We start from the raw sequence: 60,948 nt of genomic DNA, 5'->3' as shown, positions 1-60,948 counted from the left end.
TTCATTAAACAAAATAGGGAATTGCATCTGATGGCGGTGGAATGAAATTAAAAAATTAAAAATACCTGTATTTACAGCAGCATTGATCCTTTATAAATAAAGAATATGAAAATGCAATTATCTTTAAGGATAATAAAAAATTGAGGTGATGTTACTCAACCACAGTGCTTGGAGTTGGAATAAAAATCTATTGGTGCTTGTTAATGTGCCAGTAGTGAAACCACTTTCTGTTGGAGAAAATCCAACTGCAAATATGTGCATAAAAACACATATATCACAGGGCAAAACTGCTCACAACAATTCAAGTCAGCTTGTCTGTATTGGATATTCTAGTCATGGAATACATTACAAAGACATCCCTTGCAAAGAAAAAAACAAGTTATAGATTTTCTGGTTCATTTTTATAGAACATTTCCTTCCTCGAAAGTGGCATCTTAAAAATCCCAAACTCATTCTTCCCTTGGTTTATAATGAAAAGATGTAGACAGCTGAATTTTTCAATGTGATTACCATATCGAAAAGTAAAAACAAAACAAAAAACAAACCCAAAACAGCAATATTTCTTCAAGTTTAAAAAAACATACTGGGTGAGCAATGCAGTAAAAGTATCCACATAAAAACAAAATGGTCAGTAACCTTTTAAGCCAACATGACATTTCACGGTCAACAATGTGAAAAATTGACATTTTCTCAAACAGGCATAAGATGAAGAAGTGCTATTTTAAAATTGTAAAATAACTTCTATAAAGAAGGATCTTATGTTGTAATTTCTCATTCCAAATTGATAAATGATTTCAAAATCAAGGATCAAGGTTTGATTGCAATAATCAACATAATTTCCAAAAATCTTCAATTTCTAAAAAGGAATCACACTCCAATTTTCCCTCCCCAAAAAAGGTTTCACAATTACGAAGTAGAAAAATGGCCAGTCACAAATGCTAAAACCATTATAATTTAAATATATGAAATAATTTCTAGATTATCAATTCAATGTATTTCATAAGACAACTGCTGAAGTTAAAAATACTTTCTTTCAACGATTGCTTTTCATGCTCAAACTAGAGTGTGGTAATGACATCGATGAGACGGACATCCATGTAATGCTGCATGACAAAGTGAAGTCGAGCCCTGACACAAATACCCTTGTTGAAATCATTTACTTCATCTAACAGTGCCTGTTTGAAACCTATGATTACAAACGAAAACAAAACTCTTCCTAGAGGCTGAATTCCCTAGAATGCAATTTCAGTGTTTGTCCATAACACGGGGTTAGGTTTTTTCTTTTCAGAGTTTTTGTTTTTTGCTCTGTTTTGAAACCCCTGAGACACCATCTGCTTCCAAAGCTTTCTCTTTTGAGTTAATTTCACTAAATCCATTTGCTGTCCCATTTTGTTCTTCAGTGATTTCTTCATTTGCAGGGGGAGCAGATTCTCCTTTTTCTAATTTTTGCTGCATTTCACGGAGCTTGGTAACAGCTTTATCTATTGACATTATGCTAATAAGATTAAAGTCATGCATGCTGACTAGATGAAGCATGAAGTTTCGACATAAATTCTTCTTAATTATTTTCTGTCCATAGTTTTCTACAAACAGCATACAGGCATGATTCATTTGATTGTCAGCAATAAACCTATTCGATAAAAATAACACAAACATCAACAGTGATATAAAGCATTTTGGCCAAATGCAACATGGTAACTGATAGACCAGTAAGTGATGACTTAACAATTAGTAAAACTACAGTGAATCTGAGACTCAATGACCTGAATGGACTTACCATTTTAAAAAATTTAAAGAGATTTAATTTAACCAGAAATTCAAAAGATGTCATTTCTGTTTGTCCTAATGAAACAGCATACAACAGTATTAAAAGTACAGAGCATTTTTCTCTTGCCACCACTTTCCTTAACTCTCTACATACACACTAACTATCCCCTTTAGTTTCTCTCTTGACCTTGACATACTTTCCTATTTCAGAAGCAGTGTTTCTCTACATTTTTCACTTCATGGAAAACCTTTAAAGAAACGAAGATGCCACATTTTTAACAACATGGATGGACTGTGAAAGCATTACGCTAAGCCAGACAGAAGGACAAACACTGTATGATCTCACTTATATGTGGAATCTAAAAAAAACAGAGGTGCCTGGACGGTTCGGTTGGTAGAGTGTGCAACTCTTGATCTCTGGGTCATGAGTTTGAGCCCCATGATGGGTATAGAGATTACTAAAAAAAACTAATTAAATCTGAAAACAGTAACAAAACTCATAGAAAAAGAGATCAAACTTGTGGGTAGCAGAGGCAGAAAGTGGGAGGAGGAGAGATTAAGGGAGGTGTTCAAATACTAAAAGGCTCACGTACTAGGCATATAATGTACAACATGATGACAACACTGTTGTATAATACACAGGAAAGTTGTTAAAAGAGTAAATACTAAGAATTCTCAACAAAAGGAGAAAATGATTTTTTCCTTCTTTTTTTCTTTTTATTGTATCTATATAAGAGGGATGTTAGCTCAATCTATTGTAATCACTTCACAATAAATATAAAACCATCACACAGTATGTCTTAAACTTACAGTGACGTATGCCAATTATTTTTCAATAAAACGAGAAAAATAGCCACATTAAAAAAAAATTGAAGATGTCACAATGAATGTGGTTAACAGTGTGGCTGTGTTGATAGAAAGCAAGGAAGGGGCACCCACAATGAATAAAATTTGAAAAAAATCAAATCAAACCAAATAGGAGAAAGGCTGCTCAGTTATCCACTGAAACTCAGTGTCTAACAAAGTCTGTAAGGCCTGCCTGCAGATATTTTAAAATCCAAAGTTTACCAAACAGGTAAAAATACCCAGTTATACTAGCCACTTTACAATGCTAGTATAGCATGAACCCCAACAGTTGTTATGCTACCAGAGTTAGATCAAGAAATGAAAATGGAACCCAATAAAGTAATAGTAGGACTAAAATTCCATCTTGAAACTGACCTATCAGGACAAAAGAAAAAAACAGACTTAACCTAAGTTTCAAAATGCAGAAATTACTCATGACTGAGTTTTAATAACTACACCAGGGACCAGACAAACATTTTCTCTAAAAGGCTAGATAAGTAAACATTTTAGGTTTTGCAAGCTATATGCAATCTGTTGTCTCCCTCTTTTTTTTCTCCAACCCACTAAAGATACGAAGACTATTCTTAGCTTAAGGCAGTGTACAAAAAAAGGCTAGGGCCCATGCACCCCAGACATCTGGGCTGGAATTTATGCACCAGTTCCTCTTTACTCCTTAAGAGTAAAGAAACAGAAGTGCCCCTTACCATTTACTTCATTATAAATAAAAACATTTTGGCTGTTCATGCTATAGAAGAAAACCTTAAATGAGGATCTAATAATAATAATGAAGGTACAGAAGAAACATAAATGTACTGAAAGGCAAATATTTCACACACTGGGAAGGAGGCAAATCTGCAGGAAAAATAACACTTTGGAAGATACTTTTAGCCACAATGGCAAAAGAAATAAGTACTGTTCTACCCTGACCTCTATGCAATGGTAGTAAGAAATCAGAAAAGCTATTTATATTTTATTCTCCAGAACTAAGCAATTTTAAAAAACTGTACTAATAGTGTGATAACCAATCTTCAGCATTTCCAGGTATGTACCAAGGGACCTAATATTTTTTTTAATCCTTGGCAATAAAATAAATGAAAATTGGGTCATTAAAAAAAAGGGACATGTTAAAAATGAGAACTGCCATTAGAGCTAACACCTTTCTTAAAAATAAAACCATTTTTCTTTCTGCAGTTATAATACTTTGAATTAGGATAAGATTTCGGGCACACTGTATCTACGCTAATGGAATTTCCTTCCTATTTTTTTGTGTGAGGAGAGGGGAAACGGAGACTCTTACGCAGGCTTCACACTGAGGGCAAAGTCCAATACAGGACTGACTGCCTGACCTTGAGATGATGACCTTAGCAGAAATCAAGAGGTGGATGCATAACCAACTGAGCCACCCCAGCGCCAAGCCAGTGGAATTTTAAATAAGTCTCAAACATAGATTTACAGAATGGAAGCAGCAAGAGGAACATAAAGGAAACGGAATATTTAAATTTAGAAATACCCTACCCATGTTTCATGACATGGAGATTCCACAGTTTCATCACTTCTTTCTCTCCTTCATTAACATCAGAAAATTCCTCAATTTGCTAAAAAAAAGAAAAGAAAAAAAGAAAAAGAAGGAAAAAATACCTATTAAATACAGAAAAAACAAAATTGGTATTTCTAAAAAAAATTATGAGACTATCAAAAACAATTTTTGTAACTAATATCATCTTATATATACAGCAAAGTGGCAACATTTGTTAAATAAAACTTTTATTCAAGTAGTAATTTTAAAAGGGAAACCCTAAGTTATAAATAAGTTACCTACTTCAAAAAAACCAAAACACGATACAAAATCACAAGAAAAGCTGTATGTCCTTCAGTTGCTAACTCTTCAAATGACACAATTACAAAAATTGTGGATTCCTAAATTCCTTCATTTAGAAAGGAGTCCTTCACACTAAGTTAAGAGTTTAATTCATATTAAACAACTAATAGTTTTTAAACATGAATTACTTATAAGATTCTAAAATCATGGTCAGTGGTGATAATAGTAATACTCACTGTAATGGTTTTTTCTCTTAGCCATTCAGGATCTTTTTCATCTTCACTATCTACTTCCATTTCTTGTGGACGGAGAGGTAAACAAGTATCACTATGGAAATAGAGACGATTGTGTCCACTACTATACGTTCGCTGCTGTTCCACTTCTCCGTCTTCAGATTCAAGAAATTCAGACATGCTTGCTTTTGTTCGTTTTGGTCTGATGAAAAGAAATGTTGATGTAACACTAAGTGACAGGGATAGGATTCTATTTCACACCTCTCAAATAGAGTACATTCCTCTGGTACAGGTTCCTTCCTAGGCATGCACACAGTAACTTCCACTGGGAGAATTCTTTAATCCCTCTAAGCACTGTAGCAGGAGTGACATTGACATTTAAGACACAGGAAAAAGTTCTAAGGAGGAAGTGAGAAAATCGCTACAGGGGCTAGAGAGAGTTATAAAACAGTATGCCACCCCAGACACTTAGCCAGTAATCTGAAATAATGGTTCCCACCCTAAACAGCAGCCCTGTCTGGCTCTCCTTTGTCTCCATCACCAGCAGAAGTCAGAGAGTAAGTTTTGTTGTACGACGTTTTTACCTACCTACACACAAGAATATGTGTGATAGGTGTTCTCTTTACTGGTCCATTGCGACTAAAAGCAAATCCAGGTTGGCGATGAATATCCTGAGGATTTCCGGCATAGGAGCCATCATAACACTCGTTGATAGAAACATCTATCCTAGCACCTTTCGGATGATACTGTAACACGAATGCCAAGATGCTGAGAATAAGGAAATATTAATTATCCCTACCCTAAGTATCTATCACTCTCATTTCGTTAATTAAAAAGTACCTGTAGCTCTTAATGTTTTGAAAACTAAAATGAGCCACACATGAGAATGGTGAAAGGGAAGTCAGAAGACCTGGAGCCAAGAAGATTTGTGTTAAAATCCTGTTTGTGACAATTACTGGCTTGGTAACTTTGTACAAATTATTTCTTGTTTGAGTAAGAATAAAGAAATCACCACTTAATTCAAAGAGCCAATGTGAGGATTATATAAGTCAATATAGGAGCACTATGCAAATATATGAAGCTGATCACTGTAATTCATGCATAGAGCAATCTACCAAATGCAAAGATTTGGCATTTTGTGTAGAAGCACAATTTACTATTTTTATTTTTAAAAGGTTTTATTTGAGAGAGACTTGAGAGAAAGAATGTGGGGGGAGGGGGGCCTGAGGGAGAAGCAGGAAGCCTGACATGGCTTGATCCCAGGGAGAACCCTGGGATCACAACCTAAGCCAAAGGCAGATGCTTAACCACCTGAGCCACCCCAAGAAGTGCAGTCTTTGAAAGTCAGATGGTCTTATATATTACTGGTGAAAAGAACAAAAAAAGTTACTTACAACATAATTGAAGATAAATCTGCTGTGGCAGAGTTTCAGATGCTTGAGTAAACTATAAAGTTTGCGGCAGTTCAGAGTACACCACGGGCAATGTAGATCATCTCTTGCTTCTGTTTGTTGTCTTGTATTGTTGTTATAAAGGAACTTTAAATAACAAAAAACAAAAAAACAAATCTCCAACTTAAACATCTCAAGATATTGTTTCAACATCACCTTTAGAAATAGTTAAAACAATTTAAAAAGAAAACCAAATTAGAGACATGCTTTTAAATATGCCAAAAGGTTTCAGATATAACATGCAAAACAAAGGCATCTCATGATTACTTAAAAAAGGGACAGCTATGTTTACCTGATAAAATATTCTTAATTTTTGTCGGTTTTCACTTGAAGTATCTTTTTCTTTTCTTGTTTGTAGGTCTGTATTCAATGATTCTTTAACAGCTGAAAATATACACTTTCATATTTAATGCAAATACATGCTATAAAAAGTGAAATGATGTATCTTGTAAAACTATAAACATTAAAGTTTTCACAGAATTCTACCTATGGTACTTAACACTATTTTAAAAAAATTTTTTTTTTTTTTTTTTAAGATTTATCTGAGAGAGAGAGACAGTGCACACGCACACACAAGCAGGAGGGGCAGAGGGAGAGGGAGAAAGAATCTGAAGCAGACTCCACGGTGAGTGTGGAGCCCTATGTGGGGCTTGATCTCGCAACCCTGAGATCATGACTGGAGCCAAAACCAAGAGTCGGACACTTAACCAACTGAGCCACCCAGGTGCCCCACTTAACCAGTTTTTGTTCTCATCCTTAAGTTATTGGCAGGAGCCACTTTTTCCCTTAGAACTCCATCTCTCTCTCTTAGAAGCACCACCCCCCACCGGCCTCTTAAAATAAAAACCAAAAAACAAAAAACAGAACAAAACCAAAAAACCCTCTTATATTCTAAACCGTTATGAAAATAACTCCAGGGGCGCCTGGGTGGCTCTGTGAGTTAAGCCTCTGCCTTCGGCTCAGGTCACGATCTCAATCAAGGTCCTGGGATTGAGTCCCGCATCGGGCTCTCTGCTCGGCAGGGAGCCTGCTTCCTCCTCTCTCTCCGCCTGCCTCTCTGCCTACTTGTGATCTCTCTCTGTCAAATAAATTAATAAAATCTTAAAAAAAATAAAAAAGAAAGAAACTCCAAATAATTATATGTAGTCACTATAGTTTAAGCACTCTGAGGTCAGAGGTGGTTTTGATTGGTCTTTGTATTCTCAGTGCACAACAGTGAGCAGATATCCACTTAGTGTTGGTTTAACAAAAACTAAATTAAAAATGATTGTATTAGTATCACCCCAAATCCAAAAGATAACGGCCATTAATAATTTTGGTATATTTCTTTACAGACTTAAAAATAAAATGTTTTTATATTCTCTGACACAACTAACCATTTCATATGTACAATTCTGTATAAAACTTTTTCTCAGTTTCTTTGAAACACTTACTTATTAAGACTGGCCACAGAATATTTTAAGACATGCCCAGAGCACAATGTACTTGAGAAATCTTTGCCCTGACACAGGCCATTTCTTATATCCCTTTTACTCTCCCGGTAACGGACACACAATGAGTGGACATGAGTGGTCAATGTCAAAGACAGCTGTCTTAAGCCTTCTGTCTTCTTTAAACAGAGTTAAATAAAAACATGTAGATGCTCTTAATTGAGGGCAGTGTTCCTATCAGGCAGATACAAAATGACAAAACACTACAATGCACCTGAACCTTAACTCAGCAGAGTTAACTCCATTTCTAAGTGTTTTTCCTCTAAAAATTTCCTACAAAATATAACCTGGTAAAATTCAAGTTATGATGATCGTCTTCCAGCCCTAAAACTGTAAAAACATTCTGAAATACTGATTCAGTTCTACAACATATACAAATCTTCACATGATTTATAAAAAGCATTCAGTTACAAAACCGTTTATATAGCTGCAGTTCCAAAATCTAAAAAGGTATGAAAACCAACTGTTTTTCTCATGAGCTTGAGAGAAATTTATTTGGTGGAAAAACTTGTCCTAAATTGACATGAAGCTATCTAAAGATGGTGTTATATAACATATGGTGCATATATATACATACACACAGACACACACGTATATATATATATATATATATGTTATATATACACTATATATTTCATCATGCTTTTAAAGTTTTTTTAAAAAAATTCCCAGACACACCTGTCATAAAACATAAAGAACTGCTGATATTTCCCAAAGAATAATTATTAGAGCAAACGGCAAACAAATTAACCTGAACCCAAGTCCTAACTCTGCAAAACATTATTATTATTTTATTTATTTCTTTTGGTAACCTCTACACCCAATGTGAGGCTCAAACTCAAAATCCCGAGATCGAGAGTTTTGCATATTCTTCCAACTGAGCCAGCCAGGTGCCCCTGCAAAGCACTACTCTGACAGCAGTGTTTTCTTACCTATAGTCTGAGTAGGTTTAACTGAACCAGGCTTGTTTTCTTGATGAAGACTCTCTGAATTCCTAGTGGCAAGAGGCTTGGCGATAGGAGCTGTAGATTTGTCATTGGTTTCTCCCGTCCAACGAAGAGTGAACTGCAACGTAGGTCCCTGAGAAAATGTTTCAAATGGAGGCAGCCTCTAAAAAAGAAAACATAGGAAAAGAGTGAAGGTTCCACATAATGAATTTAAAGAAATCATAGGAATAAAAAACCCTCCTGGTATCTATTACGATAAATTAACATGGATCTGAAAACCTAAAATGCCTACAGAGATGGCCAGGCAGAAAGAGCACACAGATGGCACAGGACAGACTGAAGTACCTGAGAGCTCAGGCTGCCCAAAGAGGCAGCCACTTAACAGCAATGGATGAATTGCTGCCACGTGCACACCGAACCCGAGGACAGCCAGATTTTCAAATTTGTTCAAAAGAAGTCAGAAATCCAAGACCTCATGGGAAATCTTCCTATTCTTACATGTTGGTAATCAATGAAAAATGGTTTTAAAAACAAAACTGTTGGTAAGCAAAGCCTGCCAGTGTGCAACCTGTCAGATGACCAACTACTTTCTTTTTGTAAACTGAACACTTACAGCAATTAGAAATTGTCCCTGACTTCTTTGGCTTCAATGCCAGCTGCCCTGGTTTCTCCTTTTGGGTTCTGGGACTCTGAACTCTTTTGGCTTTCCTCCTCAACCTCTAATCACTTATAAGATGACTCTTCTGGTCTCCTTAATTCCTAGCTAACATTTAGCCATCTACCCTAACCTCTCACCTATCCTTAAAGATACACTTATTAAACTGATGATCACAAATTGATTCTCCGTTCTTTATACTTGAGCTCCAAAACTGTGTATCTCAACTGCCTCCTGGACATTGCCACTTGGATGACATCAATGTCACCCTGAACTGAACTAAAAATATGTTTAGACATGAATCTATTTTCTTTCCGTCCCAGGTATAATTAGTTTTGTTCCTAGCATTATCATTCTACTAGTGACCCTAACCTAAAAACTTAAGAATTACATTTGACTCCTATTTTTCTTTTGTTTCTCTTATGTAATCATCAAGAATAGATCCTTACTACCTTATTACTACAGTATCTTAGCTGCTCTCCTCCTTCTAATTTTTACTTCTCAATTTATATACAGAAGACCAAATAATCTTCTGGAAGACTGCTTTCATGATATTCCACAGAAAGCTGTTTACTGGGGCCCCTGGGTGGCTCAATCAGTTAAGCGTCCGCCTTCAGCTCAGGTCATGATCCCAGGGTCCTGGAATAAAGCCCTGCATCTGGCTCCCCACTCAGCAGGGAGTCTCCTCCCTTTGCCCCTCCCCTCTGCTCATGCTCTCTCTCAAATAAACAAATAAAATCTTAAAAAAAAAAAAAAAAAAAGAAAGAAAGAAAGAAAGAAACCTGTTTATTTTACTGCCATACAAGCCTAAACTCCTAAATCTTTATTACAAATAATCATCTTAAAACTGTAATTCTGGACAGCAATGAAATAAAAGTGTGCTTCTATAAACCAGTTTTGAAAAAGTAAGTCTCTCCATATCTAGGTATTTATCTCATAAAAATACTTGCAATGCATAAAGATACATGTACTAGTATATTCACATTTGTGAAAAGGTAAAAAAAAAAGTTAATAAAATTGAATTATCCATTAAAATTGCATTGGTTTAGTAAATTATGAAATATTTATTTAAAAGAATACTACAAAGGTTTTAAAAAGAACCGAATCTAGATGCTTTGACTTTAAAGGGATGCCCATATCATAGTGCTTCAATTTCTTGGGAAAACCCAACAACTCCTGTATTTTCTTGTGAATAAAAACTTAAACTTTAAATAAGAAATTTAAAACATAATGAACACCTGCATGAAATTCAAACACCACAGATAAGCATAAGAAATAATTTAAAATTTCATCACCTAGAAGTAACCATTAATTTTAGAAAAAATAGGAATATATATACAATATTCAGTAAAAACTAAATACCATGGAAATCTTGTCAAAGACAATCTTTTTATATTTAAGGTATTTCCAATTTCTCACTACTTTAATATTTTTTACAAGATCTGTTACATCTTTTCAGTTAACCAGTTCCTAACCTTGTGACAAAAATTGAGAAACTGGGCTTAATTGCTAATACCTATGAATACAATTAAAATGTCATCCACGTTGCCAGTCTGCCCCCCAGTAAGGCTGTCCCCAGTTATTCTCACATTGAAGCATTAGGTGTCCTCACATCTCCAACTAGAAACTGTCAATCTTTTTGTCAAACTAGTAAAGTAGTATCTCTGATTTTTACATGTCTTTGAATACTAGTAAGGTTGAGTATCTTTTTAAAAGCTTGCTAGCTAGTCATCTATACTTGTCACCTTAAGAACTGCATGATTGTCTATAACCATTTTTCTAATTAGATTGCCTATTTTTCTTATTGATTTATAAAATTACAGATTTATAATAGCTTTTTGTATGTTACTTCTTCCTTGGCCTATCATTTGTTTTTAACTTTTGATTTTTATAGTGGAGAAATGATTCACTTTCATTATTTTATGCTAACTTTCACAACATACTTGTAAGAGCTTTCTTCATATTAAATTATATTAATATTCACCTACATTTTTTCAAGTTGTAGAATACTAATTTTTACATTTATGAGTCTTCTGCAGTTTATGATGTCTAAGTTTATTTACAGATGGCTGTAATTGTGACAGTTCTGTCACAATGAATGGGGTCTCCTACACAGATCTAATACCAATTTTATCAGAGACTAAAGTCCAAAAGCACATGAAACTATTTTAAAACAATGTTTCAGGGGCGCCTGGGTGGCTCAGTGGGTTAAAGCCTCTGCCTTCGGCTCAGGTCATGATCTCAGGGTCCTGGGATCGAGCCCGACATTGAGCTCTCTGCTCAGCAGGGAAGCCTGCTTCCTCCTCTCTCTGCCTGCCTCTCTGCCTACTTGTGATCTCTCTCTCTCTGTCAAATAAATAAATAAAATCTTTAAAAACAAAAACAAAAACAAAAAAAAAACACAATGTTTCAGTGATCCAACTCATCTATGTTTACTGTACCATACAATTTAAAGGTTTGTGGTTTTTTTGTTTTTTTTTTGGTTTTTTTTGTTTTGTTTTTACCTTAATAGTATGTTCTATTATCTGGTAAGTAAATGTTTTTAGGAAACTTCCACAATATTCCTTTGAAACTAATTTTAAGGCTAAAAAAATCCTGGGATTTTGCTTGTGATAGTACACTGACCTAATATATCTGGAAATAAATGACGTCATTATTCTGCTGCGTCTGCCTACCCAAGAAATATATTTATTCTTTCAAGTCTCAGAAAAGTTACTTTAAATTTGATTCATCTCGGTTCTGCAGATTTCTTGACAAATGTATTATTGGTCATCGTTATGTTGCCTGCTGTTACTATAAGCAGGATTTACAACAATTTGTGGTGGTGGTGGTGGTGGTGGTTGTTTTTAAGTTAGCTAACACATAGTGTAGTACTGGTTTCGGGTACAATAGTAGTTAACATTTATTGAGCACTTATTTTATGCCAGGCATGGTGCTAAGCATAGTTATTTCATTTAATCCATCAATTCTATGCCTCGTTTTCTAGATGAGAAAACTGAGACATAAAAGCTTAAATAACCTGCCAGAATACCACACAGCCCGGGAGTGAAGATCTGAACCTGGCAGTCTGGCTCCAAGGTCAGCGCCTTCCATTGAATACTCTGACTAGGTAATCTTTATTTGTATCTTTCAAAGTATAAAATCAAAGGACTCTTTACTTCCAACATGAATTTGCATCTGGGAAAGAAAACATCAATCAAAAATGGGAGTTCATGACTATAACGTGCTCCGCCTTCTAAGCAGTCCATACCTTCCCATCAAGAATAGTCTCCCATGTTGCTCTTTTCTTGCTTATTGGACATTCTTCCATTTCCTGCATGGCTACTTCATATTCCCCATCTAAAAGCTGTAAGCGCCTGTTAGACAAACACATACACTTTAAAGTAACCTGTGTATTATTGTAAGTACACAAATTCTACATATTTAGATTTACACTAAAAAGCATTTATTAAATTTATAAACTAGCTTACACACCCAACAAAACTTTGAAATATACCTACTCTCCATTCCTGACAAAAGCAATTTTAATGATTTGCACTAGTAATTATTACTACTAGAGAATTACTTCATTACTGTAGCTACTCAGACATAACTTATTATGTACTAATATATAATAATATGCCTAAATTCTCAAAACTTGGTAAATTTTAAACATTAAGTATAAAGCACGAGTGTAGGCTTTATACTTTAATGAAATGGGATAACAACAGTGTTATAATACTTGCCTTAGGTAACCACTAAGAATTATGCCTCTGTCATTTCTGACTATTGAAAAAATTTGAACTAGAATTCTTGACTTTCATTCACGACCAATAAACTTGATGATTATGACTCTGGTAACTCTAAGATCCTGGGGGCACCTGGCACATATAGGTGCTCAATAAACATTTCATGGATGAATAAATGAAAGAAATACCAGTTGAATCAAAGAATTATGCCCATACTCACAGTACAGTTTTAATGTATGTGTACATATATGTGTGTTTATATACAGTTTGCATTACGTTTTTTCATACCTTTTAACACTGGTAACACTACCAACCTAAACATCATTCTTCAACCATGCTCAATAATTAATTGTACGTCACAAGAATCTGGCTTCTCCTCATCAGTCTTGGAGTAGTTCTGTTAGGTGGTAACAACTAACATTTATTGAGTGCTTACTATGTGCCAGGCATTATTTGAAAGACTTCGCATGTTTCATTTAATCTTCCCACTCTATGAAGTAGATTATTCCACTTTTCAGAAGAAGAAACTGAGGCAGAGAGATTAAGTAGCTCGCCTTAAGATGATGAAGTAGCCAGAGCTAGCAACTGAATCTGGGTAGTCTAAGTCTGACCTTAATACCAAATGATTTTGAGGCTTAAGAATTTTTGTCTTTACACTATGAGCCTTGAGTTATTCTACTTCAACAGTATAGCAGTAAAGCTATTCAACTTAACATTTTAAAAAGCTATTCTTATGTACTTCTATAGGTAATAATACACTCATGTATCTCTCAACTGAAACGAAGCTTCCCTCATGCGTTGACACGGCTGCATGATACTGTTTTGCAGTTGTGCATTTGATAGCTACAATCCAGTTTGCTCTCCTACCTGTAGTGCATGAGGAGGCCCTTTTTTCCCCACAGCCTCACCAACAGTGCTTTATCAGTTTTTTGATCTCTGCCAAACTGGTAAGTGAAAAAATGACATCTCAGTGTACTTTTACATTCAGATGTCTTATCTTTTAAATGTTTAAGAACCACATATATTTTCCTTTTTTGTAAACATTTTAATTTTATCTCTTAATCATTCTTCTACTAGGCTGTGGTATTTTTCTTAATGAGTATGATCTTATTATATTAAAGAAATGAGACATCAATCTATAGTAGGAGCTGAAATTAATTCTCCCTTGTCATTTTATTTTTGACTTAGCTTTTGTTTTCAGAGTAAGTTTTTAATTTTGCTCTGTGTTTCATACTTTTTCTATATGGCTTTTGAATTGTAGTCATTGTTTAAGGAGACTTTAACTTCTCTGAGACTATAAAAAGAACTGTTTACACATCTAACTCCTGAGATCTTGGGTTGTAAATACTTTTCCTCCATTAAAAGGAATCAAGACTAGGAGTGTCTGACTGGCTCAGTCAGAAGAACATGCAACTCTTTATCCTGGGGTTTTGAGTTCAAGCCCCATGCTGGGTGTAGAGATTACTTAATGTTATTGGGCCCCCACCACTTAAAAAAAGGGGGGAATAGGAGGTTGGGGGGCCCTTCTGGCTTAAGCATCTGATTCCTCGTTTCAGCTCAGGTCATGAGATCAAGCCCAACCCCATGTCTGGCTCTGCACTGAGCAGAGCCTACTTGACACCCCCGCCTCGTTCCCACTCATGCATGCTTGCTCTCTCTCAAATAAATAGAATCTTTAAAAAAAAAAAAAAAAAAAAAAAAAAGGAATCAAGACTCTGAAGAAATGGCCAATTCCAGAGCAGAAGTAGAAGAAGGAAAATGTAAGCCTGGGGTATCTTACTATTCAGAAAATAAGGAAAAACAAACAATAAATAAAAGTTAAGTAAAAAAGCCAAATAGGACCCTATTTAGAGGGGCTCCTCCAGAGTAAGTCTGGGACAACTTGAGCATTAAAATGAGTAACAACATGAGTAGATTAAAGCAGAATGAATAAAAATGGCATCTGTTATTTGATTAAGAAGAAATACCGATTAAAATACCGATTAAAAAATGAGTTGAGGAATGTTCTATTTTATAGAAAAAATGCCTGTAAACATGGAAGAAATGATGGAATGTTTAACATTTTGGCAACTGCCATAGGAAAATTTTTTCAAACAAGAATCATTGATGGATGCTACACTATTGCGTGGAAGGTTGTTGGGGAGAAAATGCACATTTACCCAGTTGAAAGTGAGATTACCAGAGATGACGTATTAATTAATTTAAAGGGAAAAGATATCATTACAATGGTGAAATACTGTGAACACCACCTTAACCAAGTGATCAAACCTAATTTTACCTGCATCTGTGATGTACACAGAGAATACATCACAATTCAGTGTATCCTTCCCAAAATGTTTAACCTGAATCTAATCATAAACTGATAGACATTTTGGAAAACTAAAGGTCTGTATTAAAAAGTTTCACAAATAATAACGAAAAGAGAAAGACAGACTCATAAATACAGAAAATAAACTAGCAACTGCCAGAGGGGAGGAGTGTGGGGGATAAGCAAAATAGGTGAAGGGGATTAAGGAAGTGAAAATTTCCAGTTATAAAATAAGTAGGTCACAGAGATGAGAACTACGACATACGGAACACAATGAATAATACTGTAATAACTTTCTATGGTGACTACACTTGTGGTCAGCATGGCAAAATGTATGGATTGTTGAAAACACTATGTTGTACACCTGAAAGGACAATCATGTGTCAACTATACTTCAATGTAAAAAAAGGGCAATATACGAATTATAATTAACAACAATGAAAAGTGTCACAAAAGGCAAAAAGAAAAGAGAAAAAACAAAGGGTTGGAGAACTATCCCAAACAGAAGAAGAATGAATAGATATGGCAACTTCCCACAGATTGCAACCCTTGGGGTAGGGGTGGGACAGCTACAAGAAGCATTATTATGGTCAACTGGGGATAGTATTTGTTGTATTATGTTAAAGTTACTGAGTATCACAGGTGTATTGTGGTTATGAAGGACTGTCCTTGTTTTTAGGAGATACATACACTGAAATGTTTAGGAGTGAGGAATGAAGTAGTGTCAACTTTCAAATGGTTAAGCACAAGAATAAAATACACACTCACAAATAAAGCAAATGTGATAAAATGTTAAAGAGTGACTGATGAATTCTAGGTGAGGGTATGTGGGTATTAATGATTTTTCTATATTGTTCGACTTTTTTATGGTTTAGAAATTTTCAAAATAATTGGGGGAAAATTCTCCCATGGTTTCTACTTGGTACCTTTACTCATTAAATAGAAAGCAGTATTTCATATGTACAAGGAATAGCTTAATACACGTGTAAGGCAGAAATAATTTTTAAAAAGGACACAACACCCATCCCAATGCTGCCTAAAACAGAACACTGACCAACACCAATGAAGCGCAGTGTCACGTCCTAGTTGCTTCTCCCATAGACATAACAATTTCCTAAAACATGTTTCTATTATTTCCCATGTAAATCTCTAACCTACAAATTTCTGACTTTAAAAAGACACAATCTTGGTTTAATATAAAGTGATATATTTGAATAGTAATATTAAGTGATTTATTCTAAGACAATACAGTAATACAGTAGCCAACATTTATGGCATTATTCCTAGCCATCTTTGCTTTCCTATTAAAAGCCTTGTAACTTTCTTTACTTGGTGGCTAACAGGCGACACTCAGTACTTTTTAAAGAGTAGGAGGAATGTACTAATTGCTTTACTTGCCACTTTCCCCTATGCCTAACAGTGAACTGTGTTAATTACCAGCAAGCAGCTGGAAACAAGAACTCATAGCACATTACAGGTTCCATTCTCTGATGCTGTCAAAAAGAATGCTGCCTTTGCCTCCTAAATATTTTTTTACTAGCACTGAGATGCTTCACTCTCCAGTGGAAAAAAAACTGGAGATGATGACAAATTCAGGTATTCTTTGCTACCCTGTGCCAAATGCACAGAGCCATACGATGATGACACACAGATTTCTTCCTTAATTTTATAAGTAAATACATAACCTCAAGATTTACACAGGGCCCACTTCATTCAGGTCTCTTTCAAATATTACCTTCTCCTAGACCTACCTTTCTCTATAAAACAACCATTTATTCTTTTTCTTCACAGCACGCACCAATAGTGAGTTGGTATAATTTTTGGGTGGTGGTGTGTTTCTTCCACTAGAAGGTAAGCCCCATGAAGGCAGGGATTTTGATGCCTTTTCACTGCCTAAAACAGTGTCTGACAAAGAGCAGACACTCAGAAGTGACATGTCTAATAATCTTAACTGAGCCATTCAAATAGCAACTCATCCATGTTTACTGCTTCCTATGTGACAAAGAGAAAAATTCAGTATTTACAAACTTGTTTTATCATTTTTAAGTATGAAGAGAAACAGGCACCTAGGTGGCTCAGTCGTTAAGCGTCTGCCTTTGGCACAGGTCATGATCCCAGGGTCCTGGGATTGAACCCCGTGTCAGGCTCCCTGCTCAGTGGGAAGCCTGCTTCTCCCTCTCCCACTTCCCCTGCTTGTGTTCCCTCTCCTGCTGTGTCTCTCTTTGTCAAATAAAAAAATAAAATCTTAAAAAAAAGGAATAAAGAGAAACAAAGGCAAAGAAAACAACACCACTATATTATCCTTCAGAATAAAAACATTTCTAGAACATTATGGGAGCCTCAGGTGTCCATCAACATTACCTGTTTTTATCAAATACTGTCATTTGTGCAACAAATGTCTTTTCCCCATCTTCACGATTTCGTTTTCTTCTAGCTGGAAGTTCTTCATTGACATCTGAATTTCACAAACATTTCTTATGAGTCAAATATTCAAACACAAAGGTTTTTTTTATGATATGTCCCTAATCCTAAATTAGGTACAAATTACAATTAATGTGTGATATAATGTTAAGACTTACACTTTTCAATTTTATGTTTTACCTTATGTGTATGTCCTTACTAGGCAAGGAGAAAAAATCCTCACTTATGGTTACTTTTCAAATTCAAAGGCTACTTCAAGACTCAAAGATTATTTCCCCAAAGGTGCCTCTCACTGAATTTCACATATACCTCTATTATCCCACTCATGATTTTGCTACAATTATTTATATCTATCTCTGCAAGCTAGGTCAGCTTTTGAGAGCTTCTGGAGGACAGGACTGAATATTTTAATGATCTTTGTATTCCGGGCACTTATGTGCTGGTTGAATGATTACCTCAAAAGTAGATTCAGCTGGGAAGACAGAGGGATATATGTGATAAGCAAATACAATAAAATCTTAATTACAGAATATAAGTGTAGGTAAACAAATATTTACTATATAAAACTCTTTAGACAGTTATATACATATGAAATTTTTCACAATAAAATGTCATGTGTGGGGGGTAGGAATGAATTCATTGTTTTGTTTGCTGAGGGACTAATGGGAAATACCAGTCTTCTCCATCCAGTGTTCACTATATATTTTTTTACTACATGAAATATGTTTCATCATGTAAAAATGAGAACTTTACAGATTAAATACCTAGTACAGCACAACAGCCAACCACTTAAAAATCCAGGGTAATCTACCGTAAAATTAATTATCTCATCAGACTGTAAAATATCTGCAAATAAAGGTCATTTCACGCTTTTAGAATGCATGCAATTTACTTCTAGTTCTGCACCATTTTCTTCCTTGGGAAAGCAAAGTTTAAGATAAAACTATTAAAATAAAAATTACCAATATTTTCATTGGTTTCTCCATTAATCATTCCATTAAACTCTCTTCTTCCCGGACGAGTCACTCTAAATAGCAATGAGTAAGACTTCACCATATGGCTGTTACTAGGTTCAAATTCATTACTGGAAACTGCAAGGGACGGGAAATTTCCAGGTTTTGTTTGATTGAGATCAGGATTCAAAGGCACCTGCTTTTTACCTGTAGGAACTTGCCTTATTGGACAACTTACATCCTGCAAAGGCAAAGATTATGAAATTATACTTATTTATGCATACGCAATTATTACAAGAATTAAAATAAAAATTATAATCACAGATATAGGAAACATCATTACCAAATGGCATGCTAAAATTCTAATCATACTTCTGAAAATTGTGATGAAGGAAAAAGAAAATTTGGAACAGCTATATCCCAAATATTAACAACTGAGGATTTCTCCAATAAAATGAAAATAATGATACAGTATATAAAATATTTAGCTGATGGTGATCTGAAATAGTTTCAAATTAGACATATGAAATTCAAAAAATGCTTAAAATGTTAAGCTCATATAAATTAATAATCTTTTCCCTTAAATTTTCTATTTTAACAAAATAATTGATAGGACCATTAGAAATGAAAAAAGAATTATAAAAACACCACTGTCAATGTTACAAAGTATTAAATCCATGTATTTAAATGTTGCTTAATAGGAGCAATATTGTTCATCTTATGAATAATATTCTGTAGAAATTATATAACTGGAGTTATGCTTAAATAGCTGAAAAATTGGAAGATATGAAAGACCTTTATAACAAGATAGTAGCTTCTTTTTGAAAACCAAATACATTCTTATTCTAACAAAAAATTCTACTCTACAAGAGTATAAAATGAGAAATATTTAAGTTTCCCCCACCTCCTCCAGGTCCTATACTCCAGAGATGACTAATATTAGCAGTTGGTTGTGTATATCCTTCTAAGCAAATGTTTACATCTATTATTTTTTGAAACACAAAAAGGACACTACAATTGTATTCACATTTTTTTGCCTGCATCTTCAAGAATGTTCACATCACTATTTATCATGCATATGGGGATTGCATGGGAGGGAGAATGGTATTCCTTAACTTTGAAGTTTTGAATATATACTTAAACTGTTGTCTCCTAATCACCTTAGTCCACTCCGTATGAGTGCTTTAGTAGTGCTCAAGTCCTGTGTCACCTTATTATGATTTTGGAAGAATGTCAAAACAGGAATCTCTATACAGGTCATTCCTAATCCTAAAATACGCAAGATCTTGAGGCTACTAAAAGTACTGGTTGCTGAGAAAATTTAACCATCCTAACGTGTTTCTGTGGTGAATGATTTCACCTTATAAATAGAAATTTGAGGCAATGTATTAATAGATCAATGGCCAATAACACTGGCAACAGAATTTCTTTGCTCGAGAGTAGTGTTACAAGAGGTAATCCTTTTGGGAAAAACTCTCACAGCTCTTATTTAAATTTCAATTCGTACAAACTGCTAAAAAGCTAAGAGATCAAAGTGATAGGGAAGCATCTGATTTTATGTCCTAAGATGCTAAAATACAGCTTCCTCCCTTCACTGTCAAACTCCTATAGCAGAAAGTTTAATGCAGATACCTCAGCTGCCCAGAAAAAAACATTAAGATCTAGGAGGTTGGCAAAAAAGGTTATCATTTTTCTAATTCAGCCATCAACATCTTTAAAAGCTTTCAAGGTATGGGGTACCTCAGTGGCACAGTCGGTTGGGCATCCGACTCTTGGTTTCAATTCAGGTTGTGATCTCGGGGATGTGGGATTGAGCCCCACCTTGGGCTCTGCCCTCCGTGCTTGTATCACAGAGTCGGCTTGGGACTCTCCTCCCACCCCCACCCCGACATGCTCGCTCTTAAAAAAAAAAAAGGAAAAGCTTTCAAAGTTTAAAAGCACAATATATATGCATGAACATACTCAAAAAATTATTCCACATAATCTACCAATATTGTGTCATATGTTACCTTTCTTTTTTTGTGGCAAACTTTCACAAGCAGGACTTCCAAGGTAACAGAATTTTGTTCATTTTCTGAGTTTTGTGATGGCTTATCTAAATAGAAAATCAATACTTTAAAATGTTTTTGTTTAAAAACATAAATACCATACTCATTTTCCTAAGAAGTCTGGGAATTTCAGACAAAAAGACTTCCTATAATAAAGATTTCCCAGAAGTTTACTCATTTTTTGCCCCAAAATCAGTTCGAATTTGTAGCAAACTCTTTAAAACCCTTTATATATAAAGTCATTTAAACAAACTTTTCACAATACAACTATAATTACCTTCATATAATACTGTGATTTTCTTTTGATTCAAATAAGATGTTCAATTATTTTAATTAATGCTAAAACATTTACTGATTATATGGATATAAAGATTTAACATTTATGATAAAAAGAGAATATAATAAACTGCTAGTCAAAAGTATTTTTGACAAATACAGTTAAAGCTTCTTGGCAGAAAACACAAATGAAATATTCAAGAGACAACCACACACAAACATTTAAAATTTTTTTCCTTCTCCCATAATCTATTAATAGAAAAATTACTTAAAGATATACTTAAATTGAACTAGTTAGTACTACATATGTTTTATTTTGAATGCACAGCAATAGCAAACCAAAAAGTTCTTGGATTTGACTAGGACTTGTGATCAAAGGATTAAAATAATGGATTTCATATGTAAAAGTTATATAAACAATTATATTATCATTTCATAAGAAAGATAGCTAGTTTTTTACTTTTTCCCTAGAACTTCTCTAAAGCCTGAGCAGGATAGCTAAATTTAGGATATTATTTACTACATAGGGGAATCTCTCTCGGTTTACAAAGTTCAGGGATTTTAATTTTAAATAATCGTTTATATTCTCTGTATCAATTAACTGACAAAGGCTTTTGCAAATTAAGGTTCTCGAATACTTCTCTATAACTTACTTGTCTTTAATCCCAGAGGCATTAATAGTTTAAACTATTTAATCAATCATTACTAGGTTTCAATAATATATAGAACTACGACAACAGATGAATCTACAAACATAAAAATAATTTTCCTTCTGAGATTTTGCACAATGCTTTTTTCTACTTAAAAACATTCTTATGTAGGGTGTGTACATAAGATACATTTCAATCAGTCTCTTTGAAAGTTGTAAACTTTCAAAGTAAAAAAACTTTAATACGGAAAAAAAAAAATTCAGTGTTTAAAATGCAGTAACAAAAATGCTCTCCAAACCATAATCACCATGAAAATAGTACCCTAATATCTTTGTGTATTCATTCTAAGCAGTTTCAAGTAGTAATAGCTAAACAAAAGTCTTCATTTAAAAACAAAAGGAAAAAATAATCAGATTTTAGGGATCTTGATGTTGGTTTTCTATCTTGATTTCTTAAAAATATTATTTAAAAAAAAACTACAAATATACCTTGATTAGACAAGAGAGGCAATATAGCTGCTTCTTCCCAACTTCCACTAATTTTCAAAGTTATAATGGGAAATTATTTTCTGGAAACAGAAGTATCAACAGAGTTTACTTTCTCATTTACCTCAGTAACATCAAGAAAAAAAAACTTCAAGTGATTCTGAGCAATTCTGAACTCTATGTATTTTGTCATGTAGACAGGAAAAAAGTTTAATCCAATGAATTTAAGCTAATTCAAGTAAAATTAATTAAACTTAAATATTAATCAAGTAACAGTATTAATTAGTAAATATTCATTAATATCCACCATCTATTTCAGTTATGGATAACTTATATATATTTTATGTATGTCCCTGGGAACAAAGGGCTAACAAACCTATAAAATTCAAACTATAAGCTTTAAAGTATTAGAGTCCATGTACTTTAAAAGTACAACAGAAAACCAAGTATAAAGAATGATTAGAAATAAGGACTCTATAAGACGGTTATAAGTAATTAAGGAAAAAACATAAAAATGCTACGCAGTTTACTTCTATATAAAAATGGATCAGATCTAAGGCAAAGCCAGAAGTAAAGTTACAGTAGTTAATAGAGCTATGACCAGATTTCAAACTACTTACATAAAAAACCTGACTCAGTTATCAAACTATTCTAATATAACCATATTATTATTTAACTTTGTTTCTTACTAAACAATACCAAAGATGATCATCTTGACATGTTTCTTAAAAAGATGTCATTCCATTACACAATAAAGATGGATTAACTCAAGCAGCATTTTACTCAATTTGAAACCAACTGAAACTTTACCTAGCATGCTTTTACCTCTTTTAATGAAGTACATTTAAGACTATATACTTTTCTTTGTAAAATATCTAAAATATTGATATATCCCTTTGGTAGCAGTGGTTGTTTCTATTGTTTTATTAATGTAAAAAAAAACACAATGCAATACCATCAACTAAAAACGTTCACACAGAAAGGATTCTACTCAGGGCACTCTTCACCTAGTTCAGGTTCTAAGACAATTTAAAGTCCAAAAAATATTGGAAATAAAAAATAGTAAAACTTAAGAAATTTAATTGAAGATTTTCCCATTATTTTCTAGTTATAATCTCTAGGAAGATGATGGCTCTAAATTGAGTAAGATAATGTTATATAGTTTTTTTTTTTTAATATCAACAGTTAGTGTCCTAACAAGTATGGTTTTTTAGAGATAAGAACTGGAATTTCATTTTAGATATAAGCCACATACAGAAACGTTTACCTTTAAGAATGATTACACACAACACTGAATAATTTTAACAATTTCAAAATCTACTTAAAACTTAAATGGCTAGCAGGAAGCAATAAGGAAACCAGGCTATGAACAGGATTTTATATATACGGTCTACCTACCAAAGCTTTTTTTTTTTTTTTTTTCCCTACCAAAGCTTTTAAGCCAGTTTTTAAAAATCTGTTCCTCAAGCAACCTATTTCTGAATCATCTTGGTGCTTTATTAAAATGCAGACTACTAACTGTATCAAAATCCTACTAGATCCAAGTCTTCGTCCAGGTATACAGATTTTAAACAAATTGCCAAAACATTTCTATACACACAAAATTTAAGAACTTCTTACTTTTAAAGTTTAAATGGGTACAAGTTACATCTTCCACATCCCACCATTGACCACATAAAGCAGTAACTGAAACCGCTGGACAAGTCAACTAAAGAAAGGGAATTATCAGAATCAACCTTTCTTCCACTAAGTATAATTTTATAAATTTACACACACACACAAAATAATTTCTTTTTTTACATTCACTAACGTGTTTTATTGTTAGAATGCCAATGTATTTACTTTTAAGTACATACCATTTTTGTGGAAGAAACCAGTAAATGTAAGCTGCAGATGGGCTGACAAGCTAAAAAAACAAACCAAAAGTTTATCACTTTAATGCTCTATAATAAAAATAGCCCTAAACTTTAAAAAAGTAACACTGAAATCAAAGTTACTTCAGCTAATTTATAATGTTTGATTTTCTTATTCTTAACTGTGCAAGCCCATGACTCTACACATTGTCTATGTACATAAAAACAAAACAACCCAACATAAAACAACACACAAAAACACCAAAGGAGTACATCAGAAAAAAACAGATTACCAAATGAGGTGCAAGAGTATTTACTGTGCTTTAGTACTCTCCCTATAAAATATGGACACATTTCCCCTCCCACCCCTGAAAAGAAAATTCTGATAAGGATAGCTGAGTTCATGCAAAAGTATCTGAATATTTTAAAGCTATGGAAATTCAATCTCCTAACAAATCAAACAGAACCATCACTTTCTTCTTCCATTAGGAGTAAAATATACAATTATAGATCTGCTATAGATTTGTAATTTATTGTTTCAACACGTCATTCTCATTTACTTTTAGAAGCAATAGAAAAGGAAACAAATTATACTGATCCTTTTGAAAGTTATCAACTAACAACAGAAAAACTATTAAGACAGAATAAACAAAAACATTCATAGGTTTCTGTAGTACCTTTAAACTGCAAAAGAGAGCAATCAGTTAATCAGAAGCCATTCAAAACTTTCTAGAACACAGTTTTTGTCATGTGATAGACACCAAATTATAGAGGGCCAGACAGAACAGATGTTGGGGGAATGGAAGCAATACTGATTCCTTACCAAAAAAATGGACTAGCGTAAAAGGCAGTAAGGTGACATTCTAGTTATTCTTATAATCAGAGGCGAAGAGTTATAAAAAGACATTGAGGCCAGAGAGTTTTAAGGAGCAAGTAATGACTGAAAACAAGGACATATTATAAAGAAGTTAGCTTTATAACTCTGCCCAGGATTCGTCTTTCTTAGAGAAGTAAGAGGACAGTGATCCTTCAACAGAAGATGTGAGAATGTCTCTATCTTCTTACTGAGGTAAGCCATGAAACTGTATGCTAAAAATCTACAGGGTGGGGGCGCCTGGGTGGCTCAGTTGGTTAAGCAACTGCCTTCGGCTCAGGTCTTGATCTAGGGGTCCTAGGATTGAGTCCTGGATCGGGCTCCCTGCTCAGCGAGAGTGTGCTTCTCCTTCTCCCACTCTCCCCTGCTTGTGCTCTTTCTCTCTCTCTCTCACTCTGACAAATAAATAAAATCCTAAAAACAAAAAAAAAACAAAACCCTAAACCAAACCAAAACAAAAAACTACAGGATGGAGGTTCTCAAAGGGCATTTCCAGAACAGTACTAAGAAAAGTATGTCAGAATATCAGCAGAGGACAAAATGACTATGAAGGGTGCAACCAGAGTTCTCAAAGCATAAATATGAGAGAAAATGAAGAATAACAACTATAACTTAAGTATCAACAAAATAAAAATGGTACACAATGGGATTCTTGAAAACAGGTAATTCATGTATATTACTTTCAGACGAATCAGATATATTTTGAAAACACATAAGGAATGGGAAAAAGGAGGGTGGACCATAAAACGGACATGAGGAAATTTTTAGGAATCTTTATCTTGACTGTGGTGGTTGTTACCTATGTATAGTTGTCCAAATTTAGAACTATATACCAAAGAGACTGAATCTAACTGTATATAATGAATAATTCAAAAAAAGTACATTAAGGGGACAGACTGTAGAAGCCCAAAGGAATTTTTCATGATGATGGAAACATTCTACATCTTGATCATGGTTATGGTTATGTAAGTGTATACATTTGTCAAAACTCTAACTATATATTTAAGGTGGGTGTATTTTACTGAATGTTAGTTATACCCAAAGCTGATTTTAAAAAGTGTATCTGCCATCTACAAAATCTATGTGCCATTTTACTAAAAAATAACTAGCATTCTCCTATAAAAATAGTTCCATAAATGTTACCTTACAAACCAGAATTAGCAAAACTCCAAAACATAACTGAAGACAAAGAGGAATATTCTATAATTTCCACATGTTAGAAGATAATCCATTAGTCACAACTAATTTATCCCATTCTTAGTTGCATGACTTAAACGTACATACCAAGGCCACGTTAATTTTCTTAAAACCCCATTCTGAATGTATCATTCCTCTCCCCAAATATTCCAATGAGTCCCCAAATGCCAAGTCTTTTGTCTAATTGCTATCTGTTATATAGCTCCCATTTCTTTTTATCTCTGCTAAAGCCTATATAGGAATAAACAGGTCAGGATGGTAGACAGAAAAATCCAAGTTTAAATTCTGGCTCCAGTTATTAGCCGTGACCTGATATCTGTTAAGATGAGGAAATGACCTCTCTTAAGAGGTCTGTTTATAAAGTATCCATCAAAGTACTCTTTCCCTCTTCTATAATGACCCCAATCCCCAACCATCCCAGAGCTTAATGATCACAGCTTAATCTCAAGTATTTGTATATACCACTTTTTTGTCACTCTTTTTTCACATACATATTACCTTTTGAGACAATCTTTTTATTACATCAGTTTCCCCAGCACCTAGCAGTGTCTTACAGAAAGGCACTCAACATACTTTCAGAAGAACAGCAATGTCCTCCTAGAGCAAGATTTTCTTGTTCTTAAACTCTATGTCCAACATGGGGCTCAAACTCATGACCCTGAGATCAAGAGTCACATGCTCTATGCAATGAGTCAGCCGATTGCTCCTAGAGTAACAGATATTTTAAGGTCAGGGATCATGACCCATTACACTGTAGTGCTTATAGTGTTATTTAGATTGTTTCTATAGAAAATAATGTTCTGGGATGCCTTGGTGGCTCAGTTGGTTAAGCGGCTGCCTTCGGCTCAGGTCATGATCCCAGCGTCCTGGGATCGAGTCTCACATCGGGCTCCTTGCTCAGCAGGGAGCCTGCTTCTCCCTCTGCCTGCCACTCTGTCTGCCTGTGCTCACTCTCTCTGACAAACAAATGAATAAAATCTTTAAAAAAAAAAAAAAAGAAAAGAAAAGAAAATGTGGTTCTAAGTTCCAACTCTGAAATGCCAGAAACATCTTGCACTGATCTACCCCGCAAAATATTTTAAATTAGTGTTACTCAATATGTAGTCTGCAAACTGAAGTAACTAAGGAAACTTGTTACCAATCCATAAGTAAGAAACTAAGAGTAAGACTTAAAACACTTTTATAGAAATTTAACGTTGCCATAACATCCTCCAAGCTTGTGATCAATAAGTATATTTACAAAAACATCAATCTATAAAAGATTGAAAATTAAGCACAAAAAAGTCCCTCACCACAGGTGGTGTGAGGTACAGTTTTAAATGATAATGTTTTAAGTTAAATGAGATAGGAAGCACATCCCAACATGTTGACCAATAGGAAGCTATCATTCTAACATTGTTTCTTTAGGAAAAGGAACTCCAAATTTCAATTAACCAGCTTAAAAAATAACTTTGTGAATGTGATTTGCTAAGCACAATTTCTCCTCTAACTCCCCCTTCTAAAAGTAAACACTCTAATATGTACCTAGAATAAAACAAAACAATGAGGCCTAGTTTCTCTTTCCCATAGATGGTTTCATTCAAGAAAAAAGGGCAATTTTCTTTCCCTTCCTGATTTACCCTCTTCCCTCTCTTGTGGCTCTGTCCATATCTTAATTGCTAAGCTAAATCAGAATGGAAGGCAAAGAAACATGTGGAATAGTCAGGCCTATTTGGTTTCAGGCTGCATGTGATCTAACTTAATCAGGATTAGATACCAGGATAAGGATTTGGTTCATCTTTGTGATACGTGCCCTATCTATATCTTCTGAGGAAGCAACCAATGGGGCAATAGGAAACTAGATGAGGAATTGAAATTTTGAGGTAAGATTTCAAGCATAAACATCTAACAATTCTAAAACTGTCTACAGAATGAAGTAAATTTAAATTCATAAGGGACTAACATTCTGAGATGACATTCATTCACGTAAGAAACTCAAATTTTAAGAATAGCCAGATCTCACCAAAGGACCAAGGTTTTATGCTGGAAAGAGACTAAGATTAGTGCCTCTACTTTGTACACATTAATCTAACAATGGCAGGTGTAAGGCTTCATTTCTAGAGTTATGGCTGTATTACCTCATAACAGGATGATAAGCTATTTGGCATCAACACTGTTAGAAGTTAGTTACCCAACTTTTCTTATACATTTCATGCTATAAAGTTTAAAACTGACAAATTGGTGACTACATCAAGCCCATTATTCTGGGAATCCAGGATTTCTTCTAAGGTCGGGACACAAGGATAGGAACACTTTGTAATGAGAAGATAAAGCTGAATGAGGGGATGGAGTCCTTTACAAATAAATAAATCCCCTTTTAGAAGTATAATAGACAAAATATAAAGGAATGATTGTAAACTCAAAGATTATACTAAACACTTAAGAATCGGATATGTTCAGTAGCGACTGATAAGGCACCTTCAAGAATAAGTACATAAAAATAATCTGTGGCCCAAGTTCTGAAATAGGAACAACTAAAACCCAAACATGAAAAGTTGCCGATTTAAAAGTAACTTCAAAACTTCTAGCCAATACAAGATTGTTAAAAAACAAAGAAAGGGGAGAAACACATCAGATCTCATTAATGGTGGAAAAGACATAAAACTGAGTTAAGAAGCAGACTTAAGTTTTAAAAATGCAGTTAAATCTACAAAAGGGTAGGGAAACACCAGTAATTCAATATAACTATTTAAAAGATTTTTATGGGGCACCTGGGTGGCTCAGTGGGTTAAGCTTCTGCCTGCAGCTCAGGTCATGATCTTGGGGTCCTGGAATTGAGGCCCACATCGGGCTCTCTGCTTGGTGGGGAGTCTGCTTCCCTTCCCTGCCTGCTGCTCTACCTACTTGTGATCTCTGTCTATCAAATGAATAAATAAAATCTTAAAGAAATAACAATAAAATATTTTTATGGCTTTCTTGGGATAAAGACCAACATCCTTAAATAGCCTCCAAGGCTCTACATTATCTGGCCATGGTCATCTGCTCTAGCCTTAGCCACTCTCCTTACTGTTTCTAGTCAGCTGCTCTGGCCTCAAATGACATACCTATACTATTCCCTTTATTCAGAATCACCTATCTGTTCACCCTGTCAGTCCCCATTTTACTCCTATATCCATCTTTCATATCTCAGCTCATTTTTTTAAGGAGGCCCTCCCTGACCACCAATCATTATTTCCAAATCCAACATCCCAAACAAGAGCTGGATCACCTGCTTCATACATTCAGTTTCCCTATTTTTTCTTCCCTGGCCATTATTTTACAACTGTACATATTATACGATTATATCTTTTTCCTCCATAAAGGCAAGGTCTTCATCTGTTCTGTTCACCATTATATGCCCTAAGACTAGTATAAAGTTCTGGACTTGGTACACTAAGAAAACTGGATATCAGAAAAAAAAAAAATAGATCTGGACTTCTTTATACAAAAGATGCTTAGAAAAGAAAGATTACTAATCCAAAAGCTTAGGTGATAACAACAAATAAGAAGTGATGAGGCAATTTATGTTATCAACCTACTAAAACTTGAAAATGTCCCTAGTAAAAGTTCTAGTTCTGGTATCTTTTGAGGGGATTTCTCCAGCTGCTAAAAGAGGACCAGGAATAGATGATGTTTAAGTGGAAAAGAGAGGAGACATATTGCTTTTCATTTAACTCAAATACTTTTGCACACAACTCCAATTTGGAAATCCCTTCATGCTATCTTTCAGCCAATGGACATGCACTTAAGAAGTCAAAGGAGTCAGGACTACAGAATTCCAAAACTGGTAGTACTAACAGCACAAAAGACTCCTGGGATCCTGCTAGGATAGAAAACTAAAGAAAGACCAGAAATTTATTCCAGTAAGCCATAGTACTTGGTCAAAACCCAAAATAAATTCAAAACCCAAATAAGAATTGAAGAGGACAGAATACAAGGAATTATGTCAGACATTCTAAAAAGAAAATAAAGATATTTTAAATATACTCCATCACACCAAAAAAAGCAAGGATAAACAGCAGGAAAAACTTGAGACTGAAGGTACAACCACTATGAATTTCTAAAATCTTCTAATTAGTATGGAGTTTTCAGAAGCCATTCTTCAAGAAAAGAAACAATTTTTTTTTAAAGATTTTATTTATTTGGGGTGCCTGGGTGGCTCAGTCATTAAGCATCTGCCTTCGGCTCACTCAGGTAATGATCCCAGGGTCCTGGGATGGATCCCCATATCAGGCTCCCTGATCAGCAGGAAGCCTGCTTCTCCCTCTCCCACTTCCACTGCTTGTGTTCCCTCTCTCACTGTGTCTCTGTCAAATAAATAAAAAGATTTTATTTATTTGTCAGAGAGAAAGAGAGGGAGTGAGCAAACACAAATGGAGGGGAGGGGAGGCACGGCAGGAAGAGGGAGAAGCAGGGAGCTCCATGTGGGGCTCAATCCCAGACCCCTAGGATCATGACCTGAGCTGAAGGCAGACGCTTAACTGACTGAGCCACCCAGGCATCCCAAGAAAAGAAACAATCTTCAAGAACAATAGGGTTTATTATTGAGGTAGGGTTACAATGTCAATTATGGCCTACTGCCATATGTTGACTGACATCTTCAAGAAGTAAAAACCATGAAGTGTCCATTTTTCCCCCATCAGCTGCTTCCCCTATTATGTTCTGCCAATATCTGTGACTAGTAAAGACAATGGTAGATCTAGAATGTACGTCAATAAAAGATCCTTGAACACCAACTTCATTTTGCACAGATAATGCTGGGAATTTGGCCTGGTTTATAAGTTACTACAAATGACATACATAAGTCAGGTAGTTGATTGTTCTACTTTGTGGCCATAGTACTACAGTATTTGTATCTTGATATTCCACTGAACTTTTGGAGAATGAAATACAAGGGATTTGGGAATAGAGACATTACAATTTTGCAAGTGCTGAAAGAACATGAGAACCAATGGAACCAGAGATAACCAGGCTACCATGGCTGAACAAATCCAGGATCCAACTAAACTGAGTAAGATCTGTCGGAGATGGTACAGAATAAAAAATATAAATGGGAAGACAGGTATGTTTTTGTATATGACTTAACTTCTGCTAATTAATATCAGGGAAAAACAAAGATTAATTTTATTTTCTTGTAAAAGAATCTGACCACAGATTTTACAAAGTTTTACAGTGCAGGCATGACATATTGGTGTCTAGGGAACTTCTAACAGTGCTATGTGATAAGTTTAATGGAACAATAAGATTATGCCTAATTTGAGATGAGAAATACGTTTAAATGATTTAATAATACCAAGCCTTGGGGGTAAACGTAAAACAAAGCAATACCCCAATTTATTTTAGTGTCTCTGGGAGTGACACTACAACATTCATAAAGATCCTGAGGGATGGAGTGATGCTGAAGCACTTAGCACACAGTAGTAACTCAACACCTCTGGGGCCTAAAGTACCTTGCTGGCCATTAAGCTCCAACACAGCTAGGTCTGTTATTTATTTATTTATTTAAAAGATTTATTCATTTACTGACAGAGAGAGAGCATGCGTGCACACAAGCAGGGGGAGCAGCTGAGAGGGAGGGGGAAAAGCAGGCTCCCCCACTGAGCAGGGAGCCTGATGCAAGGCTCAATCCCAGGACCCTGGGATCATGACATGACCTGAGCTGAAGGTACACTCAAACAAATGAGCCATCCAGGCATCCCTAGGTCTGATATTTTATTTTGAAATTTCTTTTTTTTTTTAAATACTTATTTATTTGATAGAGAGAGATTACAAGTAGGCAGAGAGGCAAGCAGAGAGAGAGAGAGAGAGGGGAAGCAGGCTCCCCACCAAGCAGAGAGCCCGAAGCAGGGCTCAATCCCAGGACCCTGGGATCATGACCTGAGCCGAAGGCAGAGGCTTTAACCCACTGAGCCACCCAGGCGCCCCCCCTTTTCTTCTTTTTTTAAAATATTTTATTTATTTGACAGACAGAGATCACAAGTAGGCAGAAAGGCAAGCAGAGAAAGAGAGGGAGATGGATCGATCAATCTTGGGGGGTTGAAATGGCCAATTCACTAGTATCATGTGGATCCTAAAGACTGAAAAAGTTGTTTTTCAAAATTACAGGAAGGAATTCTTGCAACCCTCTGATGCTTCTGTGAATTAAAAACACCTCTGTTAAGAGTACTGGCCTGTGATGCCTGAGTGGTTCAGTCGTTGGAGTACTGGCCTAGCTATTGAAACGACTGGGTCAAAAGGAAAAAAAATAATGGGTGAGTGATTATTCAAAGAGAACTGACTAGTATTACCTATTTCCCTCACAACACATATTCTAAGGGAAGCTCTGTAATATTTATCAAAGCCAATGTCACAAAGGGATACCAGTAGGTTTAGCAGTGATAAAGATAGAGCCTTAATAGGAAAGATAAAGAAAAGGGTCAAGTTTTCTTCTTGGTTCATTCTTCCTTCCCACACAAACTCTGAAAGACCGGGAGGGCAAATTATTAAAATGTTTGGGAGAAAAGAAACAGGAAACCTCAAAGATGAGGCTCTGACTACAGCTTATACTTTACATAAAAAAGGCCCTGAGGATCCCAAGAACTCTGTCTAGGGTAGGTAACCAGACAAGGATCTGGAATAGAAATTCAAGCAACAGGAAGTACATATACTCCGTATATACATATACGGAGAACATTCTTAGTTCTATGTTTTAAGTACTCCTTGGGCAGGAACAGACAGATTCGGTAAAGATTTGGGATCTCAGTTTCTAGGATGGACTATCACAGTTTATTTACAAGTCAAGATTGCCTAGATATGGAAATATAAATTACAGTACAATCCTGCAAGATATATAATTAAAAATGTGATTTTACAATTCAAGTAACAAAATGACCTAATTCAAAAGCCAAACTTAACATATAAGCAACTGCAAAAATGACATACCAGTTACTAAAATGAAAAATCATAAAGTATCATTAAGTCAGTGTACATCCTATCTTTATCGATAAGTTATGATTTAAAATTTTGAGAGACAACAATCTGTTGTGGCAATCAAAAAAAATTTTTTTTAAAAACCAGTTTCATTTTTTAAAAAAAATCTAACATTTTTAGTTTTGTATTCTCCCTAAAAGTAGTCAATGAATAAACAACTACCACCCAAGTTCCTCTGCCTCTTTAGAATGATACTCAACTTTCTTTAGTTTACATATCAAAGAAAAAAATGGAAACGCACTGTTCAGCTTGGGCAATATAGTCAGAACTTTTAGGGATTAGTTCTAGGTATTACATTTGAAAACATACAATAAATAGATTCTGTTCAAAGGGTCAAGTTTCTGAAACTCTTATGTGAAAAACATATTTCAAATATAAAGTTAGGAATACTTTGAAAGGCCTAAATATGGGGAAGGACAAGATGAAAAGACAGCCTCTTTCAGATTTAAAGACAATTATTTAGAAGAAATGTGATATTGTGAAGAACCTGGCATACCATCTAATATATAGTAAGTATACCATAAATAGAAGTCTCCATCCCTCCTTATGTGAGGTAGTACGGTTAATACCGACTGCAAAAGCTACAAAAACTTTGAGTCAACATGCAAGAAACTGGTAAATAAATAATAGTGAACACAACTGCCTTAGAATAACAGTGAGTTGCCAGATTGAAGTTATTTAAGATGAGGCTTAAGGGTTCTCTGCCACGGATGCTACAGAATTAGTAATTCCTTTTACATATGAGTTTGGACCAACTGATCTTTAAGGTTCCTTCTAACTCCTTACAATATTGGGGTGATCACTAGAGAAATGATCACTAAAATTTTTTCCTCTTTCCTCAAGTATGTCACTTAATGTAAACTGATAGGTTATCTTACCTATGAGATTCTTGCTCTCCTTTCATTTTCTCTACTTTTGATAACATATCATCAACTTTAAATGTTTTCCTGAAAGAAACAGATAAACAAAATAATCACTTCTCGACTGGGAAAAAAAAAGATTATACTTTATTGTCACCGTAATAGGCAAGTTGGAAATCTGATTTTGATTATTTTTAATAAGATAAATTGTGGATAGTTAGCCATAACAATGAATACTACATTGAAACAGTGTACGTTATAATACAGCAGACAACCCTTCAAGTCCCATCTCAAAAGCTATCTTTTCCATGAAACCTTTTGTAATTAGTCCCAAACCAGAGTGATTTCCCCTTACCTATGACAACTGGCTTATATTTATTTTGACATATAGTGTCATAAATGTGAACTTGCATAAATATTTTATTTCTTCCCCTAGACTATAAGCTCCTGAAGGGCAGAGACTGCTTTTCTTCAAGGAAAGCCACATCACTGTACCTTACATTTGAAAGCTATTCAAGCATCTGTTGGACTGAACCAAACAAATGCAAATCACATATTTTGAAACATTCATCTATTTCTATTAAGTAACCTGACAAATATGTGTTAACACTATTACATAAAAATAAATATTTTACTAAAAAAATCTGAAATAAACAAAACATCCTCAAAGATTATAAGCAATGGCTAAAGTTAAATGATATGTCATAATAAAGAGATGGTTATCAACCATCATGGAAAAATTTTGAAGTTTAGGGGACATGCCCATCAAATCATAATAAAATTATTAGCTTTTAACTCCAGAAGTTGAAGAGAAAAAAGTACTTTTTCCACAAAACAGAAACTTAAATTAAGAATAACTCCCATATACTCCCAAGCAATTTAAGAATGGACTCTAAAGCAAGCCTTATCTTAGTTCTTAAGGTGGTCTATTATATGTGTCCTACAGACAGAAGCTAAAAATCTAGACCCACATATGTTAACTGAAAATGAGTATTTCTTCTCAACTCATATATTTTCTTCAAACTTACGACATGAAAAACTTAATGTACTCCACATGAATTACTTTGTAAACCTTGAATTCAGACACTAGAAATTACTATCAGGCTCATTTCCTCATAATAGCTACTGTACTCAACTACTATAATAAAAAATTATCAGTATAGAAATGTTAATGTAAATATATTACAGTAAAATACTAATAAGGAAGAGCAGAATTGATGCAATCTATAGTTCAGGTGAAAAACAGCCTCCATTAAGAAAAGATTGTTTAGGAAAAAAAAAAAAAAAGCTTCTCTCTTTACCTTTAGAGTTACTGAAAACTTCAATATTAATGTTTCATCCAATAGAGCATAAAGCAAGTACTTTAGAAGGATGGCAATACATTTTCAATCTCCACAGATAAGAGAGAAGAAAGAAGAAAAATGTAGGATTATTTTAGGCTAGTTACAAAGAACTTTCCAGTATAAATACTGAAATGTACTACTGAGGAAGATTGTAAAGTTACTGGAAACTTTTAAGAATAATAAGTTTTTCTTTATGCAATGATTAAGAAGAAATCCTGTCTGTAAGAAAGAAAAGTTAAGACTAAGTCACAAGGTTCACCTCTTCCAACATTATGGAGGTGTGCATAGGAAAGGTGAGTGTTAACAACCGTGTGAAATAGGTTAAGATAATATAGGCAATCCAGCCTTCTTTAGGAAAAACAACAAAACAAACCACATAAGCAACTATACAAAAGCAGTCTCACTCCCAGCACCAAGTATGTCTGTTCTTTAGAAAGATACTGCTACAGCAGCTCAGATTTAACAAGGGAAATGGTTATCAAAAGATCATCAAAAAGGAGAATATTTTTAAAATTCAAGAAATTCAAGAAACTCCAGGAAATTTTCTTAGGAGGATTCAGAAACAACTTACATGAACTCTAGTAAAATGGATTCAATAAAAGATGCCCTTCTCCTCACAAATATTTCCACTCTATGAGTGTTGTGTTACTCTACAGAATGTCAATACTTCTATGAAGTGAAACTCAAGTACAAGGTGAGTTTAACAAACACACTAGAATTAATATCACAATGGACTGTATGACTTCAAAGGGAGTGACATATTTATTCCAACAATGAATATTATGCTGTTATAATAGTAAAAAAGGAGTCCCAAAACATTTTGAGCAAAGGATAGTTATTAAAAGCGATTTTATAAAAGGAGTCCCAAAAACATGTTTAACAAAGACCACAGCATTAGGCTAAATTCACCACCTTCCAAAGCCACCAGCTACTTTGAAAAGAACAGCACTCATCTGAGGATTTATAAGTTGTGTAATTTGTTAAAAATTAATTTCAATGTCTTTTATAAGCCAGGCATATAACAAAAGCATTAATGATTCCTAATGCATTTTTGCATGGAATAAAAACTATGGGATTTCTATGTTTATTGCCTGGTAAACAGCTGCAAAACTCCCCCGAAAGACAATTTTTTGCCTAAAAAGCAATAAATTAAGAAAAGTAATTTCTTCTACCAAGATTTTAAGCCCGTCTCTACCTATTAGCAGACAACAGAAATGTATCCCACAATGAGACAGTCAAATAGTCTGATAAACATGACAATAATGAACTTAGATTTTAAATGTATTTTTTAATTTATGGATTAACTCATTATTTTGAAAAAACATAATCACTTAAAAAAAATGTTTAGTAACCTCTACACCCACATGGGGCTCAAACTTACAACCCCAAGATCGAGAGTCTCATGCTCTACTGACAGCCAGCCAGGCATCCCCAAACTAATCACTTTTAAATTAAAATCAGGCCGCATCCTAAATGATAACTGATCTTCCATATTAAAAATACTAGAGGAAAAAGATTAAGTACTACTTAATCAAAATCTCCTAGTTTTATAGAATAAATCAGCACACCATGAACCACAGGCCAAATCCTGCCTACTGCCTGTACCCAAACCACAAGCTAAGAATGGCTTTTATGGATAAATATGTGCAATTGATTTGAACAGTAACCAAACCCCAATTAAGGTAAATGCCATCTCTTCCCACCACACAAAAATGAAAGAGTCTCACACTTCTCACTAGCAGGCATATTTTACAAAACACTGTACTCAATTATTAGATTTTAAATTTTATCAATAAAAAGAACTGTTAACATTTTTTTTCTTTTTGTGTAAGTATCTACTTACATTCTAACTAATAATCTTAATTCTGCCTCCTGGACCACAAAGCCTAAAATATTTACTATCTGTTCCTTCACAGAAAAAGTCTGTTGAACCTTGGCATAGATCAAATAATGACACAGACAGGCAAAGAGCTGACAAATTTAATTCTGTTGCCTAATCCATCACCTTCTTCTCCCAGTTATTTAGGCTCTTGGCAAGCTTCACCTATTAAATATAACGCACACAAACACGCAATCACTTGCATACTCTCTCTGTTCAGAAAGATTACCAGAAGACAAATAGTTTTAACATTTCAATCCTTCAAAGTACACCTACGTATATACACAAAGCTAAACCAAGTCTTGCCATAGAAACATGATGCTTACTTAATAATCAGTAGGAGGCTCTAAAGGAGTTTGGTTTCAAAGTCTATTGGGATAGCTTAATGGTTTTAGTGAGTCAAGATTAACAATACCAAATGCTTAATACAAGCTCTTTCCTTTAAACTTAAAATTGTTCATTTGATATACTCAGTCACCTTGCATGTAGGATAAGAAACTAGCATTCCATAATTACATATGGTTAAAGATTGCATGTTTAAAACAAAAATAAGTTCTGATCGACACCCCCAGAGTCCACCTGAAAACTAGATAATTAAGACTTCTTGTTTTTTAAGGACATTCAGTCTATGGAGTTCAGAAATATTTCCTCTTCTAGAAAGACCACCAACCAAAGATATAAAATGAGACTTTTTGAACCTATCATTATGGAAGCAAATTCTTCGTTGTTAGAACATATAAGAAATATTTAAAAATTAACTTAAATTTATGTATTGAAGATAGTTTCCCTGAGCCCTTTAATATTTAAATCCTCAGCTTTCACCAAACTTGAAAATACTCATAGCACAATATAAAAATATTATTCAGTAAAATTACTTCACTCACTCCACTACTGTATCATTTCTACTAGGGAAAAAAATTGGTAATAAACTAGGATTTTAAAAAATGATACTATTAAAAATCACTTGGCAACCAATTCAACCAGCCACTTTTTCATATTTAATCTTTAATTATAAACAGTACCTTAAAATAAAACTTTAACATTGTCTGATCAACTCAAAATAAGATTCATAAAAATGTACCTTTTGATGTTTGTTCTGGAGTTTCGATGAGACATGTAAGTAAGAGTCCTGTGCAAAAATATTGGCTACAAAAAAAGGTTTTTAAAATATTAAAATTAAATAGGCAAAATTCTAAGAAAAAAAAATATTCATTAATTTTATTGACTACTTACAGCTATAAGATTTCGAGTTCGAAGAAATCTATAGATCTGCGTTGGTTCTAGGTAACAGGAAACAAAAGGATTACTTAAGTTCTCAAGAAAATAACCAGTCCAGCCAGTATTATAACCAATGTAAACCAATCACCTGTATGAAAATCATGTACTAAATAGTGACATCAAGAAAATTAGCATGCACAGTAACATCAAAAGACATTCAGTCTATGGAATATATTCACAAAACTCAATTACATTTATTTTAAATTTAAGGTTCTCTACAATCTTGTGCTTAAGCCTTGCCATTTCTAAGGTAGCTACCTTTTAAACTAGTCTGTATGCAGAACTGAAGACTAATATACTGATTTAATTAAGCTAATTGAAACTATAACCCATCTCCTCCCAAAAATGAGCTGAAATGAGGTAGCTGGATTCAGCAGAAGAATTTATTGATGCTAAATAACAGAATAAATTTTCACTTTTTAACTGGTCTTTTAAAAAATTAGTAGTAAGCTGAAACAGAATAAAACAGTTTCGCAGATGTCCTAATGAAGGTATAATGAAAGTCTGCCAATACTGAAAGAAATGAGACACAGACCATACCTAAAATTTCCAGTGAATATTTAATTATAATTGAAGTTTTTATCTATTTTGTTCAATATAAATATTATCCCAATACGTAAATACTAGCTTAACACATATTTTTAATCAACAAATCCCTAGGCTTTTAAATGCTCTTTAATTAAAATTCGTTTGCCTTTAGATATAAAGAAATATATATATTTTATATACAAATACAACAATACCAGTTTCTTTAATTTAGTAGTATCACATTTCTTTAAATAAAGAAGTATCAAAAGGAACTAAAGATAACTGACTACACCAGTATATGTATCAAAGCATTTTAACTTCCCAGAAATTAAGATCAATACTAGAGAAGAATCAAGTTGTTGTGTGATAAAAGCTAGCACTTAATGACAGTTTACTCCTCCAAGGTAGACTCATCAGAAAGCAAAAATAGCTTAAACTTTCTTGGCCGCTTTGTCTCTGCATCACATTTAGAAAGAAATGTTTAAATTTCCACTTAATCTTCAGTTAGTTTAGTTTTAGTGTCAAATGCATAAAAAAGAGAGAAGATAATTTAGAAGGGATACAAACATGTACGTTTATTGTCATCACGGCCCTTCAGTTCTCCACCATTTTTCCAATTTAAAGCACTCCAGATTTTTTCAAAGTAGATTAAGCAAAAGTAAGACTGTGAATCTCTCAAGCAGGTTCAATATTCGTTTCAATAAAAACTGAAATTCCTTGTATTAAATTCCAATTAGAATTTCAAGAAGCACGAGTAAGAGAGAATGAGAGAAGGGTATTAAACAACGTAATACCTCTTTTCAAGCACAGCTGATACCAAGCCTTTAACATATGCCACGGTAAAATTGTAAATAACGACATTCGGCGGTAAAGCCGAGTTTTTTCAAGTTTCTGTTATTTAGCTATTAGCGATTCATCCAAATTATAAAATGTACACAAAAGCAGGAAGGAAAACAATCACGATTTAATACTCATTAAAGGACAATTGAGATTATTTACAGTCACGATGTTTTTAATAAATTCTATTGTTTGTTTCCAGACACCTTGCCTTCCTTTCAAATCAAGTCATAGTTCTGCCCCTGAAACAGGACCTTAAAAGCCAAAACTGGCATAAGAAAATGTTCTGGAATTAAGACAAGTACAACGGGCAAAATTCCGAGGCAGTCTCAAGAGTAGACACTCTAAGCGCTACCTGACTCAGTTTATGTACCCATGGAATGGGTGGATAGATCTGAAAGGTTTCAAGCATCCAAAGGTGCCATGTGAACGTGCAGCACCAAGTTAGTGCGAAAGCATTTCAGGCAAATGACAATTGGGTCGGTTTTCCTGCACTCCTCTCTTCACAAGCTTAATTTGACTCCTCAAAACGTACAACCGAAACCCTTGTACTTCTAGAGTAAGAAAAGACAGGAAAGAAAGCAAGAACTAGTCTCGGGATCTGACTGCATCCTCAGTCCAACTGTAACCTCCCCACCTAAAAGCCTGCTCTTTTAAACGTGGGGCCCCACCGCCCAAGCTCTCGGGTAAATCTTCGGGGAGTCAAGAACCTCACCTGCACCCCCAGATCCACCTCCCCCACCAAGGCCCTACCTAGACTTCGGACCCCCTTGCCCGTAATCCCTCAAGTGGGAACAATTTCTCAATTTCTCCCTCCACTCCCAAATCAAGTCGAGTCCCGGCGAGGAAGGGGGGCCCAGCACGAGTGTCCCGGCCCCCTAATGCTGGAAGAGGGGGTATTCCTGCCCTCAAAGCCGCAAACACACTCACTCTCAAAGGCCTGGAGGAAAAGCTCGTGGTCAGCCTGGACGTGCTCCATTTTCGGCTTCTTCACCGGTAACACCGCGGCCCCCGCCGCTGCCGCCGCGGAGGAGGAGGACGAGGCCGAGTAACTGCCGCCTCCTCCACAGCCCCCGCCGCCGGATTTGCCGCCCGACGCCGTCGCCGCCGCCACCGCCGCCGAACCCCCGAAGCCGCCTCCCCCGGACCCCGCGCTGGGCCCCGAGCCGCCCCCTCCCCCACCGCCGTGCTTCTGAGGCGCCATCGCGGTTCCTGCCTCCTCCCCCCGCCAGCTACCCGCCGGGCGGCCCCGGAGAGTAAGCGCCTGCAATACCAACCGCTCGCCCCAGCAGGCTCCGGCGGACCGAGGGGGGAAGGAGGAGAGAGGGGAGGAGAGGGGAAGGGAAGGGAGGAGGAGAGGAGGGAAGGAGGGAGGAAAAAAAAAGTGTCTCCTCCTGAGAGCCCCGCTTCGCTCGGGAGGCCGCTCACCCTAGCCTGGCCTCGCTCCGCCCACTTCCCCCGCCCGGCGTCCTGATTGGCCGGCGGGAGCGCGCGCCGCCCGGCCGCCCAGCCCGTTGGCCCGCGGATTCTCCCGTCAGTCACGCGGAGGCGCTTCTCGCGGAGCGCGGCTTGGTTGGCCCGTGCGCGCTGCCGATCGCGGGCCCGGCCGCCTCTTTGAACTGAATTCGCGGGAAAATTAGGGGTCGGAGCGGCCTTCCTGCTGGCCCCGGTGCATTGTGGGGAGAGAGGGACCCGGCGAGCGGCTTAGGGAGCCGTTTCTCGCCTTCTGAGCGTCGTCAGTCACCGCCCCCAGGGGGGTAGAAGACCCCTGAAGAGAGGCGGGCCTCTGAGGAACTGGGGGCGCGGGGCCTGTTAAATGAACGGAGATCCATTACGGGTCATCGAGTCTCTAACTTCGCAGGAAGGGGCCTGACTGGGAGATGGGTGGGTCGTTTCTTGGTAGAGGGGCTCCCGGGGCGGGGATCGCATCTCCGATCCCCTAGCCACCACGTGCCCCAAGCCACCCCTGGCCGAATCCCACCCCGCAAAGCCCTTGAGTGGATGGGGGGCAGCCCGGGGGCTGCGGCTGCAGCTGTCGGACGCCACCGGGCTCCACCAAAGAGAGCGGTTTATGTGTAACAATCACCTATAAAATGAGGAAAACTAGTTTTGGTAGGTGATTTGAAGCTTCAGGATCGTTACTGAGAAAGTCGTGGCTTATCGACTGTTGGAAGCAAGACTTAGATACTTGAACTCCCCCCCCCCACACACACACACTGCTTCAGCCCGCCGGGCACCATAGGAGTGGTCAGAGGGGTAAACTGATTTCTTAAAAGTACGTATAACCTCGAGAACCTATTCATCTTGCGCTGAAAAACTTGAGAGGGAATCCGTTGTTTTGCCCGTCCTGCTTAAAAAGACGGATGCAGAGGCCCAATTTAGTCTCCTCCTACAGACAGGTTTGGAGTTGAGCTAATACTCAAAAGATTTGAATTTCAGGTTGGACAAGGTGATCTCTGAGATGTTCTAGCCAATTCAAATACTGTGATCTTATATTCCATTAAAAGGAAACATTATCTTCCAAAGTCCCAGTCTACAAACACAGAACCGTTTCATAACTTCCAATAACATTTTTCAAATGTCTACTTTAGGACCTTTATAAAAGTTAACTGCAAACACTGTTTACAAAACAAGTGTCTTTGGAATGGTTATTCAAGCTGTTTCCAAAACTAGTGTCTTTGGAATAGTTATTCAGACATCTGAAGTACCGCTTTTAATTTGTTTTGTTTTGTTTTAAAATTCTATTTATTTATTTGACAGACAGAGATCACAAGTTGGGGCAGGGGGCGGGGGGGCGGGAGGGCGCGGCGAAGCAGGCTCCCAACGCGGGAAAGGAGCTTGGGGCTCCATCCCAGAATCCTGATCCAAGGGCAGAAGCTTTAACCCACTGAGCCACCCAGGCGCCCCTGAAGTACTGGTTTTAATCAAAGCATTTGCTACTTAAGAAAGTGAGCTCTACGCATGATGCGTTTAATATAAAATTTGGCATTTCAGGAACACATCTGAAATAAGGTATACCTGTTGCTGATTTTTAAGTACAGCCTAAATTTTCAGTCAGATAAAAAGTTCAGAATGCTCTTATTTGTTCTTCTATTCTGTACTCTCTACTACTCTCTACTTCCAAAAAAAAAAAGTGTTTTGAATCACACTAGATAAGTCACAAAATACCAAGTTATAGATTAGAAGGCTATTATATTAACAGTAAATATAGCCAACAAATGATTCCTCATTTATATAGGGTTTTCTCTTTGCCGGGGAGTGTGGGGGACAGGTACAATCCAAAAAAAAAAAAAAAAAAGGAAGTCACAGGTTATCACCCGTCTTTGAAGAACAGAGAAGTAGAGCTAAGGAAGTCAGGATGTTCTCTTATTTTTTTTTTAAGATTTTATTTATTTATTTGACAGAGGGAGATCACAAGTAGACAGAGAGGCAGGCAGAGAGAGAGAGAGAGAGAGAGAGGGAAGCAGGTTCCCTGCTGAGCAGAGAGCCCGATGCGGGACTCTATCCCAGGACCCTGAGATCATGACCTGAGCCGAAGGCAGCGGCTTAACCCACTGAGCCACCCAGGCACCCGAAGTCAGGATGTTCTTAAAGGGTCTTTCCCATGAGAACTCCATGTTAGTGTTCTTGGCCTTGGCATGGGCCTGGTTTTAACAGACAGTAGTTAACCAATACTGGTCACGAGGATCCAAGCCAACCATGCTGCGGAAGAGGCATAGTAACCAATTCTCTCTTTTTGTATTCTTTGTCTTGAATGTATGTAGAACACTGAAAATACCACATTACCTGGGACAAGGTAGAGTTAATTGATGAGTTACCTTTTGCTCCAGAGGTCATCACCCAGTTGGTTGTTTCTGTGGCCAGCTAATTTATTTTGTGTTGTTATTTCTTAAGTGTGGGGTGGCGTTTGTTTTTTAAACTTGTCATGCCAATTCACCATCAATGACATATGTGTGTTTAGTTCCCTACTTTATATGGAATTTGAATTGCTTTCCAGGTTTCATGTGTTTTAGCCTTCAGGACATATCCAGAATTGAGCTGTAAACGCCTAAAAAAAGCAAAGGCCATTGTCCTTTATACATATATATGATATATGATAGACCATACATATATATATGTGTGTGTATATATATATGTGTGTGTGTGTGTGTGTGTGTGTGTGTGTGTATTTCCTAGCATAGGATTAGATTTGTGGACAAGGAAAGAAGAATAGCAACTGTTTTAACCTTTATAACTATCAATGTGCTTTTATATACATTATCTTACTTTTTCATAATGATCATATGAAGCTGGCATTATTTTCATTTTCCAGATGAGAAAATAGGCTCAGAGAAATTACACGTTCATTTAGTAGCAGGGCTGTGATGAACACAGCTTTTTAAACTCCAATTCCTATGCACCTTTGCAATCAGAAGGAAGTTATTTTTAGTACCTCAAAAGTTGACTTTTTTTTTAAGTTGGTTTTTAAAATCAGGGTCACCTAGCTTCTCTTACAAAACAGAATCGTTTTGTACTCCTCCCTATTGTGCACTCTTTCATTAGGGCCCCCAATCTTCCTTACATAGACTTTTGTGCTGGGATTTTTTTTTTAAAGATTTTATTTATTCATTCGAAAGAGAGAGATCACAAGTAGGCAGAGAGGCAGGCAGAGAGAGAGGAGGAAGCAGGCTCCCCATCAAGGATAGAGCCCGATGCGGGGCTCGATCCCAGGACCCTGGGATCATGACTTGAGCTGAAGGCTTTAACCCTCTGAGCCCCCCAGGCGCCCCTTGTGGTGGGATTTTTAACCTTTCTAATGCCATGGACCCCTTTGGCAGTCTGTTGAAACCTGTGGACGGACCCCTTCTTTTAAAAATGTACAAAGATGGGGTGACCGGGTGGCTCAGGGAGTTAAGCATCTGCCTTCAGCTCAGGTCATGATCTTAGGGTCCTGGGATCAAGCCCCAGGTGGTGGTGGGGGGTGTCCCTGCTCAGTGGGGAATCTGCTTCTCCCTCTTCCTCTGCTTCTCCCCAACTGCTCATATGTGCAAACCCTCTCTCCAATATAAATAAAATCCTTTAAAAATGCATAAATAAGGGCGCCTGAGTGGCTCAGTTGTTAAGTGTCCGCCTTTAGCTCCGGTCATGATCCCAGAGTAATGGGATCGAGCCACGCATCAGGCTCCCTTGCTTTGTGGGAGGCCTGCTTCTCCCTCTTCCACTCCCTGTGCTTGTGTTCCCTCTCTTGCTGTATCTCTCTCTGTCAAATAAAGTCTTTTAAAAAAAGCATAAATATCTATCAGATTATGAAGAAAATCAATTACAAACAAACCAAAATAGTAAAAAATCAAGTTGTGATGTAGATGCTTCTTTTTTTTAATCTTTTAATTAAGCATTATGACCAATGTGGGGCTCCAACCCACAACCCTGAGATCAAGAATCGCATCCTGCACTGACTGAGCCAGCCAGGTACCCCTCTAGGTCCTTCTTTTTGAAGGTACTAAATAAAATCTAGCAGCAGATCCAATCTAATAACTATCATTATTCAGAGTAATGGTGAGGACAAATAATATTTTGAGATACCTGCAAGGACTGTAATTCGATATGGAAATATCTGTAATTTCTCCTGGAAACAAAGCCACAGGCACTGCTAACATGTTAGTGATTTATCACTAACATTAGTAGTTGAAGGAAATACTAATTTCTGTTAGAGACTCCTTGAATCTGATTCAAGTTAACCCCATGTTGTTTTTTTTTTAAAGATTTATTTAATTTAGAGAGAGCAAGTAAGAGAGAGAACACTAGCTGGGGCATTGCCGGGGTAGGGAGAGGCAGTGGGAAAGGAAAAAGCAGACTCCCCACTGAGCAGGGAGCTCAATGCAGGGCTCCATCCCAGGACCCGGGGATCATGACCTGAGCAGAAGACAGGCACTTAACCGACTGAGCCACCCAGACACCTCAACCCCTGTGTTTTAGCACCAAATCTTTTTTTTTTTTCTGTTTTGCTCTAAGATCTTGAGTGCAGGGATGTTGGGCGATTTGTCTTAATAACTCAGGTGTCTCTGTGCCTGGCATTGAATAGGGGCTCATCCAATGAGTTTGGATGAATAGCATAGACAGTGCACAATTTATATTGTTATACAAATAACAACAATAATGATTGAGTGTTTACTGTGTGCCAGGCGGTATTTTAAGTTTTTTTTTAAAGATTTTATTTTTGGCGTGCCTGGGTGTCTCCGTGGGTTAAGCTTCTGCCTTGGGCTCAGGTCATGATCCCAGGGTCCTGGGATTCAGCCTTGCTTAGGGCTCCCTGTTTGGTGAGGAGCCTGCTTCTGCCTCTCCCTCTGCAGCTCCCCCTGCTTGTGCTCTCTCTCACTCTGTCAAATAAATAAAAAATCTTAAAAAAAAAAAAAAGATTTTATTTTTAAGTAATCTCTATACCCAGTGTAGAGCTCGAACTCACAAACCCAAGATCAAGAGTCACATGCTCTTCCAACTGAGTTAGCCAGGCATGCCAGTATTTTAAGTTTTTAACATTTCTTAAAACATTTTTTAATTTTTTATTAATATATAATGTATTATTAGCCCCAGGGGTACAGGTCTGTGAATCACCAGGTTTACACACCTCACAGCACTCACCATAGCACATACCTTCCCCAATGTCCATAACCCAATCACCCTCTCCCTACCTGCCCCGCTGTAACCCTCAGTTTGTTTTGTGAGATTAAGGTCTCTTATGGTTTGATTCTCTCCTGATCCCATCTAAGTTTTTAACATTTTTAACACAGTCCATCCTCACACCAACTCTCTGAGGTAGGCAATTATTATTATCTCCATTTCAAAGATGAGGAAACAGTGCCAAGATTTGTTAAATAATTTGCCCAAGATAAGTAATGGAGCTGGTATTCTAACCTAGACAGCCTGTCTCCAGAGCCCTCACTCTTGACCATCGTGCCATGAAACTAGAGTTTTAGAGATATAAGATACTGCATATGTCATTTCTAGGTCAAGAAAGATCAGTAAATATTACCTCTGATCTGCTGAGATAATCATCAGTACTGAACGCATTTGCTGAAAAATAACCTAAATATCAGCTTTCCTTTTTTTTTTTAAAGAGTTTATTTATTTGACAGAGAGAGATCACAAGTAGGCAGAGAGGCAGGCAGAGAGAGAGGAGGAAGCAGGCTCCCCGCCGAGCGGAGAGCCCGATGCAGGGCTCGATCCCAGGACCCTGGGATCATGACCTGAGCCGAAGGCAGAGGCTTTAACCCACTGAGCCACCCAGGTGTCCAGAGTCCTGAGACTATTAAAATAAGCCAGTAAATGCTATATCAGAAAAAATATGTATAAATCTCTAGGAAACTAAAAAGTTACATTTGTTGATAAGTTCTTAGAGAAAAGGGCACCTGGGTGGCTCAGCTGATGGTAAGTGTCTGCCTTCGCTTCAGGGGATGACCCCAGGGTCCTTGGGATCAAGCCCCACAAAAGTTCCCTGCTCAGTGCAGAGCTTGCTTCTCCAACTGCCGCTCCCTGTGCTTGTGCTCTCTCTCTCTCTCAAATAGATAAAATCTTTTTTAAAAGTTCTTTGGGAAATATGACAAATTTGACTTTAATAAAGGAATGACCTCCCCAGTAAAAATAGCAATAACCAGGGCACCTGGGTGGCTCAGTGGGTTAAAGCCTCTGCCCTCGGCTCGGGTCATGATCCCAGCGTCCTGGGATTGAGCCCCGCATCGGGCTCTCTGCTCTGCGGAGAGCCTGCTTCCTCCTCTCTCTGCCTGCCTCCCTGCCTGCTTGTGATCTCTCTCTCTGTCAAATAAGTAAATAAAATATTTTAAAAAATAAAATAATTTTAAAAAAATAAAATATTTTTAAAAATAAATAAAAATTTAAAAAAAATATTTAAAAATAAAAAAATTTTAAAAAAATAAAAAAATAACCTTCCTTTTTTTCTCCTTTGAGAATAATTTTATTTATTTATTTATTTATTTATTTATTTATTTATTTGAGAGAGAGAGACACAGTGAGAGAGGGAACACAAGCAGGGCAGTGGGAGAGGGAGAAGCAGGCTTCCTGTGGAACAGGGAACCTGATGTGGGGCTTTATCCCAAGACCCTGCGATCATGACCTGAGCCAAAGGGAGATGCTTAATGAGTGAGCCACCCAGGCACCCCCATTTATTTATTTTTAAAGATTTTATGTATTCATTTGAAAGAGAGAGAGTACAATGGGTGGGGGGAGAGGCAGAGGGAAGGGGAGAAGCAGACTCCCTGCTAGGCAGGTAACCCCACTTGGAGCTAGATCCCAGGACCCTGGGATCATGACCTGAGCGGAAGGCAGAGGCTTAACCCACTGAGCCACCCAGGTGCCCTATTTCTTTCTCTTTTCTTTTCTTTTTTTTTTTTTTTTTTAAAGATTTTATTTATTGGGACACCTGGGTGGCTCACTTGGTTGGGCGGCTGCCTTCGGCTCAGGTCATGATCCCAGCGTCCTGGGATCTAGCCCACATTCGGGCTCCTTGCTCAGCAGGGAGCCTGCTTCTTTCTGTCTCTGCCTGCCTCTCTGTCTGCCTGTGCTCGCTCACTCTCTCTGACAAATAAATAAATAAAATCTTAAAAAAAAAAGATTTTATTTATTTATTTCACAGACAGAGGTCACAAGTAGGCAGAGAGGCAGGCAAAGAGAGAGAGGAAGGGAAGCAGGTTCCCCGCTGAGCAGAAAGCCCAACGTCCCAGGACCCTGGAATCATGACCTGAGCCGAGACAGAGGCCTTCACCCACTGAGCCACCCAGGTGCCCTTTGACTGATATTTCTTAGCATAACACACTCTAGTTCCATTTATGTTGCTGCAAATGTATTAATAAGCTTCCTAATGAAAGTTACTGTAAAGGGATAATTTCAACAGTTGTATTTGAAATTTAAAGTCAAAAGTTAATTTTTGTTTCCTTTATCTAGAAAAGAAAAACATGAGAACCATAGAATGTTCACTGTGTACTATAGAGTTTTTGTAACAAACCTCTGATTTGTATGTGTGTGTTTATCTGCAGTTAACTAGATATAATAAGGATGGTAGTAGGCCAGAGTTAGAACCCCTGGGACAAGAAGAAACTTGACACTAATAACCTGAGGGAGGGAAATCCACCTGAGACAAACTGGAAATATCTAAACCTGAATTTTGGGAGGTCTACACCTGGAGAGAGCTATTATGCCCATATTTTTTTAAACTGTGGGAAAAGTCATTTTATGTTTAGTTGCAAACAAAAGCAGAAGCAAACATATTTATTGAGCATCTTATCCTTACCACAATCATAAGCAATAATATTAGTTGCTTTCTTTGACCTCACACATGTGTAACTGAATCTAAGAGATTAACTCATCATCCCATAGCTTGTAAGGGGGTCAGCTGAGATTTGAACACAGTTCCAGGGGACTCAAACCCCCATGTGTTTTCCAGTACACAGAGGTATCCAGGCTGTCATCTCAAAAGCCCCAGAGCTTCAAGAAGCTCCCCCTGGGAAAAGACAAGGCTGCAGTATGGTGGGCTCACTCCCAGTCAGCTACTCTGCTTTTACCTGTTTTATAATTTGTTTGAAGATAATGGTTATAGTTGCTAAAAAAAATTTTTTTTTAAAAAACACCACATTGCACTGTGCTGCCTTTCCAAGTCTGGTAAAGAGAAACAGTGAGTTAAAGTGGTGCTAATAATATATTCTGGGCTATACTCACCTCAAAAATTAACAGCATTAAAACAAACCTATGATAAGAATTCCGAGGATCACTTCATTTCACAGTAATGAAATACAGATGGAAAAAAGATCAATCTGTGTGTATTTTATGTATGCTCTGCCCAGGAAAAAAAAATTAGTCTTGCTGTTGTTACCTCAACCTGCGTGTAAGCTTATTGTTTCCAAAATAGTTGTGTTTTTTAAAATTTTCTGAGGAAAAAAAGAACATTACTATGTTGGTGTCCTCCATAAATCATGTCAGTATAATTAGGTATTATAAGCACTTCCATAAAACTACTATAGTCTGCATTTTCATTTAAAGTATAAATTCATCTTCATTTCATTATTACTAATTACTACTGTTAATCAGAATAACTTCAGAGATGAGAGGGGCCTTTATTTTTTAGCTAGCATTTATTAGAAATACCCTTGTTGGGGGCACCTGGGCAGCTCAGTCAGACCTTCAGCTCAGGTCATGATCTCAGAGTTCTGGGATGCTTCTCCCTCCACCTTTACCTCCCTCCTCTGCTTGTTTTCTCTCTTTCTCTCTCTGAAATACATAAATAAAATCTTAAAAAAAAAAGACCGTTATTTCTGTGATGTGATTTTTGTTTGAAGGATATATTTAACAATTACTATTTAGAAATTAATTTGATATATGGAGACACATGTATAGCTAGAGGAAATTTAGGTAGTATCTAGTTTAAGCCTCTTCATACACTGGAAGAAATAGAATCCCAGAATCTCACTCGCCAAGATTGTGCCAGAGGTTAAGTATTATGTTGAGAGACAATCTGTTTGCGGAAGAGTTGTGTCCTAGCTTAGAAGTTCAGTGTTCTGGGGCACCTGGGTGGCTCAGTAGTTAAGGGTCTGTCTTCAGCTCAGGTCAGGATCCCAGGGGTCTTGGAATTGAGGCCTGCATCATGCTCCCTGCTAGGGAAGCCTGCTTCTCCTTCTCTCTCTACCCTGCTTGTGTTTCTCTATCGCTGAGTCTCTCTCTGTCAAACAAATAAATAAAATCTTAAAAATAAAATCTTAAAAAACAAAACAGAAACAGAAACTAAGTGTTCTTTGAGATGTTTCAGGTACTTCAAACAAAAAAATACCTTCTCCCACTCAGGATTTTATTTCCGCTTACACACTATTCAGTGGAAATAGTTCCTGGAGAAATGTTGCTGTTATTTCTGGTCAAACGACTATTTTTTTTAAAGATTTTATTTGTTTATTTGACAGACAGAGATCACAAGTAGACAGAGAGGCAGGCAGAGGGAGAGGGGGGAAGCAGGCTCCCTGCCAAGCAGAGAGCCAGATGGGGAACTCTATCCCAGGACCCTGAGATCATGACCTGAGCCGAAGGCAGAAGCTTAACCCACTGAACCACCCAGGCGCCCCAAACTACTATTTTTTTAATTGTCCTCATGGCTTCCTATCCTTTAACATTAATCTGTAGGAAGATCTCTCCCTGGACCTGTAGCAATTTGAAATTTGCTGTGAATCCATTGAAAAGCATTGTCATTCCATATTGCCTGCACTTCTTAGCACTTGAACGTAATTTTTCACATGGAAAATTATAGCAACTTGTTTGTGTGACTAGTTTTAGAAAGTTGCCACCTTCATGACTGAGCCCACCTTCATGACTGAGCTGAGTAAGAGATGTACTGAAGAGACCGCAGAATGATTTAGCAGCTGTTTTTGATAGAAGGACAAGGGCTTATATGTTGTCACTAGATAGTTTGTACTGTATGTGCCTGGAAAAAGTCCCTGAGATTACAAAAGCATTCAACAATAGAACTCAGAATTCTGTAACCATTTTCTATCACAGAGGCACTATAAAGAGAAAGAACGATTGGAGGGAGTAGGACTTCTACTTTATATCAAGATAAATTAAGTTTTTAAAGTAACTTTTGGTGGATCAAGATCAAATTAACACACAGAGGCCAAGGAATTTTTATTTGATTGGACTTTCTTCAGAGAGAAAGAGAGTTTTCTTTGAAGAGAGTTCTCTTAATAGGAGAGAAACACTTCGGGCTCCATTTCTATTTTTAAATCTATTTTTTTTTTTTTCTCAAGTTCCATTTTGCCACAAACTTAAGAGAAAGAATGTTATACTGTATGATAAATCAAGAGTTGACTTAATTGGAGAGGCTGGGAGGCTCAGTGGGTTAGGCCTCTGCCTTCGGCTGGGGTCATGGTCTCCTGGTCCTGGGATCAGCCACATCCGGCTCTCTGCTCAGCAGGGAGCCTGCTTCCTCCTCTCTCTCTCTGCCTGCCTCTCTGCCTACTTGTGATCTCTGTCAGTCAAATAAATAAATAAGATCCTTTAAAAAAAAGAGTTGACTTAATCACTAATTCACAGTGAATTTGAGGAAGTTATTTAACTTCTCTCGTCTCAGTTTTCTCAAATTTAAATGAAGGTTTGATTTATTTGGATCAGTGATTTTTGACCATATCAGAATCCCTGGAAGTTAAGGGTAATTTAGAAAATCATATTCAACATTGTAATTTTATTTTCGGCAAGCAAAAACAATGTCATCTATTGTTTTTACACTATAATCGCTGAAAACAAATTCTTTATTAGTGGATATTTGGGTAGATAGTATTCTTAAGAAACATCCTTCTAGAGACATAGACATGAATTTCAGGGGCAAGGGAATAAGAATTTTTAAAAAATTAGGAGCGCCTGGGTGGCTTAGCTGGTTGAGCAATCAACTCTTGATTTTAGCTCAGGTCTTGATCTCAGGTTATGAGTTCAAGCCCCGCATCTGATATATGGAGACACATTTATAGCTAGAGGAAACTTAGATAGTATCTAGTTTAAGCCTTTAAGTCTGCTCCCATCGTGGAGCCTACTCAAATACATACAAACATACATACAGACAGAGAGTATCAAATTAGACGTTGAGAAAAAAAATCAAGAAACAATGATTTGGCTTATTGTTAAAGTTATCACAGCTCTGTAATTCCAAGAAAGTAACAGAAATTTCATTGTGCTGTACCAAAGTTAAATTTATACTAATGTTCCTTTTCTATAAAATTATATAACTGAGGATGCCTGGGTGGCTCAGTCGGTTAAGTCGCTGCCATTGGCTCAGGTCATAATCCTAGGGTCCTGGGACCTAGGCCTGCATCTGGCTCCTTGCTCAGTGGGGAGCCTGCTTCTCCCTTTGCCTCCCGCTTCCTTTACTTGTGCTCTCTCTGTCTCTCTTCCTCTCTTTGACGAATAAATAAAATTCTTAAAAAAATTATATAGTTTGGGTTCCAGTTTTGGTTCCTGAATGATGAATAAACAAAAGGCAAATAGCATTATCTCTTCTCCAATAGAACAGAAACAAATTCAGCTCAAAACATGTTTAATGATGTCAAAGAGTGCCCGGTGAGGTGAGCTGGACAATATTTAGAATGGGAAATAAAAAGGAAGGTTTATATTGCACTTATTATGTAAGAATCTAAAAATCCTCTTTCACAAATCAAGACAAAAGTATCTGAAAAATATGAAGAGTACAAAAAGATATGAAGATTCTGTATTACCAACAGATATATGCATCAAAAAATAGAGCTGTTTGATCTTTTCTTCATTTTTTTTAATGTTCCATAGTTTCTTCAACCAATTTCTTATCAATCCTGTGTTGCACTGTAGTAAGGATAAAAAGGCCTGTATAATTTCTGTTTTTGAGAATTTTCAGGGTCTAAAATGGTCAATTATTTTAAATATTTCATTGATGTTTAAATAGTATGCATGTTTTCTGTTGGGTAAAAGTTCACTGTTATATCCACCTATGTCTCTATCCATCATCCAGGATATCACATGAATATTAGTCTATATTAGTCTTCATATCTCCTTGATCTCCCCTGGTCTGTGACCTGTGACAGTTTCTCAGACTTGCCTTATTTTTGATGACCTTGACAGTTTCAAAGGGTCCTGGTCAGGTATCATGTAAGAATGTTCCTCAATTTGGGTTTGTCTGATGTTTTCCTAATAGAGGGGGTTATCGATTCTGGGGAGGAAGATCACAGATGCAGGGCGCCTGGGTGGCTCAGTGGGTTAAGCCGCTGCCTTCGGCTCAGGTCATGATCTCAGGGTCCTGGGATCGAGTCCCGCATCGGGCTCTCTGCTCAGCAGGGAGCCTGCTTCCCTCTCTCTCTCTCTCTCTGACTGCCTCTCTGTCTACTTGTGATCTCTCTCTGTCAAATAAATAAATAAATAAAATCTTTAAAAAAAAAAAAAAAGATCACAGATGCAAAGTACCATTCTCCTCACATCATATCCAGGGCACAACTTATCAACATGATTGTCATGAATGATTTTAGCCTTATCACTAGGCCAGCTTAGTATTTGACAGTTTCCTCCACCATAAAGTTACTTTTTCTCCCCTTATTGTACTGTATTCTCGAAGAAAGTCTTCAGGGGCAGCCCACATTCGTATGATGAGAGTGATTGTGGTGGTGGATTAAGCTCTACCTTCTTAATTGGGGACTATCTAATGTAAATTTTTTCTAACTCTTTCGTAGAGATTTTTCTCTTTTCCCTCATTTCTGTATTTATTCAATCATTTATTTGTATCAGTATGAATTCTTGGATATTTATTTGATACTTGGGGCTATATCTGATACTACACTATTTATTTTGTTGTTCAAATTGTTCCTTCTTTGGCCACTGGGAGATCTTTTAGTTGGTTCCTCTGTCCCTTTGACATGGCTCCATCATTGTGGGTTTTTAATTTTCTTTTAGCAATTCCTTATTTTCTTGTATTATGAAAAGTACCAGTCTCATCTTGTATATGCCCTACCCTAGTTCTAGATCAACCATTTCTCCAAGGAACCCTGGTTCCTTTTACTATGATAATATGATATAGAAACCAAAATGTGATGCTAAGTATGCTCATTGCCTCTGGAGTGTCATTGTTTCTAGGCCCTCTCAGTGGAAAGAGCTAGGAAATATCTGTTTATATGCATACAAATCTATAATTACTTCTGTATCTATATCTATCTATCTCTCTTAAGCTAAACATGAGTTCATACTGGTGTCTTGACCCTAATCCTTTCTTGTTTCTTTGTTTTTAATGAGAAGAGTCCTATTTTTTTCACTCTCTCTTTCCTGGGCACTTACTCCAAGGGGCCCCAGTTGGTGTTGTTAATATAATTACATATGCGTTTAACAAGCATCACCGTATTTTAGTGAGAAAGAACTGATTTCATTTTCTCAGGAGCCTTGAAATGTCAGAGAGGAGATATATGACAACCAAATTCTTTTTTTTTTTTAAAGATTTTATTTATTTATTTGACAGACAGAGATCACAAGTAGGCGAGGGCGCGGGGCGGGGGGGCGGGGAGCAGGCTCCCCGCTGAGCAGAAAGCCCAAAGCAGGGCTCCATCCCAGGACCCTGGGATTACGACCTGAGCTGAAGGCAGAGGCTTTAACCCACCGAGCCACCCAGGTGCCCCTGACAACCAAATTCTTGAATTAAAGCTTACACAGCCCTGCTCCTGGCCCTTCCCAACAATCGCTGGTAAGGAAGAGGAAATGGGGGTAAAAAATGAGTTGAAGGTCTACTTAAAAGTGATGCCTTCTCCTCATTGGCAGAGTTCACTCTCTAGACTGAGAACTTCCTTTTTACTTAAACATGAGTCCCTACCATAAGGGGCATGTTTCAGGTTTCTCACTTTAAGGGCCCCTGGAAAATGATAATTATCAACTATATTCTCATGATTGTAATTATGTTGCTTATATGCTCCATTAAAGCAGAGCTCCTTTTTTTCTCATTAGAAGCTACTTTTCATTGCTTAGAAATCTTAAAATTTTACTGATGTGTCTGAGCAGAAGGAGGAATAACAGAAAATAACATGAACAGAGAGAATGAGTTTACCAAAAAACTCCCAAACAGAGCTGGGGAACTTGTTTTATTCTGGGCTAAATGCTTCCTGACTCGGTGAATTCAGAAGTATTTCAGAAGGAGGTATAGCATAAAACAAGTAGTGTAGAAGGCCATGAATCTTGAAGACTTTCTTGAATGCCTAAGCTACTGATTCCTGTCTCAAACTACCATTAGAGCCTTTTGCAAAGTTAATCAACACCCTTAATTCCTCAGGTAAAGGCCTTGCAAATCAGAGTCCTTCCTACCCTCTTATCTCACTTCTCTCTCTTCCTGGCCACACTGTCAGACTGGGTTCAGCATTATTCCGTGAACATTTGTTTCTACACCTTCTTAATATGCTTGAAATGCCCTCCTCCATTCCCTCGCCAAAATTCTACACATTCATCACTTTAACTCAGATGTCATTTCGGGCATGAAAATAGCCCCCAATATTCCCTGATAGTATAAACTACCCACAATGCATATGTGCCTGTCTACCCTATTAGCTAATGTGTAATTCATCTGTGCATCTCTATGGCTCTATTGTAGGATCGGCACTCAAAAAATGTTTGTTGAACTACTCAACAAAGGAATGAGCACATGGACGTAAAGTTATTTCTCTCGTGCTTGGCTGACATCAGAGCTTGCCCCTAGGTAAATACTTGAAGTACTTTGATGAAAAGACACATTGAAGTGCGAGCCAGGACACCTAAGTCCTCTAATCCTAGCTCAGCCAACAACTAGGTAGCCTTAGAAAAGTCACCTCAATTTTTTGGGCCTATTTCTCTACATAACTCAAAGATTCTACTAGATCCTTTATCCTCACTGTGGAATGGGTTCACAGCACAAAATATTCTGGGTCAGAAAAATCTTTGTGATCTTCTGATGATCACCAATCCAATGATATCATATCTATCTATCTATCTATCTATCTATCTATATCTACATATTTATCTCCTATATATATGATTTCTGGGAAATAGTTCAGTTACATCTTTTTTTAAAAGATTTTATTTGAGGGGTGCCTGGGTGGCTCGGTGGGTTAAAGCCTCTGCCTTCAGCTTGGGTCATGATCCCAGGGTCCTGGGATCGAGCCCTGCATTGGGCTCTCTGCTTGGCGGGGAGCCTGCTTCCCCCTCCCTCTCTGCCTGTCTCTCTGCTTACTTGTGATCTCTGTCTGTCAAATAAATAAAATCTTTAGAAAAAAAAGATTTTATTTATTTGAGAGAGAGACAGACAGAGAGAGAGAGAGCACAAGAAGGGGGAGGGGGAGGGGGAGAGGGAGAACAAGGCTCCCACTGAGAAGGGAGCCCAATGCGGGGCTCAATCCCAGGACCCTGGGATCATGACCTGAGCTGAAGGCAGATGCTCAAATGGCTGAGCCACCCAGGCACCCCTCAATTACATGCTTCAAGTATATTTTTCCACTGCCATATACTCTTATACTTCTATTTATTTATTTAATAAGATTTTATTTATTTATTTGAGAGAGACAGAGATAGCAAGAGAGAGCAAGAGTGGGGAGGAGAGGGAGAAGTAGGTTCCTGCTGAGCATGGAGTCTGACACAGGGCTCAATCCCAGGATCCTGGGATCATAACCTGAGCTGAAGACAGATGCTCAACCGACAGAGCCACCCAGGTGCCTCACTTCTGTTTATTTTTCACATTATTTCCATGGCACTTCTTCTATTCATATTTGTCAATACTCCAGAAACTTCGCAGTACATACTTTAATATTCCTACCTTTCCCATACATTGATAGCTTGAAGAAATCCTTTGTTAGTTCAGCCTAAAATTCTGAATAAGCGGTTTATTCTGAGTACATCTGTCACTTAAAAAAAAAAAAGAGGGAGAGAGAGATTAGCAGTCTTCAAAATGAAAACTACACTTTCCCTTTAGGGCTTGTGATGAGAAAGTATATAATGTTTAATGAAACAAAAATCCCAACTCACTAGTAGACCTGAAAGACAAGGAAAGACAAGCTTTTTTCCTTGGCATATCCCCCAGGCTGAATTAGTCATTTGCTAGGCATTCCTATAGTACTTGTGCATACTGTTTTTTACTGTACTTATCACATTCAATAGTATGTATTTAAGTTTTTCTTCTCTTACCCTGGGAATATCTCAAAGAAAGGAAATGTATATTATTCATCTTTGTATCCTCAGTCTCTTGCTTAAGAACTTGCCTATAGCAGATGCCTGATCAATGTTTGTTCAGTGTGTGTGCGTGGGGGGGGGCGCCTGTGTGACTCCATCAGTTAAATGTCTGCCTTTTGCTCAGATTATGATCCCAGGGTCCTGGGATCGAGCCCCACTTCTTCTCCTCTTCACTTGTGTTCTCTCTCCCTATCTCTGTCTCTGTCTCTCTCAAATAAATAAATAAAGATCTTTAAAAAAATATTTGTTCCATGGACAAGTAAGAAAGGTGGGATGTGAATTGAAGCTTGACTGTTGAGGGTTTCAGTAAGCAAAGAAGCGATAAAATTTTCACGTAGGAGACTAACGTGGTCAGAACTGTTTTAATTTTATTATGTTAGAGATTGTCTTTTTTAAAAATTTTATTATGTTAGAGACCGTCTTTTTTTTTTTTTTTTTTTTAAGAATGACAGTGACTGGGGCACCTGGGTGGCTCAGTGGGTTAAAGGCTCTGCCTTCGGCTCAGGTCATGATCCCAGGGTCCTGGGATCGAGCCCCACATCGGGCCCTCTGCTCAGCGGGGAGCCTGCTTCCCTTCCTCTCTCTCTGCCTGTCTCTCTGCCTACTTGTGATCTCTGTCTGTCAAATAAATAAATAAAAAATCTTAAAAAAAAAAAAAAAGAATGACAGTGACATATGACATCCTGAATGTTTTGGGTTTTTTCTAAAGATGTATTTATTTATTTATTTGACAGAGATCACAAGTAGGCAGAGAGGCAGGTAGAAAGAGAGGAAGGAAAGCAGGCTCCCTGCTGAGCAGAGAGCCCGATGCGCGACTTGATCCCAGGACCTTGAGATCATGACCTGAGCTGAGGCAGAGGCTTAACCCACTGAGCCACGCAGGCACCCCAAGACTGTCATTTTTTATTTTGAAGCAATTGTTTGTAGGAACAGGCTCATATCAGCTTGCAAGAACCAGGAGTTGAATTTTCTTGCAAGCCATTTGTTAAACACAGTCATTATTCAAAGTTAGACTATATAAAACTACAACTAAATATATTAAAAACAAAAGTAATACTCAAAACTCATCACTTCCAAATTACTTTCCTACATATATTGTTATCTATGTTCTTGAGGTTATTTATCTATTACATCTAATACTAATAATATACTGTGCATCTAAAATATGCTGTGCATACTAATAATATACTGTGCATACTAATAATATACTGTGCATCTCTTCCAAATCTGCATTCAGTGATGTCATTTGGTAGCTTGAAATTAGCCATGTTGGAAATATTTATACTATGGAAATGGGCAAACACCACCAGTCAAGGCTTCTTTCTCCCCTTTGAAGAGTTGGTTGGTAAACACTTACTAGCACACCATTATGTAGAAGGCACGCGCAAAATGGAAAATGAAAAGTTTGGAAAATAAGAGTTGAGGAAATTTGTAGACATCAAGAAAAAAAGAGAAAGGATAAATGGAAGAAAAAGGGCGACAGGATTAGAATTATTTGCAGATTCCAATATACAAATAATAGGAATTTGAGAAAGTAAGAACAGAGAAGATGGGTGGGAATAGAATCGGGGCAGAATATAGGTGTGTAGAAGGGAGAGATCTTATGAGCAATACAAAGGAAAAATAAAGTGATGCAAGAAATTTTCCAGAACTGAAGGGCAAGAGTTTCTTTCTTTTTTTTTTTAATTTAGTATATTCATTTGAGAGAGAGAGAGTGACAGAGAGAGCACAAGTAGGGGAAGAAGCAGGGAGACAGGGAGAAGCAGATTCCCCACTGATAAAGGAGCCTGATGCTGGACTCCATCCCAGGACTCTGGAATCATGACCTGAGTCACAGGCAGATACTTAACCATCTGAGCCACCCAGGCACCCCAGGGCAAGAGTTTCTAAATTAAAAGGGCCCTTGGGTGTCTAGCACAATGAATGAAAATATGCATATCAAGGCATATCATTATGCATTTTCAAAACATCAAAGATAGAAGATGATCAAAGTTTCCAAAAATAGTAATAACAATAGGGTAATACACATAGGTATATGGATCATGTACGAATGTAAGAATTTCATTAGAATCCTCAGAAGTAAGATTGCAAGGTAGAAAACTCACAGTTCTAAGAAAAAATGAATTCCAACCTAGAATAATATACCCAAACAAATTATCACATCAGTCAAGAGAGGAGGTCAAATAAAGATATATTCAGGGGCACCTGGCTGGCTGAGTCCAAACAGCATATGACTCTTGATCTTGGGTTGCGAGTTCCAGTTCCATGTTGGGTGTAGAGGCTACTAAAAAACATAAATGTTAAAAAAAAAAAAAAGATAATGATAATTTCAGACTTGTAAGTTCTCAAAAAAAAAAAAATTACCTCCTTTACACCCTTTCTCACGAAGCTACTGGTAGATGTGCTGTACCAAAATAACAGAGAAAAACAAAACACGGAATACAAGGACACAGGGAGTCCCAAAATGAAGCAAGGAAAATTCCCAGGATGATGATGAAGGGAAATCCCAGAACAACAGCTGTGCAGTTGGCCTAGTGAGCAAAACTTAAGATTGGAATAGAAGGAATAGTTGCAAGGAAAAAAAACAAAAAACAAAAAACCCCCCAAAACCCCAAAAACCAAACCACCAGACGTATTACCTGACGAAATTGAGTGAATGGAAATTTACAGTTTTGGTAGGCCGTTGGGAAAAAATTAATGATAGATCCGTAGAAAACAAAGATTGGAGACAAGGATTAATTGCAAGGAGAAGAAAAAAAAAAAAAAAAAAGGCCTGATGGGAAAGGAGATATAATCGCAGTCTATTACCCAGACCCACTGTGAAAAATATTTTCCAATTCATACTAACGTAAATTAAAAATTCTTTAACCCACATTCGCGATGACGGTTTGGGTAGGACGGAGGAAGCTAGGGGTGTATAAAGGAGGGCACAGCTGGCCAAAGAGCAGTAAAAGTATACCACACTTCGTCGAAACAGACATTACCCCCTTTCCCCCCACCCCCATAAACAAAGGAAATCTCCCTCCGAAACTGCTAAAGCCTTGGACCCCCTCCGCCTGATGAAGGACTTCAACAGGGCTGCGGGCCTGAGGACCCCGCCCCCGACCTTTGCTGAAGGGGCAGGAGGTGCTTCCAGGGGCCCTGGGATCGAGCTGCCGGAGCCGGGAAGCCTGAAGCCGCGGTGCCCGCCCCACGCTGAAGGCCGGAGGCGCCGGCGACCTGTCCCGCCTTGCTCAGGGAACCGGTCGCGGCGACAGGCCCACTGCGCCGTAGGGCAGAGGCTGTCGAGTTGGGCTGGGGCTGTCGGCGCGGAGTGGCCGCGGGGACGAGGCCGGAGAGGAGGTGGGCGCCCGCTGCTCGCTAGTGCGGCCGCCCTGTCGAGGGCCCGCGGCAAAGCTGCAAAGGGCCGCGGCGGCAGCGGCTGCGATGCGCCCCTGGAGCTCCGCGCAATCCCGACGGCCTGACGCCCCCCACCAAACCCCTCACCATCCTCAGCCGCCGCCGCGACCCCGGCCCTCGATGC

At 37.2% G+C, this 60,948-nt stretch overlaps 1 protein-coding gene across 2 annotated transcripts; it reads right to left on the bottom strand.

The window, feature by feature from the left end:
* Window positions 1–300: 300 nt before the first annotated feature.
* LOC111151219 (SUZ12 polycomb repressive complex 2 subunit) lies at window positions 301–41,081 on the bottom strand. 2 transcript variants are annotated; one of them, XM_022509014.1, is made up of 16 exons: window positions 40,644–41,081; window positions 38,304–38,350; window positions 38,152–38,216; window positions 33,867–33,935; window positions 23,934–23,983; window positions 20,628–20,713; window positions 18,628–18,859; window positions 17,606–17,699; window positions 12,459–12,564; window positions 8,539–8,716; window positions 6,409–6,500; window positions 6,060–6,203; window positions 5,254–5,411; window positions 4,669–4,867; window positions 4,129–4,208; window positions 301–1,630 (listed from the first exon to the last, which is right to left on the bottom strand). In XM_022509014.1, the coding sequence occupies exons 1-16, from the start codon at window positions 40,915–40,917 to the stop codon at window positions 1,285–1,287; spliced, it is 2,220 nt and encodes a 739-aa protein (XP_022364722.1). In that variant the 5' UTR covers window positions 40,918–41,081; the 3' UTR covers window positions 301–1,284. The 2 variants fall into 2 exon arrangements, with proteins under 2 accessions (XP_022364722.1, XP_022364723.1); XM_022509015.1 differs by lacking the exon at window positions 33,867–33,935 and having other exon boundaries at window positions 40,644–41,063.
* Between the last annotated feature and the right edge of the window lie 19,867 nt (window positions 41,082–60,948).

This window comes from Enhydra lutris, unplaced genomic scaffold, assembly GCF_002288905.1.
Source record: "Enhydra lutris kenyoni isolate GAN:26980312 unplaced genomic scaffold, ASM228890v2 scaffoldscaffold26, whole genome shotgun sequence".
Taxonomy (NCBI): Eukaryota; Metazoa; Chordata; class Mammalia; order Carnivora; family Mustelidae; genus Enhydra; species Enhydra lutris.
The sequence above is the reverse complement of the archived record's forward strand: the minus strand, read 5'-3'. Positions and strand labels throughout refer to the sequence as shown.

Bases quoted from the DNA above. Each gene is read 5' to 3' on its own strand.
- LOC111151219 (XM_022509014.1), bottom strand. From the start codon at position 40,917: ATGGCGCCTCAGAAGCACGGCGGTGGGGGAGGGGGCGGCTCGGGGCCC. The intron at 38,217-38,303 runs GTAAGTAGTCAA...CTTTTTTTGTAG, and splicing joins GAACTCGAAATCTTATAGCT to CCAATATTTTTGCACAGGAC. The intron at 4,209-4,668 runs GTGAGTATTACT...TCTTTTTTTTAG, and splicing joins TAAGAGAAAAAACCATTACA to CAAATTGAGGAATTTTCTGA.